General features: G+C 52.4%; 5 protein-coding genes across 17 annotated transcripts; 4 read left to right on the forward strand and 1 right to left on the reverse strand.

Annotated features, from left to right (window-relative positions):
* The first annotated feature begins 5,994 nt into the window (after positions 1–5,994).
* SP6 (Sp6 transcription factor) lies at positions 5,995–9,508 on the forward strand. Its single transcript, XM_059047102.2, has one exon. The coding sequence runs from the start codon at positions 5,995–5,997 to the stop codon at positions 7,120–7,122; it is 1,128 nt and encodes a 375-aa protein (XP_058903085.1). The 3' UTR covers positions 7,123–9,508.
* Positions 9,509–13,304: 3,796 nt separating this feature from the next.
* On the forward strand, positions 13,305–16,973 carry SCRN2 (secernin 2). 4 transcript variants are annotated; one of them, XM_067020598.1, is made up of 8 exons: positions 13,305–13,394; positions 13,781–13,954; positions 14,261–14,442; positions 15,037–15,236; positions 15,681–15,896; positions 15,993–16,158; positions 16,251–16,431; positions 16,662–16,973. In XM_067020598.1, exons 2-8 carry the CDS (start codon positions 13,781–13,783, stop codon positions 16,818–16,820), a joined length of 1,278 nt encoding a protein of 425 aa, XP_066876699.1. In that variant the 5' UTR covers positions 13,305–13,394; the 3' UTR covers positions 16,821–16,973. The 4 variants fall into 4 exon arrangements, with proteins under 4 accessions (XP_066876699.1, XP_066876701.1, XP_058903073.1 ...); XM_067020600.1 differs by having other exon boundaries at positions 16,294–16,431; XM_059047090.2 differs by lacking the exon at positions 13,305–13,394 and having other exon boundaries at positions 13,631–13,954.
* Positions 16,974–17,428: 455 nt separating this feature from the next.
* On the reverse strand, positions 17,429–22,207 carry LRRC46 (leucine rich repeat containing 46). The gene is made up of 8 exons (XM_067020602.1): positions 21,823–22,207; positions 21,617–21,722; positions 20,178–20,286; positions 19,289–19,335; positions 18,892–19,001; positions 18,634–18,703; positions 18,186–18,334; positions 17,429–17,930 (listed from the first exon to the last, which is right to left on the reverse strand). The coding sequence occupies exons 1-8, from the start codon at positions 21,830–21,832 to the stop codon at positions 17,560–17,562; spliced, it is 972 nt and encodes a 323-aa protein (XP_066876703.1). The 5' UTR covers positions 21,833–22,207; the 3' UTR covers positions 17,429–17,559.
* Positions 22,080–28,699, forward strand: MRPL10 (mitochondrial ribosomal protein L10). 2 transcript variants are annotated; one of them, XM_059047107.2, is made up of 5 exons: positions 22,080–22,346; positions 24,234–24,403; positions 25,881–26,045; positions 26,300–26,444; positions 27,168–28,699. In XM_059047107.2, the coding sequence occupies exons 1-5, from the start codon at positions 22,088–22,090 to the stop codon at positions 27,422–27,424; spliced, it is 996 nt and encodes a 331-aa protein (XP_058903090.1). In that variant the 5' UTR covers positions 22,080–22,087; the 3' UTR covers positions 27,425–28,699. The 2 variants fall into 2 exon arrangements, with proteins under 2 accessions (XP_058903090.1, XP_066876702.1); XM_067020601.1 differs by having other exon boundaries at positions 22,260–22,508.
* A 1,265-nt stretch (positions 28,700–29,964) lies between these two features.
* On the forward strand, positions 29,965–42,539 carry OSBPL7 (oxysterol binding protein like 7). 9 transcript variants are annotated; one of them, XM_059047069.2, is made up of 23 exons: positions 30,083–30,256; positions 31,543–31,697; positions 31,806–31,931; positions 32,106–32,159; positions 32,771–32,884; positions 33,241–33,351; positions 33,447–33,564; positions 34,242–34,345; positions 34,698–34,790; positions 34,879–35,011; positions 35,100–35,194; positions 35,377–35,472; positions 36,138–36,275; positions 36,870–36,963; positions 37,897–38,129; positions 38,275–38,412; positions 39,263–39,326; positions 39,428–39,506; positions 40,439–40,583; positions 40,683–40,827; positions 40,914–41,040; positions 41,251–41,373; positions 41,540–42,539. In XM_059047069.2, exons 2-23 carry the CDS (start codon positions 31,623–31,625, stop codon positions 41,646–41,648), a joined length of 2,514 nt encoding a protein of 837 aa, XP_058903052.1. In that variant the 5' UTR covers positions 30,083–30,256; positions 31,543–31,622; the 3' UTR covers positions 41,649–42,539. The 9 variants fall into 9 exon arrangements, 8 of the variants coding, with proteins under 8 accessions (XP_066877013.1, XP_058903052.1, XP_066877012.1 ...); XM_067020911.1 differs by having other exon boundaries at positions 30,236–30,318; XR_009332529.2 differs by lacking the exon at positions 30,083–30,256 and adding an exon at positions 30,434–30,537 and having other exon boundaries at positions 40,958–41,040.
* Positions 42,540–67,371: the final 24,832 nt, after the last annotated feature.

The raw sequence follows: 67,371 nt of genomic DNA on the forward strand, positions 1-67,371 counted from the left end.
GTGTTCTGCACTATAAGAATGCAGATATCTATATTCTTATGGTGCAGCACTATGTTTTGCACCATAAGAATATAGATATTCTTATAGTGCAATCTCCACGGAGGGACAGTTGAAGTTTGGAAGAGACCACAGCAATCCAATCCAAGATGGGACCAGTTTGTCCTATGTTAGTAACAGGATCTTGATGGCTTTGATCTGGGGAATAGTTTAAAAATGTCATCCTCTCCACCTTCAGGATATAGGGTAGCCGGACTGCCAGGGCCATCACTGCTGCCATAGTGAGGCTGGATGGAACAGCAGGCAGAATGTGTGCTTTAGAGCCTGACAGATCTGGACTCAGTTTCCTTCTGTCTCCTAACAGCTCTGTAATCTTGGGCAGGTCATTTAACTTTAATCCTCGGCTTCCTCACCTGTACAATGTGGGGGTAATAACAACTACTTTGCTGCATGCTCATGAAAATTAGAGATATTTGTGCGAAGCACCTGGAAAGTAGTAGGTGCCCAATAAATAAATGCTGGTTGCTATGAGCACGGAGACCAACAAGGCTGCTCCAGGTACAAAGTGGATTGCTGACTAAAATGAGGCATGAGAAGCAGAGGGGCGGCAGGAATGGGAGACAGACACTTGTGGCAAAATCTGTCTGTTTACCCCTTTAGTGGAATGGGGGAAAGGAGTAGAAATGGCCCAAGTCCTGGGCAGATCTCAGTGGGCTGCATGGTTGAACTTTGAGGTGAAATAAGAACATGGCAGTGGGCAGTGGTGATCTTGGCAGTCACGTCAACAGATCATGAGCACCATTAAGTAAGGAAACATCTAGAAAGTGGGAAATTGAAGGGGCTGGAATCAAAGGAACAAAAGCAGAGGGGTATCTGGATGAAAAGAAAGTGCCCTGAGTCAGAGGCAGAAACCCAGGCGGTGCAGGAAGTCAGAACAGCTAAGTTTTCTCAGACAACTGAATTGCGGTTGAATTTCATGCTGATGAGCACCAGGCAGATGGAGGGTCTTTGCTTCTGGGAAAACCCGGGTGGCTGCGCATCAGGACCAGGTGGGGTGAAAGGGGGCCTGGGGTGAAAGTGAGGTGGGATGTCTGCTGTCCAGGGCCTGGATCCCTTTCCCTCTTCTTTGCAGGAAAAGATGGAAGGAGCTAGGAAGACAAGACAATCTGGTACCTATAAATAAATGGGAGAGGGGGCTCAGGTTTCCCATTGAGAGTCAGATCCTTACTCGGGTGTTAGCACCTTAAGAGCTGCAGCTTTGGGGAACAGCCAGAGGCCAGCGGGCTGCAGGGAGGAGGAGGAGGAAGAGAATGCCTAGGGGTCGAATCAGACTTAACCCAGGAATTCGAGTAGCAGGCTCTGCAATGTGAGCCCGTAACTCTGTTCCGGACATGGCTGTGAACTGAGGTGCAAACCCAACTAAGTCAAGATTTGCAGGCTGAGTGCACGGAGATAAAACCATATGGACAGAGAGGGCTGTCGATTTAGCCGTGGTCACAGAGACTCAGCGCTTCTTGAGAATCTACATCTCTGGGGCGCAAGAGTCGGGAATGAAATCTGACTGATCTGAAAGCACAATCGCTGACATCTGGGAGGCACCTTGCGTCTTCCCAAGTGCCTGTCCTCTACTCCGCAGGGCGGCTGCTCTAACCTCATTTCACCCTACCAACGAGATCTTCCCTTTATTGTGAGCTTACCAGGGGCACCACAGGCTAAGTGTTTTAAGAACATCAATTCCTTTTAGCACCAGGAAACCCTCCCAACTTGTACTGAGGTTGTCCAGATGAGAAAACTGAGTCCTACAAAAGAGGGATTTGCACAGATGAATCAGACCCTGATTCTGGATATGAGAATGTGTGTGTTTGGTGGGGGGAACCACACACAAAAAGATCGATTTTCAAGTGGCTTGTGGATCAGTTTAGCCATTTAATAGTCGCACTTCGTATTCAGGACAGGTAAACCAACGGTGGTGGAATCAGGGCTGTACCCGCGAAAATGAATCAGCCTAAATTCTGCTCCGGCTGTATGAAATAGACTGTAAAGACAAAAACGAAATTTAAAAAGCAGATGGCAGAGTCCGTAGGGAAAGCCAACCGAGGCAACGAAAAAAATTAGGAAGTTGATCAGAGTGCCCCCTGCAACAAAAGAGTCACTTCAGGAGGTCCAAGTGGCCGGTTTGGGGAGGCACCCTCCGGGAAGGGAGTTTCGTACCCGGTCGCACAGGCCATTCCTGGCGGGGGAGGAGAGGGGAACACCCCTACCCACCGCGTTGGATATCTCAACCAACTCTGACCTTGAGAGAAGTTTTTAGGTGGGCGTCGCAAACGCCCTGAAATTCTGCACTGTGTTGCAGAGGGTTGCACTGTGTATGTGCATTTGTTTTTCTCAAAGGAATCCAAGACCGTTCCCCAAAGTTATGAACCTTGGGTTTAGACATTCAGATGAGAATCGGGAAGGAATGGTGGCAAGGGGTCGCGCAAATCTTTGCAGAAGTGTCCTTTCCCAGGGCTTTCCCGGCGCCTGCTCCATCTTTCAGAGCCGGGGGCGCGCGGGGGCGAGGGTGGCTGGGCGCAGGCTGAGCACCTCTGGGACCGAAGGGGGCTCGGGTGTGTTGGAGAGGCGAACCCGGGAGGCGCTGGGGTTGCTGCCCAAGGGTAGATGGAGAGTGAGGGCTGAGGGGCAGGTAGAGACGGGCCAGACGGATGGGAAGAGGAAAGGAGGAGGTTACTCAAAAAGAAGTGAGTGGCCGGAGGAAGAGAGCCGGGCAGCAAGAGAGGGAGAAAGGACCGGGGAAGGTGCTGGTGGTGGAAAGGAGCGGCGGGAGGAATGGTGAAGGAGGGCAGCGGCCAAGACCAGCTTCTCACGGCCCAGGTCTGGGGGTAGACCGGACACATCTTTGGCGCTCAATCCTGTTTCCTTCTTTCCTCTCAGTTCTCGGGCAGCGCTGCCCGACTGGGGCGGGTGGTGGAGGGCCGTGGAGGCAAACTGCGCCCTAGGTTGACCCGCCCCCTCCTCCATTCCCGCAGGGTCAGAGTCCTGGGTGCCCGCCAAACCGAGACAGCTCGAGGGCAGTTTTCCACTCGATGGGGTGGGCCCCAGAACCTGGGAAACACTCCGCCCAGGCCCCTCGCCCCAGCAGTGCAGGGGCCAGGGAGGAGCGAGGGAGGGGGCAGGGTGCCACCTAGAGAGCGATTCCCTCCGCCTGCCCCTCCCCGCTGGCCCGGCCCGGCTCGGCCTCTGGTCCGGCAGAGCCCGCAAGGGTTAAAGGCGGCCACAGGTGAGGTGGGCGGGGCCGCGAATTCGGGGAAAAAGGAGCGCAGGGCCGAGGATGAAGGCAGAGAGCGCGGTGAGTCACGGGCGGAGCTGTCCTCGCTCGCTCGCCGGCTCCCGCCCGCCCTCCGCCCTCCCGCCGCCTCTCTCCGCCCCTCCTCCGCCGCCAGCCGCCGGGTCTTGTTGCGGCCCCCTCTCGCCCTCGGCTCCTGCCCCTCGCCGCTGGAGAGCCCGCCGGCGCGCGAGGCCCAGGAGCGCCTGTCGGGAGGGCGCCAGCCTGCAGTGCCAGGCGCCCGAGCGCAGCCTCGAGGTAGGAGCCCGGGTCAGGGCGGCGAGGGGTGCGCGCATCGGGGATCGTCTCGGAAAGACGCGCCCGGAACGCGCCACAGCCTCCTCTGGCCTCGGGGGAGGTGGTCTTAAAGAATCCGAGGGGCTTAGAGCCCCGGCGGAGTGAAAACGGGGCGGACGGGCGAGGCTGGAGACTGGGGAAACTGGAGCGACTGGGACAACTGGAGGATTGGAACCTTGAGGACCGGGAGTACGGAAGTCCTGACCACCTGAGCACCGGTGATGGGAGAGGCAGCCGGCGGAAGGGGGAAGGAGGGTGTCTCTACCAGCCTTCCCGCCTTGGGGAGCGGCAAGCAGGGGTACGCGCCCGGCTGTCTCCCTTCCCGAGATCTCGATAGCAGGCTAGTGCATCCCAGGATTGGGCTCCCTGGCCCTGTGGCGGGAGAGGCCACTCTGGAGCCTGGATCGTTAGCCTCCCCCCCAACCCTAACCCCTGGGGCCGTTCCCAGGCGCCAAAAGCTATTAGGGTCCCAGGCCTCACTGCTCCCGCCCAGCCCCTGCTGGGCTGCCCCGCCTGGGCCTGAGGCTCCATTCCTACCGCTTCACCCTGTTCCTTTCTTGTGGTGAGGCAGCAGGAGCCTGAGTAGGCGCCCCAATCCCCCTCTCCCTCCCTCTCCCGCACCACCAGGGCGACCTCCCTGGTCCCAGAAGCAGAAGGTGGTAGGGTCATCCGAATCCTGATTTAGGAAGGAAAAGTCCCTGCCCTAAACCACTGCGTCTCCTCCCCCATCATCAGAGAAGGCTCAGGCACCCAAACCCACATACTCCAGGCATCACGGCAGCCCCAGACCTTAGGGAGAGGTGGTGAGACGAGGGGAAACTTCAAGCGACAGGTATGTGGTCCAGAGAGGGGTGGGGGGTTCTTTAGGTTCCCAGTGGTTTAGGGAAAGAAACAGACTAGGAATATACTGTATATACCTCTGGTTCACAGAGGTATATACAATACATATTTACTGACTGACTGAATAAATTTTTTTTCAAGTGACTTCTCCAAATATGGCCTCAGTTTTCTCTTCTCTCAAATAAGAGAACTGGCCTGGAGCAGTAGTTCTCAACACTTGGCTGCATGTTAGAATCATCTGGAGAGCTCCTAAAAATGATCAGGCCTAGAATGCACCCCCTATATAATCTCTTTGGGGGCTTCCCTGGTGGCCCAGTGGTTGAGAATCCACCTGCCAATGCAGGGGACACGGGTTCGTGCCCTGGTCTGGGAAGATCCCACATGCCGTGGAGCGGCTGGGCCCGTGAGCCATGGCCACTGAGCCTGTGCGTCCGGAGCCTGTGCCCCGCAATGGGAGAGGCCACAACAGTGAGAGGCCCACGTACCACAAAAAAAAAAAAAAAATCTCTTTGGGTAATTCTTCCTCTTAATTTTTGTGTGATTCTGGCTTTTCCTGTTGCTTCCCCCACTCTGTCCCTGAATCCCTTAAGGAGGTGGCAATTTTATCTTCCTGAGCGTGCTGGTAAGCTCTTCTCTGGCTGACCCCTCCGAGCTTCACATCTGGTCTCCCCTAGATTAGAGGAGGGCTGGGGTAGCAGCCAGAAAGCTGGCTGGGCACTGGTGTAGGTCAGGACAGGGAGGGGGACTTAGTTCCTCTGGTGGGGAGAAGTCTTCTGGAAACTGGCACTGCAGTTGCACCCCAGGGAGGTGAAGTCCCTGCCAGAGGGAAAGGGGCATGGGAGTGGGTTTGGGGGTGCTGAGGCAACCCAGCGAGGCAGGGAGCTGGGGTGAGTGGTATAGAGCAGTGAAATGCTCTTCTTCACTGAGCATGCCTCAGGGGTGGAAGGAGAGCTCTTTTTCCAAAACCTCAGAACCTGCTTTGGGCTTTGGGAAGTCAGGTCACTTTAAGCTTTGGGTTAAACCACCTCCCTCTCCCCAACTGTGTCCTGAGTTAAACTGGGGAAGCTGAGATGGGCCTAGATTCTCCATTTGGGCTGGCAGCAGATCTGTGGGTGGGCGGGCATGGGGGCAGGGGTTATGGGGCAATGCCACTGCCCCTCCCACTGGGCTGGGCAGCTACAATGGTTCCAGCACTGTACTCTAGTTGTATCTGACTGACCTACTTGCCTGGGACCAGCCCAACTTCCACGATGAGCTGGGTCCTATAGGAGGGATCACCTAGCTGAAGGTAGACTTCCATCATCCTCTGCACCTCACACCCTCAACCCTTCCTAGCACTCCCAAGTTCTCTTAACTGATCTTTAGTCCCCACCCAGACATGCCTTCCTCTTTTTCACCTGGGGATGGGAAAGAAGCATTTGACAGGGAAGGGAACTGGGCTAGGACTTTCCTCACTTTACCTCATCTTTGCCTCCTTTAGGTCCCACCTGAGGTGGCCTTGACCATCCCTGTCCCCCACCCCACCCCTGATCCCAGCAATGCTAACCGCCGTCTGTGGCTCTCTGGGCAGCCAGCACTCGGACGCGCCTCCCGCCTCCCCGCCGCGCCTCGACCTGCAGCCTCTCCAAACATACCAGGGTCACACAAGCCCAGAGGTCGGGGACTACCCCTCCCCGCTGCAGCCTGGAGAGCTGCAGAGCCTCCCGCTGGGCCCAGAAGTGGACTTCTCACAGGGCTATGAGCTGCTGGGGGCCTCCTCTCGGGTAACCTGCGAGGACCTGGAAAGCGACAGTCCCTTGGCCCCGGGACCCTTTTCCAAGCTCCTGCAGCCGGACATGTCACACCATTACGAATCGTGGTTCCGGCCGACACACCCAGGCACCGAGGATGGCTCGTGGTGGGACCTTCATCCGGGTACCAGCTGGATGGACCTCCCACACACTCAGGGCGCGCTGACCTCACCTGGCCACCCCGGGGCGCTTCAGGCTGGCTTGGGGGGCTACGTCGGAGACCACCAGCTTTGTGCCCAGCCGCCCCACCCACACCCGCACCATCTCCTCCCAGCCGCCGGAGGGCAGCACCTCCTCGGGCCTCCCGACGGGGCGAAGGCTTTGGAAGCAGCCGCCCCAGAATCCCAGGGGCTGGATACCAGTGTGGATGGGGCGGCCCGGCCCAAAAGCTCCCGGCGGTCAGTGCCCCGCAGCTCAGGCCAGACCGTGTGCCGCTGCCCCAACTGCCTGGAGGAGGAGCGACTGGGGGCTCCGTGCGGGCCCGATGGGGGCAAGAAGAAGCATTTGCACAATTGCCACATCCCGGGCTGTGGGAAAGCCTACGCCAAGACATCGCACCTGAAGGCACACCTGCGCTGGCACAGCGGCGACCGCCCCTTCGTGTGCAACTGGCTCTTCTGCGGCAAGCGCTTCACGCGCTCCGACGAGCTGCAGCGCCACCTCCAGACCCACACCGGCACCAAGAAGTTCCCCTGCGCAGTCTGCAGCCGAGTCTTCATGCGCAGCGACCACCTGGCCAAACACATGAAAACCCACGAGGGCGCCAAAGAGGAGGCTGCCGGGGCGGCGGCGGGGGAGGGCAAGGCCGGCGGAGCGGAGCCCCCCGGGGGCAAAGGCAAGCGCGAGGCCGAGGGCAGTGCGGCTCCCTCCAACTGAGCTCCTCGTCCCGCCTCCCCGTCCCGCCTCCCCGTCGGTCTCCCCTGGGGCCATCAGAAGAGAGCCCTCTGGCCTGATGCCCTTTGGGGGGGGTGGCTTGAGTAAGAGAAGGTGGTTATTTATTGAGAGGGAGGGAAAGTGGTGCGGGGGTCAGGGAGCCGGGTCGCTAGGGGTTTCTTAGGCTCTGGGGCTGGACAGGACGGACGCGTTTGACTGGGCGGGGAGAAGCTGCGCATGTCCATCAGTTGTCCCCTTCCTCGCTCTTTCACTCACGCCCCTGGGCTGGGGGGTTGGGGTGGACTACCCCTACGGCGGCTGGAGGGCCGAGGGGATAGGCTGGAGGATGCGGCGCGCGTCCCCGGAGCAGAGAGGAGTGGGGCCGCCCCGGGCGCTCGGGGTAGCTGTCTGGACACGTCGTTAGCGCCTGGGAACCCGGACATAAAAGGGCCTCTGGAGCCGCGCTGCGGCCCGGGTCCCTTTCATCCCCCTTAGAGTGTTTTACCCCGGGGTTTCCGGAGGGAGAGCTGAGATGGGGTAGCAGAGGCTGGGTGTCCCCCTAAGGGAGGAGTTTCTTTCTGGCTGGGAGGGTTGTCACCGCAGAAATAATGTCTCTGATGTGCCTGCCTCCTTATTAAGCCTTCCAGACCTAGTCTGATGGAGCCACGAGGGAAGAAGGGAAGAGGGCCAGAATGGGCGACAGCTTGCAGCCAGAACTGTGGGGTGGAGGAGGGAGCTAGATGTGGAGGTTGAGCAAGGAAGTCTCCTCTAAAATGAGAGAAAGGGATTTGGTCAGGGAGTGGAACTAAGCCCTTCGCTCTCTAACTCTGATTCAGTCCTTAACTCTTGGTCTTTATAAAAGTAAGTTTCAGTAGTCCACTCTCATCTGTCACCCCAGGCAGGCCTTCAGGACAGCCAAGAGCCCTTGCTCCAGAATTGATGTAGTTCCTCACCCTTGGTGCCTGGCATTTGCCCTCCCCTTAGTGATGGAAGGAAGAGGGTTACCTCGGTTGGGTGAGGGTAGGTGGGGGTGTCCCAGCAGAGGGACCTCCAGCGGTTCCTGCTCAGAGCGGAGGACTCTGTCCCTGCCTGGCCATCTGCTTGCAGAGAAGCTAAGCCCCACTCTTTTTTTAGCTCGAAGCTCCCCTTTGGAGCTGCCTACAAGCCTTGCCCCTCCTGTAGAGAGTGTTAGGAGGCTCCTCCCCATCTCATCTCTTGTGGGGCTCCCCTTCCATATGAGGAAGTTGTCCTGTCACTGGAAGGGGCCTGCCTTCTGAGGTGATGTCCAGGAAGCTGTCCCTGTCCCCTTCTTTAGATGCTAGAAATATGTCCTGATGGTGATCCTGGAGTGGGGAACGTGGGGAGGGGGGAAGCCAGAAGAGGCTGAGCCAGGCAAAAGGAAAAAAGCTGATGGGGGCAGGGACTGACAGGCCACAGGAGCCTGGAGCTAGTGGGCTTTCCCAGGCTCCAGGTAGAGGCCTTAAGATTCCCCGGACCTCCCGTTTCCCTGCCTTTCTTTCTCCACCCAGAGCCCTGTGCAAGGATTAGTTGTGTATTGATTTTTTAAGTTATAAGCAAAGGGTATTTTATTTAATGTTAGGACATGTGTGTTCATGTTGTGTGTACCTATGTATGTATGTGTTTCTGTGTGTGTGTGTTTCTCTACTGAGCCTGGGGTCTCTAGCCAGGGAGACCCCATCTTGTTCACCCCAGCCGAGGTCCTGGAGCCTAGGCCCACAGCATCTCTTCCTTCCTTGGGGATATCAGTCCAAGGATTGGGTGCTTTTGGGAAGTGGGGCTGGGATCTGGGTGGGAATATGTTTGTGTAGAAGAGAGCCCTTCTTAAGAGGGATGGAGTGACTCTCCCTGAAGGAAGTACAGCCTGGGGTAGGTTAAGAAGTAATGTCCTTTCTTTATGCTCCCTCTTCCTCTACCTCCTGCTAATCTGACCAGAGGTCCCTTTCCTTGCTGAGAGGGCTGGGGGCAGAAGAGAGTTAGCAGTGCCTGCAGGTTGCCTGGCGAGGTGGATGAGGGGGAGAGAGGGAGGGGCTGTGGGTGTGAGATGCCGTTTCCCTCCAGTTGAGGAAACCAGCCACCTCTCCCTTTGCCACTAGGACAGCCTTTCCCAGTAACCATCCTCAGGGGAACTCCCCAATGTGCGCTGGGGGGGGGGGACAGCACGGATATTCCCCCCACGGAGGCCCCGAGCTCTAAGGTGTGCTGGTGAGGGCTTTGGATAGGTTTTTTCCTGCTCCCCTCTTTTATAGATCTAGGTCGCTTGGCTGTCTGTCCCCTTCTAGGCAGCCCCCTAGAGGAGAAATGTAGGATTTTTTTTCTTTAAGTGCTGTGAACCCATTTTGGGGCGGAGGGGGAGGAAGAAACAGCCTGTGTTTTTTATGCCATAATAAAGTCATCAACCACATCACTGCTTCATTTGTCTTCCAGCTCCGGTTTCCTTTTTTGACTCCTGGTCTCTCAGCAGCAAGGACCAGGCTGGCTGCAGGGTGGGGTGGACGCTTCTCTTTGATTCTGCAGCCCTGGGCAGCCTCACCTCCCTTTGTTTGGGGGCAGAGCTGAGCTGATTGAAGCGTCTGATCCTGCCCGGAGGTTGTTGATGCAGAAGGAGGGTGGCGCTCCCTCGGGGTTGATAGCTGGGCTGACTGTCCCTCCCTGGTCTTCTCCTGTGGAGATGAAAAGGTTCTAGATATTTCCTTCCTCTTCCACATGGAAGCCCCCTCTTTCGCCTCCCCTGCCAAGAATGCCGGTTCCCACAGATGGCCGGCCCCTTGGCCCCCTCACCCCACCCCCGCGGGTGTGTGCCTGTCAATCAGGCCTTCTGGCTCTGAGAGAGGTGGGGGTGACTGACAGCGATTTCTTCACCCAGGATGATCCCTATCAGGGACAAGGTGATGAAAGGCAGCCAAGATATCTGATGGGCTCCCACCCAGCTGAAAAGCATGAGGGAAAGGTTCCTAGTGCAACTCCCAGCTAGAGACCTGCCACAGTTACGCAATCACTGTGTGCACAGAAGTTCCTCACTGGACCCATCGGGCACCCCCGGATATGCACAAATGCACACTTTCCCAGGCTGCTCAAACGCCTGGTGCGCAGTTGGTGCCTAACACACGTCAGATGAGTAAAAGCCTCATGGCTCCAGAGCCCCAAACCTAGGACAGTTGACAGAGGATCAGTTTTTGGCTCCAAGGGGGCAGAGTAAGTTATTACGTTCTTTCACCTTTCCATCCTACATCTTGGCCAAAATTATCATCTACCCCAGTGGGATTCCTATTTCCCCCCACTCTAACCCTAACCCAATTCCTCAGAGCCAAATCTGGTACCCAGGCTGGCCCATTCCACCACTTGTTTGGGAGAGTCTGGGGTCAAAAGTTTTCTTAAATGGGGGCATCAGAATGATTTAGGGATTACAGAGGAAAGCAGACCAGTTGAGGGGACCAAATGTTTGTTTCTGTCTGCCTGGGTGGAGGAGGGACAGGCGTGTTACGGTGACCTCAGGCCCACCCCGCTCCCTGGGGGTCCTCTTTTGTCTTCCTGGTTCTGGAGGACTTAGACCCCAGGAGCCTGGCGAGTCCTCTCCTGCTCTCCCCCATTGCTGCCCCCAGGGACAGGAGGGCAGCTGTGGGGCCGGCTGGGCCTGTCTGGGCAGGGCTGGGACTGCCCCTCCTCCCCTTGCAGCTCCTCCTGCTGACCTGCATTCTTATCGGGGGCCTTTGGTGGGGCTCTGACGCTCACTTGCTCACTCTGACGGCAATGCTGCCTGGCTGCCGCCATTACCCCCCGCCCCCCCGCAATGGAGCCCAAGGCCACCTCTGACCCCTCAGTTCTGGCACCCCTGGCAGGACAGTTCTGGAGGGGCTGAGAAGGAGTTTGGGAAATCAAAACACCTGGGCTGGCCCTCTGGGCAACGTCTCTGAGCCACCCTCTCCTCTCCTGGGAAGTGAGAATAGAATCCCTCTAGGGTGGGTGAGTGAAGTCAGGAATGGGAAAGTGACCGAGGAACCTGCAGCCTGGTGACTGCAGCCTGGGGCTGTGCTGTTCTGCCCGGTCCTGCCCCCCAGCGGGCAGCTGGGGAAGTTCAGGATGTGAACCGGTTTTCAGGCCAGCCACCTCGGGGACTCAGGTTTATCACCACACAGTCTTGATGTTTGCTTCTGGAATGACGTCCAATGGCAACCTCCCGACCCCCACCCCATACATCACACCAGAAGCAGCCTTCACCTCCCATTAATCCTTGTGAGTCTGGCTGCTCAGCATCTGAGCAGTACAGGTTTGAAAAGAATCTCAGGCGCCAAAGAGTCCAGTTGCTCCCACCCGGTAGAGGGCATATTAGAGTCACCCATGGAGTTTTTCCAGATGTTCCAATTCACTCCCCAACATCCCACCAAATTATGTCCCTTGGCGGTGCAGTAGAGCAGCGCTTCTCAAACTTTACACCTGGGGGTCTTGTTAACATGCAGATTCCGATTCAGTATGTTTGAGGTGGGGCCCGAGATTCTGCTTTTTTTTTTTTTTGCGTACGCGGGCCTCTCACCGTTGTGGCCTCTCCCGTTGTGGAGCACAGGCTCCGGACGCGCAGGCTCAGCGGCCACGGCTCACGGGCCCAGCCGCTCCGCGGCATGTGGGATCTTCCCGGACCAGGGCACGAACCCGCGTCCCCTGCATCGGCAGGAGGACTCTCAACCACTGCACCACCAGGGAAGCCGAGATTCTGCATTTTTAACAAGCTTCCGGATAACGCTGATGCTGGCAATCCGCGGACACTTTGAGAAGCAAAGTATTATATTGTGTTGTGCAGTGGGAGTTGCGTCGTTGAAAACTAATCCCTCCTCATCCCAACCATGGCTGAGAACCACTGATCTAGTCCAATGCATGCCTTCGTTTGCCACTGGAGGAACTGAGGCCCTTGCAGGTAAAGTGACCTGCCCGAAGAGACCCGCGGAGCTGTATCATAGCAGGAGCAGGAGTGAGTCTGCACAGTTCCAGGTAGTGCTTTTCTCTGCCTCCAGCCCAGCTTCTAGGTCAACCTTCTGTGCAAGTGGCAGTCCCCTTTCTGAAAGTGAAGTCCATCTCCCTGGAGACAGCACCCTCTCGGGAATCATTCTTGTTTATCTAGAGGCAATCAGAAAATATCTCAGATTTCAGATGTCCCAACAGCCTTATCTGGCAGGTTTCCCCCGGGGCCATCACCCAGCACACCTGCCTGCAGCCTGCCTCCTGGGGAAACCTCGACCTCAGCCTTCATTCGCATCCCAGGAGTGACCACAGGCTGGGATGCTGTGGCCAGGGCTCCGAGCAGCAGCCCTGATTGGTTGGCAGGGTGGATGTGGGAGAAGTATATAATCTGCAGTGTCTCCCCTTCCCCCTTTCCTGGAGGGCTCCATAGAGCAAAAGGGTGTGAGATGCATTAGCTTAAATGCTGGTTATGGAGATGGTTTATAGAGGAAAATGACCTGGGAAGCAGAACATTTGGGCTCGGAGCCTACCTCCACATGGATATGTGCCCCCTTGGCCAGGATTTCTCCTTTGCTGTTTCAGTTCCAAATCTTTGGACGAGAAATTTCCAAATGTCCTTTCAAAGCTAACCTCCAGTGAGTGTGAACACTGTGGGCAGAATTGGCCTTTTGGAGGTCGGATGGATTTTGTGCCTATGTGCTAGTTGCTGGTGTATAACAAAGTGAATCAGCTATATGTATACATATATCCCCATATCTCCTTTGCGTCTCCCTCCCACCCTCCCCATCCCACCCCTTTAGGTGGACACGAAGCACTGAGCTGATCTCCCTGTGCTATGCGGCTGCTTCCCACTAGCTATTTTACATTTGGTAGTGTATATGTCCATTGAGGTTCTTCCGTCATCTCCGGATGCCCTAGCATTCCCCGTTCTCTAACAAATCAGCCAAGTTTTTCTTTCCTCCCCTTTCACGTGGGCTCCTTTCCACCACCCCCCAGCTCCCTCTCCCGACAGTGACCCCATTGGAGGAGCTAGCGGATTCGTCGCAGCCTTTATCTGGCCTGAAAGCTGCGCCCGGGGTAGGGCAGGCAGCCAGCAGGACTCCGAAGGCCGCCTCGCTCCAAGAAGTGGTGCTGGCGCGCGCCCTGGTGGAAAACCAAGGAACTGCAGGTGCTCGATTCCGACTCCGCCCCCAGGCCCAAAGCCTTCCAGGTCATCTAGGAGCCTCCGCCCCTTGAGACCGACCTTACCCGAAGCGGAGGCAGTGGCGATCGGGACAAGGCTGCGGATCTTGGAGGCAGAGAGGGTGAGGGGCATACAGTATTGGGGAAGCGAGAAACTGGCAGACAGAAGAGTGGCGTGCGACTCTTGGAGAGAGGGGTGGGGCAGCGAGGGAGACGCTCCCGGGATTGCCCTGAAGGGTCAGGATTTCTGGTAGAGCAAGGCCCTCGGAGCATGCGGTCTGCGCCCGTCTGCTGACTCCCAACCCTGGAGCCTGGGGAGAGAGTGGGCGTCTCCGTCGCGCACGCCGGGCATCGAGTGTGCGTGCGGTGCTGAGCGTCCAAAACCCGACGGCAGTGTCTTCCCTGAGTGTCTGCACGTGTTGGGAGAGGGGCTCCCTAGGACTGCGCCCCGCTCAGGATAATGGAGAGGTGGCACGAGAGGGACACACTCATCTCCACCTCTCCCCAGATGTCATCGTGGAGCCCTGACACCCCATGTTCCTGCGACTGCTTTGTTTCGGTGCCCCCGGCCTCGGCCATCCCAGCTGTGATCTTTGCCAAGAACTCTGACCGGCCCCGGGAAGAGGTGCAGGAGGTGGTGTTTGTACCGGCAGGCACTCACGTCCCTGGGAGCCGGCTCCAGGTGGGTTAGGCCTTATAGGGTGCTGGGAGTTGTGGCAGAACTAGGCATTCTTCTAAGACCTTCCTCCTCTGCTCCCCCCACCTGGGAAGCTGCCAGATGTGGTGAAATGAGCATGAGCTTTGAGTCTACCGACCGGAACCTAACCTATTATTTAGCCTCTGTCCACCTCAGTTCCCTCATCTGTAAAATGGGAATAATAAGACCTTCCGCGAAGGGCTGTGTAAGGTGATGGGCATAAGTGCCACCACTTTATAGGTACCTCCTCCTTTCTGAGTGGACTCTCCATTTCTCCTCCCTTATCTCCAGTGCACCTACATTGAGGTGGAACAGGTGTCAAAGACCCATGCTGCGATCCTGAGCCGCCCTTCTTGGCTGTGGGGGGCTGAGATGGGCGCCAATGAGCATGGTGTCTGCATTGGCAACGAGGCGGTGTGGACCAAGGAGCCAGTTGGGACAGGGGAAGCCCTGCTGGGCATGGATTTACTCAGGTGTGGACCCTGCCTCCCTCATCCCCTCCATACGCCAGAAATCTGGGGCTGAGTACTGACCCAGGCCATCCTCCCTGCCCTGCCCCCAAGTCTGGTCCACAAACGCCTCCCCCTTTCTGCCCACTTTGTCACCATCTCCAGGGAGGCTGCCCCTGCCCCGCCCCTCTCTTGGCCCCATCTCCACAGTCTGGTAAGGAGCTCCCAAGTGTGGCCATCTCTGGGCTTCTGCTGGCCCAGAAATAGGACAGTGGTTTAAAATTTTTTTCAATAGAAATAAAGTTTTTTTCAAATGAAATCTCAGGGAGAATTTTGATTTGTAAAACCACTAAACATGGAGCAGCTCTGATTGAAGAGGTTGGAGGGCTCAGGGCACTTCTTTCTCCAAGAATATGTTTCAGTCCTTTTCATGAACCCCTTAGAGCACAGCTTGAAAACCACCGGCCTATATGTGCTTAATACAACCAGTGTTGGCCAATTTTCTCTGTGACTTGGGCCTGTCACCAAACCTCTCTGGGCCTCTTCTGTCCACTGAAGCTCTGCCACCAGCCACTGATACCCCATCGCCCTCTGTCCCCTGGACTCTCTTTGTGCCAGGCTGGCTTTAGAACGGGGCAGCTCGGCCCAGGAGGCCTTGCACGTGATCACAGGCTTGCTGGAGCGCTACGGGCAGGGGGGCAGCTGCCGGGAGGACCCCATGCCGTTCTGCTACCACAACACCTTCCTGCTGGCCGACCGGACTGAGGCATGGGTGCTGGAGACAGCGGGGAGGCTGTGGGCTGCGCAGAGGATCCAGGGTGAGGGGCCTGGTGCTCGGGCCTGCCTCCCAGAGGTGTTCCCCTTTTGGGGTGGGAACAGTGCTGGGGGCAGGGAAGGCCCGATCCAGGAGCAAATGTCTCGGGTGGTGGGGGCATCCAGGGAGATGGGAAATGAGTCCACTCAGGAACTTATCCTCCCCCCTCACTTGGTTGAGTCCTCTTGTGCTCCACCCTGCCTCTTCCTCTGGGGAGCCTTCCTGCACTTCCTGGTGGCCAGGTTTCTCCCTTAAACGCAAGCAGGTTCCTCTTCTTGATGCTCACCACAGCTGCAAGCTCACAGTTTTTTCTGTGATCGGTTTGTCTGTCTCCCCCTCCACGAGGGTTGTCTGTTCCCTTCACCACTGTGTTCTCAGCACCTAGCTGAAAGCCTGGCACAGGACAGGGGCTTAACGATAAACGAGCGACTCCCCATCTCCTCCGCAGAGGGGGCCCGCAACATCTCCAACCAGCTGAGCATCGGCACGGACATCTCAGCAGAACACCCTGAGCTCCGGTCCCACGCCCGGGCCCAGGGCTGGTGGGGTGGGCAGGGTGCCTTTGACTTTGCCCAGATCTTCTCCCTGACCCAGCAGCCTGTGCGCATGGAGGCCGCCAAGGCCCGCTTCCGGGCCGGGCGGGAGCTGCTGCAGCAACGGCAAGGTCAGTGAGTGGATGGGATGGGGGCTGGCCTCCCTCCCCTCCCACAGCTTCAGGGGGCTTATTCTGAGGCCGGAGGGCCCCCTTCTGCCCTGGCAGGGGGCATCACGGCAGAGGTGATGATGGGCATCCTCAGGAGCAAGGAGAGTGGCATCTGTATGGACTCTGGAGGCTTCCGCACCACGGCCAGCATGGTGTCCGTGCTGCCCCAGGACCCCACACAGCCCTGCGTCCACTTCCTCACTGCCACACCAGACCCGTCCCGGTGAGAGTGTGGGGATGGCTGGGGAGGACGGGCCAGGCAGGGGAGACGGAAGGGTGCGGTAGCCCTCGATCCTTCCAACCCTGTCCCATCAGGTCAGTGTTCAAACCTTTCGTCTTCGGTGTGGGAGTGGCCCAGGTCCCCCAGGTGCTGTCCCCCACTTTTGGAGCACAGGACCCTGTTCGGAGTCTGCCTCGATTCCAGACTCAGGTGGATCGCCGGCACGCCCTCTACCGCGGACACCAGGCGGCCCTGGGGCTGATGGAGAGTGAGCAGGTAACCCCCAGGGAATCCCCCACCCCCAGCTGGGACTGTGGAAACGTGAGGGGACCTGGGAGTGGAGGAAAGACTGCAGAGCTGGGGAGAGGAGTCTCTCCCTTCAAAGCCAGCTGTCCAGGAGAATGTTGGGTGCTCTGTCCTTTCTCCTGCTTCTGTGAGACGGCAGCCACGCCCCCCTTCCGGAGGGAAGCTGGTCCCAGGGACTCAACGCTACCTTTCCCGGGCAGGATCGGGGGCAGCAGCTCCGGCAGAAGCAGCGGGACCTGGAGCAGGAAGGCCTGGAGGCTGTGCGGGGCCTGCTGGCCAGGGAGTGGGCCCCACCCCCCCAGGAGCTGGGCCGCCTCTTCCAGGCCTTTGTGGAGAAGGAGAGCCGGGCATATGCCTGAGCCCGGCTCCTCCCAGCTTGGCCTGGGGTGCAGCGGGCTGCAGTGGGCACAGGTCCCCTGGGGTAGAGGGACAGAGCAACCCCTTCACTGCCTCCGCCTTGTTCTGAGTGGCCGGGTCAGCCTTTGCCTTAATAAATGTGTTCTATTTCCTCATTCAGTGTCCAGGGCCAGTGGGCGTGGGAGAGCCAAGAGAGGGCAAAGGGCAGCCCTGAGGTGGCTGCAGGGCCTCTGGGTGCCTTGCTGGGCGGTGCATTCTTCTGACTTGGTGAAGGTCTTGGGGGGCCCTGTGGGGAGAGGAGGTGGCCTCCAGGCATGTGGGTGTGTGTACACGGGGGAGCATGCATGCCTGGCACAGCAGGTGGCTGCTACGTGGAGAGGATTAGAACCACAGCTTTTTGGTCCTTGACTTGAACCTCGGAAGGGCACTCCCTAGCGGGGCCGGTGAGATGTGTGCACGGCGAGATGGCCTGAGACGGGGTGCCAGTCCCTTGGGTAGTTCCTGCAAGATCCTATTCTTTAGAATCAGGCTCTGTATTCCTGCCACTGTTTCTGGGTGCTTTGACTGACAGCTTCCCCTGAGATTCCCCCAAGTGACAAGGAAGACACATGCAGGGCCTGGAGGTACTTTATTGGGGACAGGCTCCTGCCACAGGTGAGGGCTCTGAGGCGAGGGGGAGACCCACTCCACTCCTCGTTCCTCCGTGTTCCTGGGGCTTTGCTGGTAGCGATGGGCTGCGCTTCACTTCTTGATTCTTTTGGTCACAGTCTTGGTCGTGCTCGGGGCCCCAGCCGGCGAGGCCTTGGTGGCTGTGGCCGCTCTGGCCCCCTTTCCTGCCTGAACAGTGCTTTGCTGGCTCCTGGAAGCCAGAAGGCATGGTTTCTTGGTGGCAGAGGAGGCTTGTGGCAAGGAGACGGGCTCCGGGGCTGTCTCCTTCCTTTGCCTGGGAGTGACAGAAGGGCTGCTGTCCCCGGCCATGGGCGCCCCTGGCAGCAGTGGGAGGTCAGTGAGGGCGGGCCGCATCTCCATCCTCAGCAGGTGCTCCAGCAGGGCTGTGTGCTGCCTGTGCCCCCGGCGCCTGCTCACCTTCTGCTCCAGCTCCTTGAGGAAGCCTGTGAGGGGCCAGGACAGTGGGTGGTGGGTGGTAGCTGGAGCCCCGGGCTTAGCAGGAACAAACTCTCCCCTACCGTCCCTAATGGGGAGGAGCCTAAGATGGGGTGGGGAGGACGAGTCACCTGCATGCCCAGACTCGTCTGGCCCTGGGACCACCTCCCCAGACACCACCGCTGTCTTAGCTTCTCCCAGATCCCACAGGGCAGGCAGGGGTGTGCTCTGGGGAGGCTGCAAGCCTTGGAAAGCAGAGTCACCTCGCTCGGAGCAGAACGGGCCTCTCAGCTCTGGGAACTCCTCGTCCTCATCGCTTGAGGCTTTATCCTCCTCGTCCGAGGTCCAGCGCTCTGCCACAGGCTGCCTGTCTAGGTCCAGGAGCAGTGGCAGGGCTTCTGTCACCAGCTTCCTGCAGGGCAGAAGGAACAGAGGCTACCACCCAGGAGGGCACGCCTGGGCGTAGAGCCTGGGAGGTTGCACAGACACAAGCCACAGCAACCACACCAGGAGGGGAGGTGTTCTCGAGCTGCAAGATAGGCCTGTGGTCAGGCCAACCAGCTGAGGGCAAGCCCCAAGTGGAGTTATGGGGGGTGGGAAGGCCAAAGGGGGCCAACCTGAGCTGGAGTGAGGGTGGAGAAGGTGCCACGGATGGGGCCCCCAGGTCTGCAGGCCATCACCCCTCTCTTCCCACCTTCACTTCCTCCTCACCTGTAGCCATCCTGGTTGGTGCAGCTGTTTCCAGTCAGGTTGAGGATGAGAAGGCTCTCGGGGAATTCATCTGCACACAGCAAAGAGAGGAATAATGAGGTTCTCACACCCACCTTCCTATCTAAAGCCATTGCCTCTTTGCACAGCCCCCCGGACCGCCGGAGGATGTGCCGATAATGCAAGCACAGGGAGGGGGAGCAGAGAGGAGGGAGGGCACCACCGGGACTTATTCCATGAGCCAGGCAAGGGCGTTCCTACCCAGCTTCAGTATTTCTATCAGGTTCTCAGAAAGGTCCAGAAACTGGAGGTGTGGGAGGTCGCAGAGGTTTTCCACCTGCCTGATTCGGTTTCCTGCCAGAGACAGGAAGCTGTAGGGGAAGGGAGGGGGAGAGACAGCTGAATCACAGAACAGCTGAAGCAGGGGACGGGGGCACCAGGCGTCTGGGGCCCCCTGGCTAGGCAGCCGGATGATGAGTGGGGACACATGGCCTTCTGGGGTGAGGGAAGCAGAGCTAGGCTTGCAGGGTCCTCGGCTGACCAGCAGCTGGGCTTGGGTTGATCTGAGCCAGTTCTTTGGGGGTATTACCAGGTTCCTCCCCTTCATCCTCCCTCTTCTTCCCTCCCCCCACCCTGCCTGAGCCCTAGCACCACGTACCGTAAGGAGGGGACGCAGGCCAGGTTCTCAATTCGCTCAATCTTATTCTGCAGGAAGAAACCGAGTTGGGGAAACCAAGCTGAGGTCAGCTGAATGGGGGGCCTTTTAAAGGGACAAAGCCCCAAGACCATGTCTACTCTTGTGCCTGGAGATCTGGCACTTTGGGAATGATCACCCCACTTCTTGAGCCGGTTGTCACTACCTTGGGATGATTTGCTTTCTCCAGGTGGATGGTTGAGGGCATAAACTTGGGGCTGGGCTAAACTTGATTTAAGTACCCTGATCACCCCACAACCAAAGAGTGACCTGGACATCAGAGAAGGAAACCAAGGGGAAACAGGGAAAGGGAAAAGGCTTTGGTGGTGGATTACACACACGGAGGGGACAGTGTACCTATACTACTTTGGTCTGTCAAGTTTCTGTGGGGAAAGGTTAAGGGATCTGGGTATATTCAACCTGAGGGAGGCTGGAGATCAACCACCCCCCCACCCCCACTACCACCACCACCAAAAAGCCTTCAAGGTTCTGAAGGATGCGGAGGAATCTCGTGGTTCCTTCTTCCTTTTCTTCAAAACAGGAAATGGACTTGAGCTATATAACATGAGAGATTTAAGGCATACACCAAGAAGGACTTCTAGAACAAGAGAAGTGTCTGACAAAAAAACAGTGACTCAAGAGCATGGTCAGCATCTCTTTTGGGTGGATTGGTCTTTCAATTCAAGGTAATTCCTGATTCATCTGGACACAGTTTCTGTGAAGGTCTGCCTGCCTGAACACCAGTAAATGGGCAAGATGACCTGGTTAGCTCCTTTCAGATTAGACAGACATGGCCCACAGGGGATGGAGTCCTCTCCACAGGGAGAAGTAAGGGCAGGAGGCAGGAAGTTACCCCTTGCAGGTAGAGGCTGTGAAGATTCTGGAGGCCCTCTAGGTTCCTGATAGTGGTAATTCCCTCCCGGTCCAGGCGGACAGTCTGCAGATCAGCAAGCGTGTGGAACCTGGGCAAACGGTCAGCAAGGTTGGCTAACAGTGCCACTTCTGTGGTCTCTTAGGAGGAAGATGGAGGGGAGGGTGTTTCAAGGAGGGGGTGGATGATTCAGTGACTGATCAGATGTCAGGGACACCTGCTTGACTCGTGAGGCGGGGTCTAGATCAGGGAATTTGGGTTCACTTGGAGACCTGGGTATCTGTCAGTAGCACTGGGAGGGATAAGAGTAGAGGTGAGTAAGGGTCCTTGGACTGGGAAACTGGGTGATGGCAGCTTATGGTTCCTGCAGAGGCAGGGGAAGACTTCCTCCAGACAGCTTGGGTAGGGGAGGCAGGGGCTGGGACAGAGAGGAGACAATCTCTGCAGGAAGATCCTTCCTCACCTCCCTTCTGAGTGGTCCACGGAGGGAAGATCACTTGTTCCACCCACCCATCCATTAATCCCAAAACATTTACTAAGTGCCCATCAGAGACAAATGAGAGAGTCCCTGCCCATCACTACTAGGGAAGCTGGCCAAACATCTATGACAAGTGGATGGCAGAGGCATGTGCAAGAGACTAAGGGAGTCCATGGATTATACACTGAATTCAGACTGGGGTGTTCAGGGAATGCTTCCTGGAGGAGGTGACATATGAGTAGGAGTTAGCCAGGTAGGTGAGGGGGGATGAGGAGAAGGCATTTCAAGCAGAAGGTATAGTATGTGCGAATCCAGACTTTCTTGAACTTTAATGTGCCCATGAATCCCTTAGGGGTTCTTGTTAGAGTTCAGATTCTGATTCAGTAGGTGGGCCTGAGATTCTTCATTTCTAACAAGCTCCTAGGTGATGCAGATGCTGCCCATTCGTCCCAGCACCACTCTGAGTAGTAAGGTGCTAAGATTTGAGAACACGGGGTCTTAGAGAAATCACACATTTATGGAGAGTGGCAAGAAATAAGGCTGAAAAGGCAGCAGAGATCAACTCAGGCTAAGGTGTTTGGATTTTATTCTGGAGGTACCAGGGAGTCAAGGAAGGTTCTATCAGATTTGTCATTTAAAAGGATCACTTTGGCAACAGTATAGGGTGCCTGGACTCGGGGTAGAGAGACTAATTAGGAGTTTGTTGAGAGTTGATGACTTATTTAAGACCCTTACTTAAAGCAATTGAGTGGGCATGGTGAAAAAGAAATAGAATGATTTTTAAGGAGGGAGAGTAAGTTGGACATTGCCACTGACTGAATGTGTGGAGTTAAGTAAAGAGAGGGACAAAGAAAGATAAGTTGACAAATCAGTAGAGCTCAAGGGACAGGTCATCCTGTGTGTTTCAATCTTCCAGCACCCCTTTCATCTCCCATGCACTCACATCTTCTCTGACAGGTCCTCATCCTCAGGGAAGGCCAAGTTCCGCTTAGTGATAAGGGCTTCAGTAATGCACACACCGCCTTCCTCTGGACTCTGGGCAGTCTTAGCTGTGAAAAGAAGAGTCCAATTGTTACATTTCCTTATTCTTGGAGGCCTGACTCTACTGTTAGTCAATTGTTCTACCCAACATCCCACCTCCCCACTCACCTCCAGGCATGATCTAAAAGCTGCTGGCTTGGGGAGGGATTGGAACGAAGAGGAGCAGAGCAGCTTGGAAAGCCCCTGGGAATGGAGGAACCCAGGATGGTATGAGGAGAGAGAAGCTCAGAGAATTGGGGGTCAAAGGAAAGGGGTTGATTCAGAGCAAATTGTTGGGGTGGCATAGAAGACGAAAGTAAATCGAAGTGGAGGGTCTGGAGTTTGATGGGTGTATAGGGGCTTTACTGGCCGCCTACAGGGGCCTTGTAGGTAGATGGTGGCGCGTGCGGATGGAAAGAACGGTTGGAGTCTAGCGTCGTTGCTAGGAGACTGGACGCCAGATAGGTCATCCGGGAGGGGCTCGGCGCATTCGCGTTGCTGCTCCAGCCGGCGGCTCCGCCCTCCTCTTCCGGCCCCGGGACTACCCACAATCCTTAGCCCCTTCCGTCTCGCTAGGCTCCCGGCCGTTCTTCCGGTGGCGATGGCTGCGGCCGTGGCTGGGATGCTGCGAGGGGGTCTCCTGCCCCAGGCGGGTAAGGAGCGGCCCACGTCTTCTCGGCGCGTTCCGGCCGATGCTCTCTACTCGTCTCCCTCCTCTACTACTAATCCCCTCCCGAAATCTCTGATCCCAGACACCTCCTGATGACCCCTGACCTCAGCTAGATCGCCGGCCTCCTTCCCCCATCTAATTTCCTGTGAGTCCAGACTCTAGTAATAACGACAACACAGCAAAAACGTCCGCGACAACCACAGTATTTATTCTCGACGCCCCAGCCCCCCTGCCTTGTTTGGGGTTTCTCTAGCCCACCACCCAGCTCTTCCTGCCTCCAGAGATTCCTTAAGGTCTCAGCCTAAATGTCATGACAGGCCTTCCCTCGCCACCCTCCGCAAAGGTTTCCCCTGTTAAATCTGTATCTCTCACCCTGTTTATTGACCCCTTCGCCTTATCACAATCTGTAATTTAGCGTTTGTTTATTTGTTGTTTTCTCTATTAGACTTAAAACTCCATAATGGCAAAACCCATGTTCATTCAGCATAGCCAGCATGTGGCATGATGCCTGACATTAATAGGCATGCTATAGATATTTGTTTAATGAATGATATTGAGTACGTAATATAGGTCAGGCACAGTGATAAGTACTTTACATGTATTATTTCATTTAAACCTTAAAGCGTCCTTTGAAGAAGGCATTATCTTCCCCTCTTTACAGATGAAGAAACTCAAGTTTAGACCAGTTGAGTGACTGACTGGTCAAGGTCACAGCTAGTAAGTGGCAGAAGAGAGATTAAAATCTGGTTCCATGTGTGTCAATTATATCTCAATAAAACTGCAAAAACTTTTGAAAAATCTTGTTCCATCTGATCTAACTTAACAGTTAGGTTTTGTGGCCACTGGCAAGAAAACCTCTTACTTAAGCAAATCTCCATGCTCTCTGACTGTTAGAGCCACCTTCTGGCTGCACCTTTCTCTGAGATCCCATTCCGGCCTTGGGAAGGGCTGAAAGTGGGAAGCTCTAGCTTGGGTCCTTTTGTTGAGCATGAAGCGGTTACCTTGGCTTAGGGCTTTCGGGTGGCTCCCTTGTCTTCTGAGGGGTGATCTCCAGCAATGCCTGTAAACAAGAAGCGTAGAGAGGAGGGAGACTTGTTTGGGGGAGCTGTGAGGAGAATATAACTTCTCCCTCTTGCTTCAAATCTTGGGGGAAGGAGCAATGCTTAGAGCAGTGGTTCTCAAACTTTAGCCAGCATCAGCATCACCTGGAGGGCTTGTTAACACTGTCTTCTGGGCTCCGCTCCAGAGCTACTGACTCAGTAGATCTAGGATGGGGCCCGAGAACTTGATTTTCTAACAAGTTCCTGGGTGATGGTGATGTTGGGTTGGGGAGGGGTGGTGGTGGTGCACACTTTGAGAACCACTGGCTTACAGCAGGGGTTGGCAAACTATGGCAGGGCTGGTCACCATCTTTCCTACATAGTTGTACTGGAACACAGCTACATTTGTTTGTTTACGTATTGTCTATGGCTACTTCCATCATACAGTGGCAGAGTTGAGTAGTAGCGGTAGGCCGTATGGCTCTCAAAATTAAAATTTTTGTTTGATCATTTAAGAAAACATTTGCCCAGCTCTCTCCTCCTTTTTAAAATGTATTCAAAATACTTTCTCCTTTGTTCTTTTTTCCTTATCTCTGTGCATAAAGAGCTGGAGAAATGGGCACCTCCAAGGATCAAGCATCTGAGCTAAGGTCACCAATTAAAGAGAAGAGAAGGTTTGGGGATTCAAGCTTTCTAGCAGAGTTCCTTGTCCCACTCAGTGCTGAGGCTAGCTCTGTGAACTCTGGTTGTCTGTGCCTAGGGGGTGGGTTTTGTCCATCTGGTGCAGACTAAGAGGCTGCTTCTCACCATATGGCCGTTTCTTCTCCCAGGCCAGCTGCCCACCTGCCAGCTTGTCCGCTATGGCTCCAAGGCTGTTACCCGTCACCGTCGTGTGATGCACTTTGAACGGCAGAAGCTGACGGCTGTGACTAAGTATATCCCCCCCAAACCTGCTGTCAACCCCAGATGCCTGCCGCCCCCTCCCAGGCCCCCCCAGGAGGTAAGAAGCAGCCGGGCATGTCACCTGGTGGTGGGATGGTGGATTAAAGTGATCTTGTCTCTGTGGCCATAATGAAGTAGCACTCCAGGACAATGGTCATCCACATCATTACTTCCCTACTTTGACCCTGTAGTCCAGATACTTTCAAATGAAATCTGCACTTGATTCTGCGTCGGCCTTTTGGGCTCTGTGGTTTGGACAGGGCTCCTGGATTTCCTTCATTCTTGTCTCCAAAAATGTGTGTGTGAAAGCTATCCACACAGGCGGAGGTAGGAGAGAGCATCGCTCCCGTCTTGAAGCTTCTATGTTTTCTTAGAGGAACAATACGAGGTTTTTTGTCCTTGGAAAAGGACAGAAAGACCAGTGGAAAATTGATAACTTCATGGTGGTACTCAGCTCCACAAGTTCTCAACTTTGAGAAACACTGTCTTGAGAAAATGAAGTCTTGTTCTGTGAAAATACCTCAATTTTGAATTAATATTGCAAAAGAGTAATCTTATATTTATAATTGGTAAAATAATTCAGTATGAGTACAGTATCAGGGATAATTAAATGATTTTGACAGTATTATTATCAAAATAATGTTTGCTGGGTCAGACTGCTGTCCAGTTCAAGGGAACTGAGCGTTCTCAGGTTTTAAAAACACTGCTCTAGGGAATTTCCTGGCAGTCCAGTGGTTAAGACTCTGCGCTTTCACTGCCGAAGGCTCGGGTTCAATCCCTGGTTGGGAAACTAAGATCCCACAAGCCACACAATGCAGCCAAAAAGAATAATAACAAAAACTTTAAAATATATATTTATTTACTTATTTAGGCTGCACCTTGTCTTTGCTGCGGCACATGGGATCTTCCTTGCAGCCTGTGGGCTTCTTTAGTTGCAGCATGTGGACCTCTTAGTTGCAGCATGCATGCAGGATCTGGTTCCCTGACCAGGGATCAAACCCAGGCCCCCTGCATTGGGAGCACAGAGTCTTACCCACTGGATCACCAGGGAAGTCCCAATAATAATTTTTTTTTTTTTTTTTTTGTGGTACGCAGGCCTCTCACTGTTGTGGCCTCTCCTGTTGCGGAGCACAGGCTCCGGACGCGCAGGCTCAGCACAGGCTCAGCAGCCATGGCTCACGGGCCTAGCCGTTCCGTGGTACGTGGGATCTTCCCAGACTGGGGCATGAACCCGTGTCCCCTGCATCGGCAGGCGGACTCTCAACCACTGCGCCACCAGGGAAGCCCCCAATAATAAAATTTTAAAAAATTTAAAAAATAAAAACTGCTGTAAAGCCTGGGGTTATCAAATGGAAATGAAAGGATGGAGTGGGAGATAGAACATGTCTCTGAGAGTCAGGGGCCCAACTCTCCTGCCTGTACCCTGATCTTCGTTAGGGCATCACTGGAAGCTCCAGCGCCTGTGCCTGAGGGAGTAAGGGGTGTAAGGAGACGGGGCATTTTACATCCCCTTGGTCCTCCCTTTCTGACTGCAGGAGACAGGCCTCGTCCAGCTCCTCCGTCGGGAGATAGCAGCAGTTTTCCGAGACAACCGAATGATAGCTGTCTGCCAGAATGTGGCTCTGAGCGCGGAAGACAAGCTTCTCATGCGGCACCGGCTACGGAAGCACAAGATCCTGATGAAGGTCTTCCCCAACCAGGTAGAGAACGGCCCCCTGGCGTGGGTTGCTGTGTTCTCCTCCCCCACCCCCATCTTAGACCCCAGCATCTCTCCCAAGATATGGCACTCCCGACTCCTCCCTGACACGGCAGCCCTCTAGTCTGGGGCCTAAGCTGTGATTAGGGTTTGAGGAGACCCTCGGCTTGAGCCCTCAGCCTGGTGTGGCCTGTGACCAAGGTGGGTGACTCTTTCTCCTACTCGACCCCAGTAAGCCCTTCTTCCTTGCTGTTCCAGATCCTAAAGTCCTTCCTGGAAGATTCCAAGTACCCAAATTTGCTGCCCCTTTTTGTGGGGCACAACCTGCTGCTGGTCAGTGAAGAGCCCAAGGTCAAGGAGATGGTGCGAATCTTGAAGAGTGTGCCTTTCCTGCCGCTGTTGGGTGAGCAAGCTCCCCTGCCAGTTGCGGGTGAGGGTGAAGGGGAGTGGGTGCTAGAGCAGCCTGGTGCCGTCTTCAAGGCTTGTGTGGGTAAAACTGTGGACATGCTTGGAGGGGACACCCTCTCACGATGGAGCCTGCGTCAGTAGCACCATTTGATGAGGGCTGCTTGTGTGTGTCACTCCGCGGAGGGGAAGTTCAGACACCTTGAGTCTAGTAAGGAGGTAGTGGGTATTGAAACCCACAAAGACAAAAATACTTAAAACAAATAGCCCAAGTGAGGGGTGCTGAGGGACAGTGAGCGATGTTTCCTAGGCTCCCCTGATGCCGAGAATCCCTGGAGGTGCTTCTTTCAGAGAATACTGATTTCACAGGTCTGTGCTGGGGGGCAGGAATCCGTGTTTATAATACAGACTCTCCGCCCCCCGCCGCCCCCGCCCCAAACACACACTCCATGGTTCTTCAATGAAGTTTAGGAAACAGTGACTTAGTGGGGGTTGGACCAGGTAGATGTATTATGTACGGGTTTTCTAGGGAAGAATTAGGAAGGAAGGGAGAGGATTGATCTGAAACAGTGGGAGTGGGGCGGGGCACAAATGGGAACCAGATTTGGGGGAAGGCTGGGAGGTAGAAAAGGGCAATGGAGAGCAAATTCCTAGGGTTGGACCATTGTTTTTGGAGAAGAAAAGCATTTGTGGGAGCCTCGCTGATCCTGTGTTCTTCCAGGTGGCTGCATCGATGACACCATCCTCAGCAGGCAGGGCTTCATCAACTACTCCAAGCTCCCCAGCCTGGCCCTGGTGCAGGGGGAGCTGGTAGGAGGACTTACCCTCCTCACTGCCCAGACCCACTCCCTGCTTCAGCACCAGCCCCTCCGGCTGACTGCCCTGCTGGATCAGTACGTCAGACAGCAACACGAGGAGGACCCTGTCGTGCCAGCCAGTGGGCAGCCGGATCCTCCTGACCCTGTTCTGGACTCGTAGCCAGCCTCTTGTACCCAGCCTGCCCATAAATACACTCTGCCCCGTTGGCTGTCGGAGATATGAGGAACTTGGGGTGGGGAGTGGCGTTTGTTACCTGGCTTTCACTGACAAAGATCTCTTCCAGTACATGGCAGCCCAGAGATGCAGAGGGATCCCATTTCAGAATGGAGGCGGCTCGTAATCACTGTCTTTGTCCCTAGTTTTCCCAACTTGTGACCTGATAGCAGCGGTCTCATTCTGCTCTCCAGGTCCAAGGCGGATAAGCCTTTGGTTTCTGTGTTCACTACCCTTGCTGCACCTGCCTCCCAGCCTATCCCCTCACGGCTCCAATGTGCCAGAATAGCTCAACTGAGTAATTGTGTCGAGAGTGGCATCTGTTGAGAGCCTACTATGCCAGGCTCCCTTTACATGTGCTAGATCCTGTATTTTTCACATGTTATCCCCATTTGACAGAGAGGAAGACTTAAGGGGAGGAGAAGTTAAATAGCCCACCCAAAGTCATGCTGTTGGTAGGAGGCAGTGCAGGGACTGAACCAGGCTCTTCCTGCTCTGAAGATGCTGCCCTGGTTTTCTACACTAGAGCTTTTTCATTAGGGTCCCAAGTGTGCTTGGGGGATAATTCTGCGCCCTCAGGGTGTGCCATGTTGTGGAAAAGTTGGGAGCACTGCTTTATGATAAAGTGAAATGCATTTTACTTACTGTGTTTTGCTGTTGACAAGCTTATCCTCCCTGTAGACTTATTCCCAAGGTCATCTCTGACTCACTTCTCTTCCTAGAAAATCCTTCCTCTTCCCATGTCCAAGCCTGTTACCTCCCTGTACCTGTTCCCACAAATGGCATTGCTTAAATGCTTGTCCTTTTGAAGGCAGCTGCCCACTCTGTCCAGTATCTGACACATCTCAGGTGGTTCAAAACAAAAGAGCTGGGACTTCCCTGGTGGCGCAGTGGTTAAGAATCCGCCTGCCAATACAGGGGATACAGGTTTGAGCCCTGGTCCGGGGAGGTCCCACATGCTGTGGAGCAACTAAGCCCGTGTGCCACAACTACTGAGTGTACACTCTAGAGCCCGTGCCACAACTACTGAGCCCACGTGCTGCAACTACTGAAGCCCGTGCACCTAGAGCCCGTGCTCCGCAACAAAAGAAGCCACCGCGATGAGAAGGCTGTGCACCACAACGAAGAGTAGCCCCTGCTCGCTGCAACTAGAGAAAGCCCGCGTGCAGCAACGAAGACCCAACACAGCCAAAAATAAAATAAATTTATTTTAAAATAAAAGCTGAGGGAAAGCCAGGATTCTGTTTTAATAAGGGGGTCTGGGGGCCCTTGAGTAGGAGGCGTCATCCAAGTCTCAGGGAACTGGAGGTTTTTAATGGAGAGGGGGTGTATGACTAGAAGCCTGCCCTTGTCCTTGATTGGAGCGCATTCCGGGTGGACACGGGTGATGCGGGGAGTTGGTTGTTGATCATTGCTCTGGGAACAGTTCCTGGGCAGACACTGCTCTGGCAATGATCTGTAGCAGCTTTTCCTTCCCTGGTTCAGGACAAATTTTCCACAGTGCCCAGCTCCATGCCATTTTCCCAGGGATGCTCAATCAATAGGAATTGAATTAAAAGGCCCCTGAGGCTCCTGGATGCCAGAGCCGGTCTGGCCAGTGCTGCCCAGTGCTCTCCCAGACTCCCAGAACCCTGCCAGGTGCTAACAACGCCCTCCTGGGGTGGCAGGGACTGCTGAGGTTCTGAATGGAACAGAGAGCAGGCATCTCCTGAGAGATGTGTAAGCCAAGGCCCATGGGACAGCTGGTTGGGGAAGTGGCCTATGTCATATTGGGAATCAAAGAAGAACCTCGAATTGCATCCTTCGCCTGCTGGCGTTGCCTGAAGCCACAGCAGTAAGCCCACTTCTTTCCAGAAAGTGGCTGCACTGCACTTAAAGCTGTCAGTCCAGTTCATATTCATTTGAATGAATTCTAGACCTTTCTCAAGAGGTAATTTTTAATTAGAGTTGAGCAGCTGCACACAGTACTCCAGCAGAAGGGCAAAGGTATTCAGAAAGGGAGGCCAAGGGTACCAGAGTTGGCTCCAACTAGCCTTTTAACAGCCAGGTGGTTACTGCCCCAGACCTGCTCCTGACCCAAAGACTTGGTAGGCTGGGGGGTGGGGGGCGGGGGGTGTCTTACCACATATGTGCTTCCAGCCCCCATGGGTCAGGACCTGGTGGGGCATCACCCCCAATGATAGCCTCACTCACTGTGGCCCTCTCGAGCTTTTCCCTGCTGACTGCCTTTGCCACTGTCAGTTGTGGTTCCATAGGGGCATCCCTCCCTTCCTGTCCACCTGAAAGCTTTACTGGCTCCAAATTCCACAATCTATTTTCAGATGTAAAACGTGAGGCAGGGGTTAATAAGGAAATGGCCTTGGGTACTAATTAGGCTCAAGGCCATGCTAGTGTGAACCAATTCTTTACCAGCACTAACTTGGGGCCAGCAGCTCCCTAGTCCTCTGTGATCTATCTGGAACTGTGCCCAATGGGGCTCTGCCCCCACTCCCAAGCTTTCTGGGCGCTGGGGAGTCGGCTCAGCCCTGAGTCCTCCGGGGAGCAGGGGGGCAGAGCTGAGCGGCTGCCCGGAGTTTGGCTGGAGGAGGGGCCGGGGGGAGGGGGAGGTGAGGAGATCCGGCTAGAGGGGAGGCTACGACGTCTCCTTCCTTCCTGGTTCCTGCTGCAGCTGCCGCCACTGCTCAGCTCCGTGAGCAGGGAGCTGGCGGCTCGGAGACGGTGACTCAGAGGCGGAGCGGTGCTCGGGCCAAGGAGCACTGGCTATCCATGGACCCTGGGGTAAGGGGGCCGCGCTGGCATCAGCTGACATTCCGCAAGAAGGGGACATTCACCTGAAGCTGGTGGGTCTGCTCTTCCAGAGATGAGGGCGGGAATGGAGGTGGAAAGGGGACACCCACCTGGCTCACCTCGACCTGCACCCTCTACTAACAGAGCCTCCCCTCCACCCGCAAGCAGTGAGGGGCCAGGATCCCACGGGGCCAGGAAAAGGGCACAGCGACACCCAAACACTGGAAGAGTTTGTTAACTTTCAATGGCTGAATGTAGGAGTTTCCCCCCAGGTCAGCCTCTGGTAGCATGGGCCCCTCTGCCCTGACCTCCTGGCCACCCACACCCCACCACGTCCCTGTCCCCTCATGGCCTCAGCTCCACCGGAAGATCTGGGCTGCTTCCCCAGCCTCAGGCCAACCTTGCCCCTCCAGTCCCCTCCCCCGTCTCACACATACAGAGCCTCATGCATTATTGATCTCCCCGTGGAGCCAGGATGGCCAGGGCTGGTGCCAAGGGCGCCTGTGGGCACTGCTGTGGGACCTGTGCGGTCCTTGGCATGTGTCTCCAATGGCCCGTCCCCTGCTCTCTCCAGGTGGATGGCACTTCTCAGGAGCCCCAGGGGTGGGGATGAAAGGAAGGAGGCTTGGGGGACGGGGGGACAGAGGGTCCGAAGTGGGTATCCTAGGGGGGCAATTGATGGGAGGCACAGGGGAAAATGCGGGCTGTCTCAGGCCTCGGTTTCCTCAGGCAGAAAAATGGGAGCCCAGGAACTAGAGGATATGGAGGCCAATTGGTGGGGAGCTGGGGTCAAGAGGTTGGGGGGCTCTGTAAAGGGATGATGGCAGAGGAGTCTCCGTGCCGTGGTGCTGGGGTCAGGGATCCTGGCAGAAGGGGAGCTGGGTTGACATCTCACTTGTCCCGTCTCTGGATCCTTCTGTCCTATTTTGGAGCCTCTTCCTTCACTCCCCTGCCTCACCTCTGAGGACCCCCAGGGAATCCTCCAGAGAAAGCACCGAGTGTTTCCTGGAGCTGGGGAATCTGTGAGTGCCTAAGGTGGGGCAGGGCTGACTTTTCGAGGTTTTCTTTTGGCACCGGCCTGCCTGCTGCGCGCTCCACCTCTCTGGGCAGTGGGCGCGGAGACCTGCCCAGAGTGGCGTGGGGACAGGCTTGGGAGAGGTGTGGCAGGTGAGCGGAAGATGTCCTCGGGGGCTCTCATCCCAGAGGGTGCAAGAGGGGCTGGAGGTGAGGAAGGTGAGGGTCGAGCCTGTGCTAACAGGGTCTCTCTCTGCTTCAAGGCCCCCCTCAGGACAAGGTGACATCTCTCCCCTTCCACTCTTCTCTACGTCCTCAGCAGGGAGTGGCCACTCCCTTCCCCATGGACTTCCAAGAGCGAGACCCTCCCTCCCTGGCTGAGAGCACACAGTCCGCAAAGCCCAGCAGTGCCCAGCAGGTTTGAGGGTGGGGAGCAGGCAGTGGACGCGCTGAGCTTGGCCCACAGGGGAAAAAAGGCAGAGGTGGTCGCTTCACCGGCCCCTCCCAACTCTGTCCTGGACTGCAGGCCTCCGAGCTGTGGGAGGTAGTGGAGGAGACTCGGGGCCGGCTGGGGGCAGAGGGTATCATGCCCGAGAGGCAGGAAGGCCACCTGCTCAAGAAGAGGAAGTGGCCTCTGAAGGGCTGGCACAAGGTAAGGCGGCAGGGCGAAGGGAGGGGCCAGATGGGGGGGCCGGGGGGCGATCCGTGGGGTTGCCGGGTGGTACAGGGTGTTTGTGTGTCAGAAGAAACTTCTGTATGGTTGCTCTCTCTCCACATCCTTTCCTCTCTGCCCCCCGGGCCCTGTCCCTTCTGGGCAACGTCACAGAGATACTTTGTGCTCGAGGATGGGATCCTTCACTATGCAACGACTCGGCAAGATGTGAGTCAGGGCCTCGGCTGGGGGATGAGGGAGGGGTTTGGCCCCAGAGTGCCCTGGGTGGGCAGGGGGCTTCTGGAATCCCCCACAGCAGGGTCTGAATCCCAGGGACACCAATTACTGGGTGTGGGGTCTTGGGCAGGTTACTTCCCTGGGCCTCAGCTCCTCATCCCTAAGGTGGAGAGAGTGCAGTCACGCATTTATAGAGTCTTTGTCTTGGTGAGGGCTCTCAGGACAGTGCCGCGCATAAAATAAGTACCCAAGACATGGGAGCTTCATCATGCTCGTCCTTGTCCTCTGCTCTTGCAGGAACAAGGAACTAAAGGCCTAGACACCCAGGCTCTCTCCAAGAAGGTGCTCCTTTCTCAGCCTCGCAGATTCCTAAGGGTGGGAAAAGTTTTCCTCACTCTGTAACTGCCTAGAGCTCAGATTGTGACTTGACATAGCGGGGTGTCCTGTGCGCAGGAGGACGACTGACAAGTCCTGCTGATACTGTGACTTGGGCATGAGGGTGAACCTGCTGCCTGGCCCTTGAGCCTAGCGTGACCTCAGTGATGGTGGCCCTGGTGGCCTAAAACCAGTCCCCCTTTCCCCCTCCGATCTCTCCACCCCAGATCACCAAGGGGAAGCTCCATGGCTCCATTGATGTCCGATTGTCGGTCATGTCCGTCAACAAAAAGGCCCAGCGCATTGACCTTGACACTGAAGACAACATCTACCACCTCAAGGTGACATCCCTGGGAGCCAGGTGGTGGCTTGGCCCCCAGCCTCTCAGAGGCACCGGGGCACACAGGAGAGAGGGACAGGGGCCGAGGGTCTGTCTGAGTTTGACCAGAAGGGAGTTCCTACCATGTACAATAGCCAATGGCAAACTGGCCCTGTTGGTTGTTGTGTGAACAGGAACAGAGCTGAAGGCTTGCACCCCTGCAGAAGCTGTTCCTGCCTCCCCGCAAGGGACCTTTGCACAAGCTTGTGTGCTATAGGGAGAGACCCTGCCTGCCTGCGGACCAGAGCCCCAACTCCTTGCCCCTAGAAAGCAATCCTTCCTTTCATGCATCCCTCCCCTTCTCCATCACCTCTGCAGATCAAATCCCAGGACCTGTTCCAGAGCTGGGTGGCTCAGCTGCGTGCCCACCGCCTGGCCCAGCACCTGGATGTGCCCCGAAGCCTGCTGCCCAGCACCACTCACCGGAAGGTAAGATGGGCCCTGGGGCAGGGACAGGTGATGTGGGGATTCAGGATGAGACTCAGGGAGGCAGGCACCTTCCTGACCCTTGACTCACCCCACAGGTTCCTGGGGCCCAGCTTCCGGCAGCGGGTAGTGCCTCGGCTCTGCCAGGGGTTGGACCTCGGGAGAAGGTGTCTTCCTGGCTGAGGGACAGTGATGGGTTAGACCGCTGCTCTCATGGTGAGGGGCCCCTGGCTCTGCGCCTCCGTGGGGAGGGCCCATGCTTTTGCATCTAGGTGGCATCAGCAGTCACAAGGAGGAGAAAATGTTACCTCCATCCCTGCCTCTGGGAGCTCCAATCTGATGGGGGAGACAGCCTCCGCCTCTAGGCTGATCAGGTCTCCTAGGGCCCTGCCCTGGGGAGCCTCAGGCTTACAGAGAATGGTGGGGCTCGTGCTCTAGGCATATAGACAGACCCGGACGCAGGGCCAGGACTCATGAAAAAGAAGATCCAGAATGCCAACGCAGGGAGGGGTCCTGAGGAGTAGTGCCAGGGAAGGGGTGTGCACTAGAACCGGATTCCTGGAGTTGCAGGCTGCGATGCTGGCCTGGGAGAGGGAAATGCAAACCAAGGGGGGAGAGCAAGAGTGGGAGCCCCCTGGCCTGTGTGGAGGCGGCCGAGGTAAGGTGTGGTCTGGGGACAGAGTGCAGATTGGGGTGCGGGCACTCCCGTGAGGCCAGACCAAAGGGTGGGAGCTGGGAACTGCTTTGGGCTCGTGAGTGGGGGAGGGCGGCCAGTGTCGGGATTTCCATGGCTGCTGGTGAAGTCTTTGGAGGAGGAAGGGGAGCTAAGGGACAGATTCTGGGGAGCCTGGCCGGTGTTGGGAGAGGGACTTCCTCATTCATCCTTCCCACAGAGCTCTCTGAGTGTCAGGGGAAGCTCCAGGAACTCCACAGACTCCTCCAGAGCCTGGAGTCCCTGCCCCGGATCCCCTCAGCCCCTGTTATCCCCACACACCAGGTAAGGTCCAGGGGAGGAGGCAGGGGCCCGCCCAGGGCTCTCTCCGCTCTTGCTGTCTTCATCTCCGTCACTTCCCCGGACAGGTCCCCAGTCCCCCTTATATGCTGCGGTTTCCTGGAGAGCCACCATCTCCCCGTTGCCCCTCCCCACCGTGTCCAGACCGCCTCAGGGTTGTCTTTCTGCCCCTTTGGAGCGACCCCTTCCTCCTGTGCCCAGGCGGCTGCCAGGCTGTCGGTCTTCTGCCTCCGGGATGCTGGTGTCTCTGCGTCCTCCTTCATGACCGTCTACCTCTCTCCTGGCTTTGGTGGTCCTCCCCCCCCGAGACTGAAACTCCCTCACCTCGACTTGCCAGGCCTCGGTGACGACCGAGAGACCCAAGAAGGGGAAGCGGACCAGCCGCATATGGTGCACACAGAGCTTTGCCAAGGACGACACCATCGGACGGGTGAGGTGGGGGGGGGGTGGACCCCAAGATGCTGGGTGGGAGGCTCTGAAGGAGGCTGCGCCCTTCAACCCCTCCCCTTCGCCTACAGGTGGGTCGTCTCCACGGCTCTGTTCCCAACCTGTCTCGGTACCTGGAGTCCCGGGACCCCTCGGGCCCCCGCGGGCTGCCACCCCCAGACTATGCCCACCTGCAGCACAGTTTCTGGGCCCTGGCTCAGAAGGGTGAGTGCGTGCCCTGGGGGTGGCTGGGAGCAGGCGGGGAGAGGGAGAGGGAGAGGAAGGGAGTCTGATGGCCAGCCCGCCCCCACAGTGCACAGCTCGCTCAGCAGTGTCCTGGCCGCCCTCACCACTGAACGGGACCGACTGAGGGACCAGCACCAGGGTTCGGAGCCGTCCAGGCTGGGGGTGAGGCTGGGGACGGGGTGGCCTGCGGGAGGAGCAGGCCCGAGCCCGAGGACTGCAGGCCTGGGCGTGGTTGTGGACCTGGGCCGGGAAGGGAGGTTGGAGGAGGCAGGCTGCGCCTGGCAGGCTGGGGAGGGCTTCACCCGCCCCGTCCCGGCACCTGTGCCCTCACCCTCTCCCTGCAGGTCTCTGAGGCCGCAGCCGGCCCGAGGCGCCTCCACTCGCTGTCCGTGTCCTCCGACACCACTGCAGACTCCTTCAGCTCCCTCAACCCCGAGGAGGTGGGAGCCGGGGTGGGCTGTGGGGACCATTCCTCTGGGCCTTCTTTCTCAGCAGAAGTGAAGGCGTAGTTGGCTTTCAGGCCTGAAACTCCAGCCCCTTTCATGGAACACGGGCAGCAGCCCCATCTGGGTCATTTCTTAACAGCGTGCAGAGTGCTTTTACTTTTAAGTCAGAGTCCCGTGAGGCAGTGATTCTTACCCTCAAGTTCACAGATGAGGAAACTGAGACTCAAAGGATCTCATTGATGGGCCCAGGCTCCCGTTCTGCATGGGTTTGAATCTGGCTCCACTTCGTGACCCAGAGCCTCAGTGTCCTAATCTGCAAAGTGGGGGTAATAATTGCACCTACCTGGTAGGGTGAGTGTTGGGATTGATGGAGTTGATCCACGCAAAGGGCTTGGAGCTGGGCTCAGAGTCAGTGCCCAGGCAGTGTGAGCAGTTATGGAACCCGTGTCTCCTCACTTCCAGGCCGGGATCTTTCCACCAGGCCTTCGTACCCCACTACACTCGCTCCCCTCTGCGTCTTCTCCTGCTCAGCAGGTCTCAGACTCAGATAGTAAAAGTCCCCAGTCACACTTCCCTCACAAGGGAGCTATCAGGCCCGGGGAGCCCTGCCTGACTCTCCCGGCTGGGCCTTGGGCCTGACACCTGTCCCGCTCCCACAGCAAGAAGCTCTGTACATGAAGGGGCGAGAGCTGACCCCTCAGCTGTCCCAGAGCAGCGTCCTTTCCCTCGCTGATTCCCACACAGAGTTCTTTGATGCCTGTGAGGTTCTCCTCTCTGCCAGCTCGTCTGAGAATGAGGTGAGGGTGCGGGGAAGCTGGTAGTGAGAGAGGAGGGACCCTGGGAATAGAGGGGTGGCGTCCCGGGAGACTGGAATCTGTAGATTCCCAAGTCCTTTCTGACCACCTCGGCCACTTCTCTGGGAACACGTCCAGATCTGCTGGGTTTGTGTGGCCCTGCTTAGAAATCTCTGCTGGGGACCCTTCTTCCAGTTTGATGTGCTCCATCCCCATGGGTTCTACTGAAACTGCTGCCTCAGCTGCACCCCGTCATCTTTCTGTGACCTCGTTTCAGCCTTAGCACTCCCTTGACGCTCACCCTCCTGACCCTGAATCCCAGTAATCCCCAGCTTCCCTCCCCTTAGTGTCCCGCCAAGTCCCTGAGCTGTCTCCCTGCTAGTCGTAAGGCCAGGCCCTCTCCCTCCCAAGGTGGCAGGGCACAGCATGATGCCAGGCCTCCCAGGGCAGTGTCTTAGGGCTCAGACCCTCCCAAATATATTCTCTTCCGCTTCCCACCAAAGGGCTAGCTGGGCAGATTCTTGCCAGGCCCTGGGCACTGTCCAGTTGCCTGGGGGAGGCCTAGTCTGCCCAGCCTGTCATCTGTCCCTGGCCCAGGGCTCAGAGGAGGAGGAGTCGTGCACCAGTGAAGTCACCACCAGCCTGTCTGAGGAGGTGCTCGACCTCAGGGGAGCTGAGCGCTGTCAGAAAGGTGCCAGCCAGACGGGCGGGAGGGAGGGCTGGAGGTGGGCGCAGCAACGGGGTTTGTCCAGGCCCAGGTCCCTTGGGAAATAGTCCCTTGTAGTACTGGTGGGCTAATGGCTTAAGGTGCTGACTCCAGGGGTGACCCTGGGGGTGAGTAAGGCTAAGCTGTGGCTGTGCTCCAGGGGCGGCCCTGGGGGTGGGGCAGGCTCAACCTGGGGCTAGCCTCCACTCTGGGCTTCTGCGAAGGCTTGCATGGGCCTGACAGGCGGAAGGGGCCGCTTTTTTTTTTTTTTTTTTTTCCTACGGTACGCGGGCCTCTCACTGTTGTGGCCTCTCCCATTGCGGAGCCCAGGCTCCGGACGCGCAGGCCCAGTGGCCATGGCTCACGGGCCCAGCCGCTCTGCGGCATGTGGGATCTTCCCAGACCAGGGCACGAACCCGTGTCCCCTGCATCGGCAGGCGGACTCTCAACCACTGCACCACCAGGGAAGCCCAGAAGGGCCCGCTTTTTAGCAGTGTGGCTTTGTACATGTCATTGTCCTTCTTGGAGCCTGTTTCCTCATCTATAAAATGGGCTGAATAATTTTGACATTGGTTTCTGTGCTTATGAAATGGAGCAGAAGCCAAGGGTGAGACTCAGGAAGGGCTTCTGGGGTGCAGGGTTTCTGTTTCCAACAGTGGGAACTGTCCTCTGTTTCTTAAACCTGTTGCTCACCTAAATTCCCAGGAGCTCATCAAGAATTAACCACTCCCCACCCCTCCATCCCCTCCTCCAAAAAAATAGAATTAGCCCCCAGCTGCCTGCCCCATAGTGAGTCGAGCCTGGGGCCTGGGAGCAAGCAGACCTAGGAGCAGCTCAGGAGCTCGGGAGGCCATGGGCCTGGATGCGAGGTGCCCAGGGCAGAGTGACAGGCGGGTTGGCCCTGGGATTGTGTTCCAGGAGGAGCCGTGGGACCACCCCGCCGCCGATGCCTACCTGCGGCCAGTGGGCCCGGGGCCGACGTGAGCCTGTGGAACATCCTGTGGAACAACATCGGCAAGGACCTGTCCAAGGTGTCGATGCCCGTGCAGCTCAATGAGCCCCTCAGCACCCTGCAGCGGCTCTGCGAGGAGCTGGAGTACAGCAGCCTTCTGGACCAGGCCAGCCATACCACCGACCCCTGCGAGCGCATGGTGGGTCCGCCCCGACCCCGCCCAGGCTGCCGCTGCCTCCCAGGATCCAGTCTACCGGGCCGAGCCCAGGCCCCCGTCCTGGCTCATGGTAGGGTGGTGGAGGGGCGGCATCTCCTCTGATCCCCCGGCGCCCCGCCCCCTGCAGGTGTACATCGCAGCCTTCGCGGTGTCAGCCTACTCCTCCACGTACCACCGGGCGGGCTGCAAGCCCTTCAACCCTGTCCTGGGGGAGACCTACGAGTGCGAGCGGCCTGACCGAGGTTTCCGCTTCATCAGTGAGCAGGTGAGGCCCTGGAAGAAGTGGGCTGGTCGGGGCAGCCGTGTGGCCAAGGCCGGGGAACACCCGGGCTTCAAGGGGCCAGGGCGTGGGTGAGAACACCTGACAGTCGGGCAGTCAAGGGAGGAGCTCCCCGCTCCTTGGGAAGACGGACTTCAAACAAGGAGTTACCGTACCATGTTCTAGAGCTGGGATTGTGGAAGCTCATAGGAGGTTATTCAGCTCTATTGGTTGCTTGGTTTTTAAATCCTGAAGGCCACGGGGAGTCATGGGAGAGTTTTAAGCAGTAGAGTGACATGCTTAGAATTGCACTTTATAGAGAACACTCAGGCGGTGGTGGGCGCCAGGGGATGGGGAGAGGCAAGGAGGGCAGGCTGTGGGATCCCTGAGTTCAAGGTTCCAGATGGGGAGCTGCTCTAACGAGGTCAAGGCCGAGTTTTTCCAAGGGTGTGTTGTGGAGATTGCAGGGTGATGATCAGCTTTGGGGGAGAAGATGATTAGGGAAGAGGGTCCTCATGGGAGGGCTGGCTTTCAGGCAGGGCATGGGTAGAGGCCCCACCTGTCACTGCTAGAGGACTTGGGCAGGGCCTCTGGAGGGCACCATGCACAGGCTCGGCAAGGAGGGCCCTAGAGGGGAGGGAGGGAGAAGGGAGAACATAGGGGCCTCGTGGGAAAGGAGAGGGAGATGGAATTTGGGTGGTGGCCAAGGACAGGTAGACAAGAGACCTGGAACTAACTGGTCTTCTGGTTCCCAGGGGAACTGGGGATGGGGGTGAGGGATGTTGGGGGCCTGGGGTCAGGAGCAGACCCCAGGGTCCTCAGGAGCAGCCTCTAGAAAACTTCCTTGCTCATCAAGGTCTCCCACCATCCCCCCATCTCGGCGTGCCATGCGGAGTCTGAGAACTTCATATTCTGGCAAGGTAAAGGATGGGGCTGGGGGTGAAGGGCAGGTGGGCGAGGGGCTGGAACACTCTCTGGTCTTATCTCTGCTGTTGCTCTCCTTCCCCCCACCCAACTCCAGACATGAAATGGAAGAACAAGTTCTGGGGCAAATCCCTGGAGATTGTGCCTGTGGGGATGGTCAATGTGAGCCTGCCCAGGTGAGTGCAGGCAGCCAGGCCCGGCCTGCAGGCCAGCGTCACCCCCCGCCCCTCCCGGGCTGGGATGGGGAGGTGGGAGGGACAGGAGAGAGAGGCCTGGTCTGAAGCTTCTCAGGGTGGGGCAACGTCTGTACATTTATACCTGGGTTAACAGCAGTTGTCAATAAAGAAAGGTGAAAAGTCTTAGAGCTGGAAGAGCTCCTCAAGGCCATCTGATCAAGTGGCTTTCACACTTTTTGACCATGACTCACAGTAAGGAATGCATTTGAGACTTCAAGTCAGTGCACAGTAACCCATTCACACACACACACACACACACACACACACACACACACACACAGAAGCCTAAAGTGATTCTAAAGTGATTCCAGGACTGCTCACAAACCGCATTTGAAGCACTATCATCTAGCCATATTATAGGTGGGGAACTGCAGCCAGAGGCCAGTGCAGGGCTTGGGGAAGACCCTGGACTTCAGGGTCAGAAGTCCTGGGTGGGAGTCTTGGTTCTGCTGCTTAATAGTTAGACAAGCGGCAAAAAGACTTGACGCCTCAGAGCCTTGAGTCTGCTCGTCTATAAAATAAGAGTAATAAGTAATATTCGACAGAAGTGGGGAGTAAACAGGCTGATACATGTGACCAGACATATATCCCAAGGACACGGACCCCGTCTATGTTTTAACCCCTGTGACTTAGGTACTCAGGAGCTTTCTCAACAAATGGAGACGTGTTAGTTGAATACTTTCTGTGAAGGCTGCTTTGCTCTATAAATATGTCGTCCTTCATGGAGAGACCATGAGCTGGAACCAGGACTCCAGGGTTTCTTTCCCAGACCTGCATGACCTGCTCTGATGAGACAGGCATTCCCCAGCTCAGGGTGGCACTTGTTCCCCAGGGCCGGCCAGCTGCCCCCCGCCATGCTCTGTCTCTCTCAGGTTTGGGGACCACTTTGAGTGGAACAAGGTGACGTCCTGCATTCACAACATCCTGAGTGGCCAGCGCTGGATTGAGCACTACGGGGAGGTGCTCATCCGGAACACGCAGGACAGCTCCTGCCACTGCAAGATCACCTTCTGCAAGGTGGGTGGCCTCCCTGCCCCACCTGTCCGTCCCAGCAGCTCGCCCCGGGGAAGGGGAGGGGACACCTCCCTAAGCCCTCTGTCCCACCCCCCACCCCAGGCCAAGTACTGGAGCTCCAATGTCCATGAGGTGCAGGGTGCCGTGTTCAGCCGGAGCGGCCGCGTCCTCCACCGACTCTTCGGGAAGTGGCCCGAGGGGCTGTACCGGGGACCCCCGCCGGGTGGTCAGTGCATCTGGAAACCCAGTAAGTGGGGTGCTTGGGGCGGGCTGGGCAGAGGTGAGGGCAGCTGTGCACAGTTCACCTGCCCCAGCCCCCTGCCTTCCCCCTAGACTCAATGCCCCCAAACTATGAGCGAAACTTCGGCTTCACTCAGTTTGCTTTGGAGCTGAATGAGCTGACGGCAGAGCTGAAGCGGTCCCTGCCTTCCACAGACACGCGGCTCCGGCCAGACCAGAGGTCAGTGCCAGGCGGGTGCCGCACCAGAAGCCCCGGGCTCCTCCCTCCCCACGTGGGTTTCCACACAGACCTGGGACTATGTCCTTCCTTCCTTGAGTTGCCTCAGGGAGATGGGACCTGTTTGGGGGCAGAACTGGGCAGGCCCAGCGGCCTTGGATTTGGAGGCCTCTGAGAGTGGGCAGTTCTGCTGACTGCAGTCTGGATGCTCAGGTACCTGGAGGAGGGGAACATACAGGCCGCCGAGGCCCAGAAGAGAAGGATTGAGCAGCTTCAGCGAGACAGGCGCAAAGTGATGGAGGAGAACAACATTGTCCACCAGGCTCGCTTCTTCAGGTACCTCTGCTCCCTCTCCAGGTCTCTCTGCAACCCAGTCCCCCCTCCTCCTCCCCACTAGCCCCTTCCTGCTTTGAGTGGGGCCGGTAGTGTAAGGCAGCATCTCGGGACCCCAGCCTCAGTGCTGGATGTTCACCCCTCTTCTTCCATGGCCCCCTTCCCCCAGGCGGCAGACAGACAGCAGCGGGAAGGAGTGGTGGGTGACTAACAACACATACTGGCGGCTGCGGGCCGAGCCGGGCTACGGGAACCTGGACGGGGCCGTGCTCTGGTAGCCCAGGCCCCAGGGGCAGGAGGCCCCGGTGCCCTCCTCCTGCTCCCCCTGCCCCCGACGGACACATGGGCGAGGCCAGGCTCTCCCACTCACTGCCCTGGAGACCAAAGGGGAAGCCCTGGCTCTGGCCCTTTCCCCTCTGCCGGCCAGAGGGGCCGCATCTCAGCCCATCACCCACCCCTTGTTTGGGGTGGGAAGCAGGATTCGTGCTCCCCCAGTCTTGTTGCCCCAGACAACCAGCATGTAAGACCCTCCTTGCTCTGTCACCCCCCTTCCTTACCCAGTGGGGTACTTGGGGGAGACTCCAGGCCCTCCAGGATCTGTTCCCCATTTCAGTGCCTTCCTAGGACACAGGGGACCCCTCGACGTTCCCCAGGATTCCTATGGCCAGGACTCTGGCCCCGTGAGTGAAGGAGAGGGGATGGCCTTTTCTCCCCCCGCCCCATCCCTCCCATGCCCCATCTCCGGCATCTTCTTCCCATCCCCTGGCCCAGAGGGGCTCCCTTTGCTAGGCCCTGGCAATTTCTCCTATCCTCCTGGATCCCCTTCTCCCAAACTGCAAAACGCCTGCAGCTGCCAGCTCCTTCGTCCCTGGTCCTCAAGTGGTTTCCTTCAGTCTCAGCTCAGTGGATCCCCCAGAGCAGACAGGGCAGGAAGGGCGCCTGGCTTCTGACCCACCCGGAGTGAGAGAGCACTCATGAGAGTGTTGGTTTGTGTAGAAGAGCGTGTGCGTGTGCCTGTGTACTGCTTGCGGGCGAGCAGGATTCCTCATGTAGGCCGGATGTCCCCTGCTGGGGGTCCGCCACCATTGCTGCTCATTTTACTAGTCTGCCTCTGATTAAGGTGAATTGCTATGACATTCCAAACTCCAGTAAAGACTGTCCCAAACTTTGGCCTGTGACCATTCATTGAAAAGCACGTGCGCTCAAGCCCAGTGAAGGCCCATATAGCTCCCCACTCACCTGGGCTAAAGACCCAATGTCATCTCTGTCCCTTAATCCTCACCTCCTGTCAATTCTACCTCAGTGTCTCTCTGGCCCCTTCTCGTGATTGCACCTAGCTTAGGCTGGGCCCTTATCAACTTTCGCCTGGACTATTGCAGTATCCTTGGAGCCTCCAGTCACTTCCATTCTAATGCTGGCTTTCAGGGTGATATTTTAAAAGAGAAATATGGCACCTCATACGTGCTTCAAATACATTCATTGTTTCTGAGCGCCTCAGGGGAAAACCCAAACTCCTTAACCAGGCAGAAAACTGTGTGGTCCCTGTCCCCCTCTGGCACAGAAGCTGCCCCCACCCCCAGCATCCTCGGTCAGGTCTGTGCTCACCCTCTCACCCCCTCAGTGACTTTTCAAGGGAAGGTCGGAGCGGGGAGAGACTAGAAGGGATGGGAGAACAGGGCAAGCTTCATTTCTCCCCCTCCCGCACTGCCTCGACTGAGTTCAGGTCCCAGCTCTGTTATTCCAAAGCTGTTCTGATCTTGGTCAAGTGCCTTGCCTTTCTGTTCAGGGACTCCGTGGTCGTTCATTTGGCTTCTTTTGTGTCTTAGAGGAGAATGTATGTCATGTCACAACTGATTTCATTAGTTGTCTCCTAGGCCCTCAGCCCACCTCACTGCACACACAGGCCCTGCTCTGGTTTGAGGGATGTCATGCTTTTTCAGGGGGCAGCAAGAACAGAGGGGACCCCTGAGCTACAGCAGCCCTTCCCATCCTAGTCCTTTTCTTCTTCCCTCTCCTCCAGCCCACCCCCACCCCTGCCCTTGGGGTGTGTGTGTGGGGTCCACATTTCCACAGTTTATTTACAGAAGGTGCTAAAAGGAACATACTTGTCCTGACACCATGCATCAGAAATAACCTCAACCCATTCCAGAAAAAAGCCAAAGCCTGCAAACATTCAGGGTCTTTTTAAAAACAAGGTACCCTGTCTTCCTCCCCCACCCTTTCTACCCAGAGCCACACACAGCCTGACTGACCAGCCTGTGTTCAACTTCCACATATTTTAAGAACTAGAGTTTCAAATAGACCAAATTCCAAAGTTATTTTTGTAGTGGAGACAGGAGACTGGCAACTCCTCTGCCCACAGGAGCCAAGCCGTCTGTGGCTATCGCCATCGAGACCAGTACCCTCTCCCCTCACCAGCGAAGGTGGTCAGGTTGGATTTGCTCTTGCTGGGACATTCCCTGCTGGAGGACTGTTGTCTCTCAGAAGCCCTCGCCACCCAGCCAGGGTTTGGTGGATCGTTGCTGATAGGGCGCTAAGGCCAGGCTGAGGGGAGCCTGGGTTTCTGACTGCAGGCTGTGTTCTGTGGACAGAGTGTGAAGGGGCAAATGCAGCTGTGGGCAAGGAGGGTGGTGGCCACCTCCTGGGCACCAGGGAGACAGTTGGGGGTGTAGCTCAAGTCTGGTCTGAGAAAGAAATGCTGGGCCTCCTTCTCAAGCCCCTCTCAGTCTAGTCTGAGGGCTCACAGCAGGACTGCTCACCGTGGGGCCTCGGGGCAGCCCAGCCCAGGCACAGACCCCTGGCTTTGTTGGGAGGATATGGTGGGCCTGGGCCGAGGGGAGGATATGGGTTCAACGGCCCACATCTTGGCTCGGTTTGGGAAAGAGGCAAGGTGGGACACACCAGTTTGTAAAGCCAGGCACCTGCTTTCCCAGATGAGCAAAGGTCAGAGCTTGAACAGCAGGGGAAAACCTGGGCCCGAGGATCATTGCAGAGGGTGAGGGGGGCAGGCTAGAGCTGACAGTCCTGACCTCACCTGCCGTGGACCCTCCAAGCCCCAAATCGCTCCACCTAGAGACAGATTAAAATCGTCTTTTAAAACTTAGTTACTCTCAGCCATAAAAAGGAATGAAATTGGGTCATTTGTAGAGACGTGGATGGATCTAGAGACTGTCATACAGAGTGAAGTAAGTCAGAAAAAGACAAATATCGTATATGAACGCATAAATGTGGAACCTAGAAAAATGGTACAGGTGAACCGGTTTGCAGGGCAGAAATATAGACACAGATGTAGAAAGCAAACATATGGACACCAAGTGGGGAAAGCAGCAGGGGGCAGGGTGATGAATTGGGAGACTGGGATGACATATACACTAATGTGTATAAAATGGATAACTAATAAGAAACTGCTGTAAAATAAAATAAAATAAAATTCAAAAAGAAAAAACAAAAAAACCTCAAAACTTAGTTACTGAAGGAATTCCCTGGCGGTCCAGTGGTTAGGACTTGGTGCTTTCACTGATGGGGCCCAGGTTTGATCCCTGGTGGGGTAAATAAGATCCTGCAAGCCACGTGGCATGGCCAAGAAAAAAAAAAAAAAATTAGCTACTGAATTGCTGATGGGGATGCCTGGGTAGCAAGGGGCAAAAAAGTCCAGAAAAAACGACCAGAACACTTATAACCTGCACCCTCCCAAATTCCCTGGATCTTCTGAATAAAGGGTAGTTTGGGGTGCCTGCGTGTGAGTTTGTAGTGAATTGCAGAGAGGAGGGAGTGCTGAACCAGGCCAGGAGCCAGTGTCCAAGGTAAACATAGTCGGACATTAGCTGAAGTGGTGAAAACATTTTATTCAGTGACTACTGACAGGAGGGGAAAGAGCTGAGCTCCGTTGTAATCTGTGCAGAGGAGACTGGGCGGTTAAGGGGAGAATGACGGGGTGGGGAAGGACAGCAGGGCCCAAGCAGCTCAGAGAAGAGAAAATTACAAAGGGACGGCTGTGTAAGTGCGATGAGGCCGGGGAGCCCGCGAGCAGCAGTCATCCTAGGATTCTGTCCTCTGAGAGAGACTGGGAGACAGGACCTCTGCCCTTTCTGATGACTGCATTTCAAGCAGTGGTTTTCAGGTCCTTGAGAAAAACACTCTTGTTGTAGAAGGAGGAGGGACAGAGGAAGGAGTCACAGTTACAAGCCCTTTTTAGTAAATGCTCTAAGAAAAGAAAGGCAGGGCCCTGTGTCAGGTGTTGGCTAGAGCAAGCAGTGAATTCTGCTGGCAGTGTTGAGCTTTCTCAGGCAGGCATCTGAGGGGACTGGGGTCATCCTAGGGACACAGGCTGCTGGAAGCTGTGCCAGAGTTTGGTCATCTCCTAGTGCAGGGGGTTGGGCGGAGTCGTTACGTGCTGATTTGCAGCTCTCAGGAGATACCTCACTTCCTCTACTGGAGGACAGCGTCCGGATCTGTTCCCCTGAAGCTGGAGGCACCCACCTCCTTGCTCCCCTACGGCATGCAGCCCAGGTGGCTGTGAGTGGGGCTTTCCCACTGGCTCTGCTACAGGGAGAAGGAAAGCAGCATAGGGGCAGTGGTGGGGATACCCTCAGGGTCTGACCAACGCCTGCTCAGGATGCACAGGTGTCGATGGCTGACTTCAAGTCCGCTGGTTTTGGTCTGTCCCCGAAAGGCCCTACTATTCCCCTTTTTCACAGGCACCTTAAAGATTCCTGGTCACATTGCCTGGGATCCTCTTTAGGGAAAGCTCAGGGGGCCCCTTGTGGCTGGTCATTAGCTTAACGATGCCCTCTTCCTGGAAAGGACCCACTGCACAAGTGACTTCCCTGTGCAGAGATCCTCTGGTTCCAGCATGGGCAGAAAAGGAGGTGGGGCTTAGTGCTCTCCCCCTGGGACCTGTCTCTGTGCCCCTGAGGTGGTCAGGGAGGGCAGCAGAGACTTCAGAGGGACCCTCACAGACTGCTCGGGGCTAGCTAAGTCTTGCTCACCTACTCCTGGTACAGACTCTTTTTTTTTTTTTTTTTAGAATTTTCCCGAATATGGACTCAGAATAGATTGCAGGCAGGATCAGATTATATATATATATATTTATTTATTTATTTATTTATGGCTGTGTTGGGTCCTTGTTGCGGTGCGCGGGCTTTCTCTAGTTGCGGTGAGCGGGGGCTACTCTTCGTTGCGGAGCACGGGCTCTAGGCACGCAGGCTTCAGTAGTTGTGGCACGTGGGCTCAGTAGTTGTGGCTCGTGGGCTCTAGGGTGCAGGCTCAGTAGTTGTGGCGCATGGGCTTAGTTGCTCCCCAGCAATCTTCGCGGGCCAGGGCTTGAACCCATGTCCCCTGCATTGGCAGGCGGATTCTTAACCACTGTGCCACCAGGGAAGGCCCTGGTACAGACTCTTAACCCGGCCACCTGGCCTGAAGAGTTCAGGGACTGATCCACCCTGATTCTTGTCTCATCCTCTCCTCACCTGCCCCCATGCAGAGAGGGGTCACTGAGAGCTCTTGAGATCCCCAACACACCAGAGTCAGCTAAGCATGGGGCTCTGGGGCAGGGTGAGCTTGGCCCTAGGAGTTGGGGTTAATGAGACTACCCATGTCTCATTAACATACGTCATCACATGGTACAAAATCCTCAGGTTGCTGGAAGATGCTTCCAGGCCCTAAAGTATTTGGAGGGGTGCTTTCCTATGGGCAAGTCCAAAGTGTTGGCACTGTGCCCCATGATGCCAGGGCACTGGGGATGCTGGGCCTTGCTGGTTCCTAATATGAGAGGCCTCTCAGAATGATGGGTGGGCTGGACGATGGGGAGGCTGTAGGTGGAAGAAGAAATTGAAAGGGTCCGGACAGGAGCCAGAAGGAGAGAGAATGGGGAGGAGAGTTGGCTTCAGAGTCCCTGTATGCAGGATGGAGGTAGTGAGATTCTTCAAGTATTCTCAAGAGGGCGCCTGGGTCTCCTGAAAGGGCCCGTTCAGGCACATCCTGAACCCACCTGGTGAGTGGCTGGCTGCATCCACTGCCCACTCAAGAGTATCAGGCCCCCAAGAATCTTCAGTGGCTGGCTCCCAGCTCAGCAGTGACAAATGAGAGCACAGACACCAGTTTTCAGCAGTGCACCCAGCTACTGTTCACCTTTACTCTTCAGAGAACACTCACTGGGCCAGGGAACCCCCTTTTCTGGGAGACCCAGGTGTCCCAACCACTCCCAGCAACGGCCCAGGTGGTCTGGGGGAGGCACTCTGCTGGTGTCTCCTCACTGCCAGGTGACAGTGCCCCCAGGGGCTGTTTCAAGACCCCTCCACCACACAGAGCCCCTATGAGAGAACTTTCCGCTAAGTTTCCACTAAGTTTCTACTAACACCTCTCCTGCTTCTGTAGCCCCCAGACCCATCACACACTGGGTCAGGAAACTCTGAATTAGTCTCCTACCCTAACTTTGAGCTTCCAAAGAGAAAGGCAGGTAGAATGTAGAGTAGGAAGAGGGCCATCCTTAAGTCCAGACAAGAGGTGCCCCTGTCAGGGCCCTCAGCTTTGAAAGGCCCTCAGCTTTCTGGCTTTCCTCTGACAGCGCCCCTCCCACAGGGCTGCAGATCTGTGGGGTGGACGGAATTCCTGACCAGTTGGCTTCTAGGCCACAGAGCAGGTATCTTTTCCAGGCACACCCTGTCAAGGGTTCACTGCACACCTGTGTGAGCAGTCCCACCCATGACGACAATGAGGATATGCTGTTGGCCTAGTGCCAGGTCTCCCTACACTGGCGAGGAACTTGGAGGAGTCTGGAAATTCTAAATTCGAACCTGACCTTTCAGGTCATAATGAAGTTATATTTTGTCAAGTTTGGAAAATAGAATATATTTGTTAGCTTGTTTTATAATCTTTAAGTATTTAACACACGATACATAGGCCTGCATTTGTACTCCTGTTCTGGGCCTGGGAAGACTCCCTGTGTTGTGTTTTTCAAGGGTGTATGCATGTGTGGGAGGGTGTGGGCTGTGAGGGGCATCCGTGTGCCCTCCTGGGAAGGATGAGATTGGGCAAAGGGAGCTAGGTCAGTGCCAGTTTAGCAGAGAAGTCTTGGCTGCTGTGGGAAGCCATCTCGCCTAGGACCCCTGGAGAGAGCTAGAGAGTGGGAGATAGGGGGGCTGGTCCCATTAGCTCCCTTCTCTACCACCCAGCAAGATACTACAGGCCTAGGGCAGCCTCTCTCCTCCAAGCTAGTCCATCAGAGGCTGGCACACTCCCCTTCCACCACCTGCGAGGCAAGGTGGGCAGAGGAGAGCGCTGGACTAAGAACCAGGAGGTCTGAGTTCTGGGTCTGGCTCTGCCATTTATTCCCTTCCTCTGTTTTTCCCTCTGTAGGGTGGGTATAACGATAATGGCCGGGTTTCTCTGCTTTGTCAAAGGAGATTGTGGGACTCAGCAGTGGGGCACTGGACAAGGGTGGCTTCAGATGACCTGCACCAGAGTCACCACCGGCTCTGCTGCCCCAACACCTGGGGCCTCCCAGTGCAGCACTAGTACTCCCTGAGAGAGAAAGATGCAGAGTTCAAGGGTGGGCATGCAGACACCAGTCAGTGCCCTAAGTTTCCCAATACTTTTTCCACGAAAAGGAAGACACAAAGCATCTTTCCCAAAAGGTGGGTGGTTCAGGCACTGGTCAAGGGGAATGTCCACCACCCCTCACCTCTGTGGGGCCCTCACCATCAGTGCCTGAGACGGAACACGGCATCCCTGTGTCTGTTAGCTGACTGATCCTCCCTCCCCAGTTAAGGAGCCTCGGGCTCTGAGAAACTCCTGTCCCACCTGAGTCAGACACTCCAAGCTAAAAGGGGCCAGAAAGTCCTGGAAGGGCAGCAAGTCCCAGGCTGATTAAGATGAAGGTTAAGGGACAGAAGTGGGTACCTGCCCCAGGCACTTTCGCCTTCACCTGTGGCACCGACACGGGGTGGCCGGGTTGGCAGGTGGCCCGGGCGCGTGTGGACACCCAGCTTCGCAGGAGACCCGGGGACAGAGCCGCGCCTCCCAACCCGGCCGCTCGGGTGCAGCTGGTCCGGTGGCCGCGGGGCGGAGCCCGAGGACCGGAGACGCCCGAGCGCGGGGCCCGGGCCGGGTGGGAGGGAGCTGCGCGCCGCGTCCTCGGTCGCCTCTGCGCTTCCCTCGGGGCTGCGGGGCTCGGGGCGCCGGGGAGGCGCGGGGTCCGGGGGGACGGCCGGAGCCTTCATGCCCTCCCTCTGCGCGCACGAATGCCGGTCCCCTCGCCCAACATGCGCACCGGGCGCTGCGGGACCGGGGACCGCGCCCCCGCCTGCGGCGCTCCCCCTGCAGAGCGGGCAGGGGAGCCCAGTCCCGGACGGCCTCCCCCAATAGCCTCACCACTCATCCTCCCCACCTCAGAGAGTATGAGGTGTGTCCCAGGGATGACCACCTGGAAAAGGAAGTCCTGACCGAGGGGAGGACAGAGAAGGGGCAGCGTGGGCTGGAAGAGTCGCGAGGGGTGAGGACAAGAGGCGTGGAGGCAGAGATGTCTGAAGGCAGAATAATCTAGAGTCCCTGTCATGGAGAGGAGGTAGAGACCAAGTTCCCTTTCTAGGTTGTCGGGTTTTCCTTTTATTTCTTTAAAACGACAACAATATAGCGCGTGGTTTTTTTCGTCTTTTTTTGTGTGTTTGTTTGTTTGTTTGTTTGTTTGCTTGTTTTTATCCCCTCTCCGCCCCTGTTAAAAATAATGCATATTCATTGTTGGACAGTTAGAAAATACAAAAAGAATAAATATCTGTCTGCTAAAGCGAAGGAAACAAAAAGCAAAGATAAACAAATGGGACCTAATGTAAAAGCTTTTGCACAGCAAAGGAAACCATCCACAAAACGAAAAGAGAACCTACTGAATGGGAGAAAATATTTGTAAATGATATGACTGATAAGGGGTTAATATCCAAAATATATAAATGGCTCATACAACTCAATTTCAAAAACAAACAAGTGGATTTAAAAATGGGCAGAAGACCTGGATAGACATTTTTCCGAAGAAGACACACAGGTGGCCAACAGAAACATGAAAGATGCTCAGCAACACTAATCATCAGGGAAATGCAAATCAAAACCACAATGAGATATCACCTCACACCTGTCAGAATGGCTATCACCAAAAAGACCACAAATAAATGTGGGCGAGGATGTGGAGAAAAGGGAACCCTATAGGGTTGGTAGGAATGTAAATTGGTGCAGCCGCTGTGGAAAACAGTATGCAGGTTTCTCAAAAAACTAAAAATAGAACTACCGTATGATCCAGCAATTCCACTCCTGAGTATATATCCAAAGAAAACAAAAACACTAATTCTAAAGGGTACATGCTCCCCAATGTTCATAGCAGCACAATTTACAATAACCAAGACATGGAAGCAACCTAAACGTCTATCAACAGATGAATGGATAAAGAAGATGTGGTGTATATATATACATATATATGTATATATATACAATTGAATACTCTTCAGCCATAAAAAAGAATGAAATTCTGCCATTTGCAACAATATGGATGGACCTAGAGGGTATTATGCTTAGTGCAATAAGTCAGATAGAGAAAGACAAATACTGTATATTATCATTTATATGTAGAATCTAAAAAAAGAAAATGAATGAATATAACAAAACAGAAACTGACTCACAGATAGAGGGAAACAACTAGTGGTTACCAGTGGGGAGAGGGAATTGGAGAAGGGCAAGATAGGGGTAGGGAGCTAAAAGGTACAAACTACTATGTATATAGTAAATAAGCTACAAGGATATATTGTAAAGCACAGGGAATATAGCGAATATTTTTTTTCATTTTCTTCTAGAAGCTTTATACTTTTAGTATGCATATTTAAGTATATTATCCGTCCTATATTAACATTTGAGTAGTACATAAAATAGGAGTTGATTTTTTATGTATGGACAGCCAATTATTTTAGCAATATGTGTGGAAAAGACTTGAAAATCAATTGCCTATGGAAGTGTTGATTTATTTATGGACTTTCTATTCAGTCCATTTATCCATTTATCTATCTTTATTCCTGCCAAATTGCCTTTATTTTATTTTATTTTTTTATTGGAGTATAGTTGCTTTAGAACGAATATTTTATAATAACTATAAATGGAGTATAATCTTTAAAAATTGTGACTCACTATGTTGTACACCTGAAACTTATATCATATTGTAAATCAACTACACCTCAATTTTTTAAAGTCCTAAAAAAATTGTTTAAAAATATAGCCCAGGGGCTTCCCTGGTGGCGCAGTGGTTGAGAGTCCGCCTGCCGATGCAGGGGACACGGGTTCGTGCTCCGGACTGGGAAGATCCCACATGTCGCAGAGCGGCTGGGCCCGTGGGCCGTGGCAGCTGAGCCTGCGCGCCTGGAGCCTGTGCTCCGCAACGGGAGGGGCCACGACAGTGAGAGGCCCGCATACCGCAAAAAAAAAAAAAAATTTATATATATATATATATATATATATATATATATATATATATATATATATATATATATATGTAGCCCATAATCCCATATCCCAGGGACTGTCTTCCACTCATTAGCATTTTCTTCCCTAATGTTGCATGATCACACCGTATATATTGATAGTTTTGTTACATCAGGACTACATTCCCGTGTCACAGTCTTCAAAAATATGATTTTAAAAGTATATACGTAATATTCCATTGAAGAATATGAGGTTTAGATTTATAACCTTTAAAACATATCATAATGACTCAGAAATGAAAATTCTTGAAGCTTTATCCCCATCTGATTTTTTAGGCTAAATTACTAAACATGGAATGATTAAATCTAACGCAGCAGGTTTCAAGCCTGGTCGCACATTCTGCTGCTCTGAGAAGTTTTACAAAAGACCAGAGCCAGAGTGGTGCAGGTGGGGCCTGAGCCTCACTATTTTCAAAATGCTTCACATGCAGCCCAGGTTGACAACCACTGGTTTAAGGGTAGGAATATTTTATCTCAGTTTATTTTTGTTCTGAAAGTAACATATACTCCTTGAAAAATATTCAAACGAAAGGAAGGTATAAAAGTTATAAGACACAATAAGCATCCTGCCCCCACATTCCCTCCCACTGCCAGGGGCTCCTCTATTAGCTGTTTGGTGCTAGTGGCCCTGCCTTTTTCAGTGTGTGTGTATGTATATAAATGCATGTATATGTTCAAACACGGAGATATGTTTTTAACGGGCAATGGCATATTAGGCAAATAATAGCAAAATAATACATACTCATTATAAAAACAAATCAGGAAATACAGGAGTATATACCCCCAAAGAAGGAGATTCTGGACAGCTGGTAACTTGAGCCCGTATCATTGAAGCTGAACCACAATTCCAACCACTATTGGAACTGCTTTTCAAATACTGTTGGTTTTATGAGAAGAATGAAATGGCAAGGAGCCACAAATGTTCTGGGAAGAGCAGCAAAGAGCAAACTGCACGAGTTCAGGCAAAAGATAACACTCACTTGGCTAGTGCTATAGACTGAATGTATCCTCCCCAAATTCATATGTTGAAACCTAATCCCTAATGTGACAGTATTAGGGGGTGGAGCCTTTGGGAGGTGATTAGGTCATGAGGGTGGAGCCCTCATCAATGACATTCGTACCCTTATAAAAGAGACCCCAGAGAGTTCCCTCACCCCTTCCGCCATGTGAGGACTCAGAATACAGCCATTTATGAACCAGGAAGTGGGCCGTCACCAGACACCGAATCTGCCAGCGCTTTGAACTTGGACTTCCCAACCTCTAGAACTGTGAGAAATGAATTTCTGTTGTTCATAAGCCACCCAGTCTGTGGCATTCTGCTATGGCAGCCCAAACAGTCTGAGACAGTTAGGCTGCTGGCGCTGGTGCTGGAGAGCTCTCTAGTCCACCAGACCCATCCACATCTTGCTTCCCTCACCACCCCTGGACCCCATGGTCACTGACTGAACCAGACTTGCTATGGAACCTCCCTGCTTGTATCTCTCTTCCTTCCTGCTGGCCTCCAACCTTGGATCCTCCCACAGTCTGTTTCCACACATGCGGCCTGCTTCTGGGGCAAACTGCCCAGCTATGGATGGATGAAGACTGTTAGAGATACATGGCCTTTAATATGAGATCACATCAAAGTTCTTGGGGGAATTCCCTGGTGGTCCAGTGGTTAGGACTCTGTTTTCTCACTGCCAAGGACCCAGGTTCAATCCCTGGTCAGGGAACTAAGATCCCACAGGCTGTGCAGTGAGGCCAAAAAAATAAATAAATAAAATAATAATAATAAAAAACAAAGTTCTCAGCAATGGTTCAGAGTCTATTTGCATTTGAGCAACTGCCTCACCTGTTCTCCTCTGACTTCCAGACTCTCCTAACTGAAACACACTCACCCAAATATCTAACTTCTGACAAACTTGATAATAATTTTTATTTCTTCAATATTAATCAAATAATAGTGGTTTTTCTTTCTCTCTAGTGGATTTGTATTCTGAGAAAATTGCTCATTTAATCCACATTTCCAAATATATTAGTATGTAGTTGCATGTGTTATTTTCATTAACCCAGTAACTGTTATCATATCCCCTTCTTTTAAAAAAATATTTATTTAGTTATTTATTCATTTGGCTATGTCGGGTTTATTTGTGGCACACGGGATCCTTTGCTGTGGCGCACAGGCTTCTCTCTCTCGCTGTGGCGCACGAACTCTAGCGCACGCAGGCTTAGTTGCCCCACGGCATATGGGATCTTAGTTCCCCGACCAGGGATCCAACCGACGTCCTCTACATTGGAAGGCAGATTCTTAACCACTGGACCAGCAGGTAAATCCCTCACATCCCTTTCTTAATTCTCAAATTTATTTCTGTCTGAAGGCTAAGATTTAAAAGACTGATAATACAAAGTGCTGGAAAGGAAATAGAACAGTAGACCTCTCTTACATTGCTGGTGGGAATGTAAATTGGTACAACCACTAGGGAAACTGTCAATATTAACTAAAGCTAAAAATGCATATATATACTCTAGGACCAACAATGCCACTCCTAGCCATAGTCCCAACAGAAATGAATGCATGTGTTCCCTAAAAGGCATGTATAAGAATGTTCCTAATATTAATTATTCATTATTACCAAAATGGTGGATAAATTCCGATGTCCATCAAGAGGAAAATGGATAAATAAATTGTGGTATGCCTATACAGTGGAAAACAAAACAATAGAGCAATGAAAAAAGAATGTATCACTACTTACAATAACATGAATGAATATCACAGACATAATATTGAGCAAAGGAAGCCATACTATGTACTGAATGACATCATTTATGGAAAGTTCTATGGTGTTAAAAACCAACTGGTGATGACCTTTACAGAGAGAGGATTGGCTGAGAGGGATTCCGATGAAAATGTCCTAAATTCACCAAGCTATATATTTAAAATCTGTGCACTTGATTGTGTGTATAATTGTACCTCAATACAAAGTAAAAAAGAAAAAGGAAAGAGTACTTCTGTTTTGCAATCTTTTCCCCAAATGTGAATTTCTTCTTCCGGGAGCTGTTCACTTCCTTCTTGTTTCACATTTTATTAATGGATACCATTTGGTTATTTTTAAAAGTTTTTAAAAGTTATTTCTAGGGACTTCCCTGGTGGTCCAGTGATTAAGAGTCTGCCTTCCAGGGGCTTCCCTGGTGGCACAGTAGTTAAGAATATGCCTGCCAGTGCAGGGAACACAGGTTCGAGCCCTGGTCCGGAAGATCCCACATGCCATGGAGCAGTTAAGCCCGCGAGCCACAACTACTGAGCCCACGTGCCACAACTACTGAAGCCCATACGCCTGGAGCCCGTGCTCCACACAAGAGAGGCCAGCACAATGAGAAGCCCGCACACCCCAACGAAGAGTAGTAGCCCCTGCTCACTGCAACTAGAGAAAGCCCACGTGCAGCAACGAAGACCCAATGCAGCCAAAAATAAATAAATAAATTTATTAAAAAAAAAAAAAAAAAAAAAAAAAAAGAATCTGCCTTCCAATGCAGGGAACGCGGGATCGACCCCTGGTCAGGAAACTAAGATCCCACATGCCGCAGGGCAACTAAGCCTGCGTTCTCTAGAGCCTGCATGCCACAACTGGAGAGAAGCCCGTGTGCTGCAACAAAGAGCCTGCGTGACCCAATGCAGCCAAATAAATACATATTTTTTAAAAATAAAAAATAAAATGTTAATATTTCTAGACATGCTATATGGCCAGGATTGTCATGGCTGGCTTTTCCTAAGGTTTTATAAGTCATTACTTGAGGATTGCTGTGAACCTCCCCTCTAAGTTTTAAAAATGCAAATAGTAATTTTATTATATTAATTTTAATTGTGGTAAAATACACATAACATAAAATTTACCATCTTCCCATTTTAAAGTGTACAGTTCAGTGGCATTAAGTACATTCACATTGTTGTGCAACCATCACTACCATCCATTCTGAGAACTTTTTTCATCTTCCCGAACTAAAACTCTATACTCATTGAATAACTCCCCGTTCTCCCCTTCCCTCAGCCCTTGACAATCACCATTCCACTTTCTGTCTCTATGAATTTGACAATTCTAAGCACCTTACATAAGTGGAATCATACACTATTTGTCCTTTTTTTTTTTTTTTTTTTTTTTTTTTTTTTGCGGTACGCGGGCCTCTCATTGCTGTGGCCTCTCCCGTTGCAGAGCACAGGCTCCGGACGCGCAGGCTCAGCGGCCACGGCTCATGGGCCCAGCCGCTCCACAGCATGTGGGATCTTCTCGGACCGGGGCACGAACCCGTGTCCCCTGCATCGGCAGGCGGATTCTCAACCACTGCGCCACCAGGGAAGCCCCTATTTGTCCTTTTTGACTGGCCCATTTCACTTAGCATAATGTCCTCAAAGTTCATCCATGTTGTAGCATGTATCAGAAGTTCTTTCTTTTTTAGGGCTGAATAATATTCCATTTTGTGTATACACCGCATTTTGTTTATCCATTTATCCATGAGTGAATGCTTAAGTTGCTTCCACCTTTTTGGCTATTGTGAATAATGCTGCTCTGAACAAGTGTGTACAAATGTCTCTCTGAGATTTTTTTTAAATTTATTTATTTTTGGCTGCGTTGGGTCTTCGTTGCTGCACGTGGGCTTTCTCTAGTTGCAGTGAGCAGAGGCTACTCTTCGTTGGGGTATGCGGGCTTCTCATTGTGCTGGTCTCTCTTGTGTGGAGCACGGGCTCTAGTCGTGTGGGCTTCAGCAGTTGTGGCATGTGGGCTCAGTAGTTGTGGCTCATAGGCTTAGTTGCTCCGTGGCATGTGGGATCTTCCCAGACCAGGGCTCGAACCCATGTCCCCTGCATTGACAAGTGGATTCTTAACCACTGCACCACCAGGGAAGTCCCTCTCTGAGATCTTGCTTTCAACTCTTTTGAGTATATATCCAGAAGTGGAATTGCTGGATCATATGGCAATTCTATTTTTAATTTTTTTTTTTTTTTTTTTTTTGCTGTATGTGGGCCTCTCACTGTTGTAGTCTCTCCCATTGCGGAGCGCAGGCTCAGTGGCCATGGCTCACGGGCCCAGCCGCTGCACGGCATGTGGGATCTTCCTGGATGGGGGCACGAACCCGTGTCCCCTGCATTGGCAGGCGGATTCTCAACCACTGCGCCACCAGGGAAGCCCCTCTATTTTTAATTTTTGAGGAACTGCCATACTGCTTTCCCATAGTGGCTGCACCATTTTATATTCCCACCAACATTACACAAGAGTTCCACTTTCTCCACATCCTCCCCAGCACTTGCTATTTTTTGTTTTATTCTGTTTTGGTTATAATAACCATTTTAATGGGTGTGAGGTCAGCAAACAGTAATATTTTTGAATCAGGTTAATTTTGCACATTGTGATTTGACAGGATTTTGAAGAGGTCAGTTGCTGCCTGAAATATGATGTGAATGTTACATGGGGAAAAGTATGTTTTCAGGCACTAGAGAACCATATTGTCAACATTAAAAGAAAAGAAAGATATTTTCTTACATATTTTTATATATAAGAAAAATATCAGGTGGAAGAGATGGAAGCCTTAATCATCTTAACTCCAAGCCTGGACCCAGTACAAATTCTTGGCTCCTGCCTTGGGCAAAATCCAGAACCAGAAGAGTCAACAGATTCAGAGTTGAGAACACTGATGACTTAGGATAGCATTGCAAAACCCCAAGGGGTGAGAGCAGAAGTTATTTTTGTCTCAGGAGAAGGGAAGGCGGCAGAACACTTGTGATGACCCTGATCTGTCCAGGGTGCTGACAACTCACAAGCCATCCTGCCAAACACGTTGGAAAGATTTGATGCTAATTATGAAACTAACTCCAGTGGCTTAATGGCTTCCAGTCTCAAGGAGGGTCCAGAATCCTCCCTCCTCCCAACCCTGGAGAAAATTAAGTCAGAGACATCGTGTCCTGAACCAAATAGACTAGAATCCCAAGGAGCCTTGAAAAGAGTTACAAAGCTCAAAAAGAAATACAACTAACTAATACCTTGTTTAAGAATATATGAACATTGGATTATAATTTTTAAACAAAAAAGTAATAAACTCACAACTCAGGATAATGGTAAACTCTGGGGGAGACTAAGTCAGCTGGGTAGGGAAGGAGGACACAGATGGATGCAAAGTTATTGGTATTGTTTTGGGGTTTTTTTGTTTGTTTGTTTGTTTTTTTGCGGTACGCGGGCCTCTCACTGTTGTGGCCTCTCCCGTCGCGGAGCACAGGCTCTGGACGCACAGGCTCAGCGGCCATGGCTCACGGGCCCAGCCGCTCCGCGGCATGTGGGATCCTCCCGGACGGGGGTACGAACCCGTGTCCCCTGCATCGGCAGGCGGACTCTCAACCACTGCGCCACCAGGGAAGCCCTTGGTTCTTAATTTGAGTGTTTGATTCATAGGCATTTATTTTAATATTACACTTTAAGTCCTAGGTATATGCCACATGTATTTTTTTACATGAACCAAAAATGTAATATAAAAGATAATGAAGATTAAGAATATTCCTTAAAAGAATCTTGAAAAAAAATTAAGCCTAGGGATGTGTTTACCAGGTGCTGGAAGAACTGGGCCACCCAAAGAAATGAAAGCTTTTGTTTTTTTCATTTCTGACATTGTTACTACTGAAAACATTTAAATTGTTAATTTTACACTTTTATATTGAAAATGTCATTATATAAAATTATGCAATATATTATAGACTAGTTTAGAAATATTGCTTTGTCACTCTCCCATTTTATGAAACTTTTTGATCCAAATTGCTCCTTTGATATCATTATACTTGTTTTCACTACTGGGACTGTTTGAGCACTTCCATCCAAGCTACTTGAGGATAAGCAATTTTTGCATCACATATGATGGTGTCCCTGGAAATGTTATCCCAAGATACCCATTCACTCACTATTCGTGATCTTCACAACAGAACCACCTATTATATACATTTTTAATTTTTATTGTGAAAGCATTACAAAACACAATGACCCCCGTATTCTCATCCTCCAGAATTAGTGATTATCAAACTTTTCCTACACTTGCCTAATCTATTCTTTCTATTACTATTGTTTTAAACTCTGGACCTCACATATTTTTCAATCCTATAAATTTCAGTATACATCTCTAATATATGGATATTTTCTTCAAAACTCCAGCCATTATCATGCCTTTAAAAAATAATAATCTCTTTGGTGTCATCTAACATCTAGTCCATTTTCAAATTTTCCAAGTGTTCCAAGAATGTTTTTTTATAGTTGGTTTGAATCTGGATTCAGTCGAGGTCCACACACTGCACTTGATGATGTCTCTTAAATCTCTTATTTTTTAAAGTTAATTAATTAATTTATTTTTGGCTGCATTGGGCCTTCGTTGCTGGGCACGGGCTTTCTCTAGTGTCCCCTGCACTAGCAAGTGAATTCTCAACCACTGCGCCACCAGGGAAGCCTGCAGCATCAGTTTTGATAGCAAAAACCTTACCATCCCACATGGGAACAAATGAATTAAAACCCAACAAAACAGAAATTAAAAAGCTACTTTTCCAATGCATATGAAATGGTTTTTGGGTAAAGACTACAGATTGAACACATATACATAATTTTTCTCTCTGCCATATCACTCACTAAATGTATAAAATAGGTAACTAATAAAATCAAATAACATCATTTTAGCAATATTTAATTGCAGTGTAATCATACAGTAAAATTCACCCTTTTTAAAGTTCCATTTTTAAAATTTTCTATGCATTTTAATTTTTTCTATGCATTGTAACAAGTGCATATCCCCCAGAATTTCTCTTGTGCCTTTGTGTTGTCAACTCTTTCCCACACCCCATCCCCTACAACCACTGATCTGTTTTCTGTCCCTGCAGTTTTGCCTATTCCACATGTCATATAAATGGCATAATAGAATATATAGCCTTCTGAATCCGGCTTCTTTCACTTACCATAAGACATTTGAGATTCACATAGTTGGGTGTATCAACAGTTCATTTCTTTGTATTGCTGACTCGTTTTCCATCGTATGGATGTATCATAGTTTATTCATTCACCAGTTGAAGGACATTTGGACTATTTCCAGTTTTTGGCAATTATGAATAAAGCCACTATAAATATCCATGTACAGATTTTTGTGTGAACTTAAGTTTTCTTTTCACTTGGATAGATATAGAGGGGTGGAATCGCTGAGTCTTATGTTAAGTGTATGTTTAACTTTATAAAAAATTGTTAAGCGTATCTTTAACTTTATGGGAGACTGCAAACTGTTTCCCAAAGTGGCTGTACCATTCTGCGTTCCCACAAGGAATGGATGAAATCTTTATTGGCTCCACATTCTCAACACCACTTGTATTATTAGGGATTTTAAAATTTTGTTGTTGTTGTTGTTGTTTTGAACTATTTTATTTTATTTTATTTATCTTTGGCTGCCACACGGTTTGCGGGATCTTAGTTCCCCATCTAGGGCCACGGCAGTGAAAGCACCGAGTCCTAACCACTGGACCTCCAGGGAATTCCCTGTTTTGAGCTATTTTAATAGATGTGTAGAGTTACCTCATTGTGGTTTTAATTTGCATTTCTCTAAAGAGTAATGATCTTAGCATCTTTTCATGTGCTTTTCATTAATATATCTCCTTTGCTGAAGCATCTGCTTGAATCTTTTGCCCCTTTATCATTGAATTGTTTTCTTATTATTGTATTTTTAGAATTCTTTATATATTCTATGTCCAAGTCCTTAATCAGATAGGTATTTTGCAAATATTTTCTCCCAGCCTGTGGCTTGTCTTTTTATTCTCTTAACAGTATCATTTGAAGAGCATAAGTTCTTAATTTTTTTATAAGTTCTTAATTTTGATGAAGTCCAATTTTATCAATTTTTCTCTGCTTTTGGTATAGTATTTAGTAGATTTTTGCCTAACCTAGTGTCAAAAATATTTTCTTCTATGTTTTCTAAAAGTTTTATAGTTTTACATTGAGGTCTGTGATCTATTTTGAGCTATTTTTTTTTTTAGTAAATTCTCTTTTAGAGTGATTAAAAATAAGAAAAAATAACCTTATTGTTACTTTAATTTTTACCATTTTTACCACTCTTCATTTCTTTGGTGGAGTCTGCTTATCACATGCATGGGTTATTTTTAAAAGATATTTATAGACTTTAAAAGAAAAACATAGCAATTGAGGTAGGAGACAGTATCAACAAAATTTTGGAAACTGGAAACAAACGGTCAGTGATAATACCATGCAGCTAGCAGTGGGAAAAGCCCAGTAACGACCCTGATTTCTCTGTAATTCCCTAAAGGCTCTTGGTATAGAAGTTACCAGGTACTTCTGGAAGTGGCGGGGGGGGTGGGGTGGGGAAAGGTAAGTTTGGAAAAAGAAAAAGGAGGATTGTTTAAAAGGCTGTTTAAGAAACATGTACGTCCTCTAATTTTCTCCATACTCAACACAGCTGAACAACTTCCCCTTCCAATTCCCCAAAGAAGAATGGAGGTTTATTATGTGGAGAGATTAAAGTAAATAGTCTCTGTGCTGTGAGGTGCCAGATGTAGCTGAGGGTGGGACTACTATTCAGAAAACAGGAGGATAAGTGATGTTTACATGTTAAAATTTGAGACTCCTTCCCTGAACCTCTCCTTCCACTCAGCACCCAGACACTGGCCACGAGGTTTAAACTCCATAGGCAAGGGGTCCAAGCGGCCTTAAAGAATCCTACCAGCTCATGAGGAAAGATGCAAAAGGGGTCCCCTAAAAAGGTCCAGACAAATCACTGCATGAGCCTACTGTAGATAAAGCTCAGCTACTGCATTAACTCAGCTCCTCCAATAAGTGCTTAGTGTCCCATTCTGAAACATAAACAGACAAAAGGCTCACTTGCTCTCTGAGAGCCTGGTGACAAGGTTTTCCCAGGTGATAGTCCATCACCTAAGTGTGGGTTGTGATCAGAAGCTTTCAGAAGAGATTTCTCTTCTGGGGGGTGGGAATCGAACCTGGGCCCATGGCAGTGAAAGCACAGAGTCCTAACCACTGGACTGCCAGGGAATTCCCAGAAGAGATTTCTTCATAGAAGATAAAACTGACAAAAAAAATATAAAATAGATTCACTTCAAAGCACACCATCTCAAAACTTCCAAATACCAGGGACCCAGAAAAGATCCTACAAGTTTCCTGAGAAAGATAAAAAAAAGTATCATATGAAAAATAAAGAACCAGAAAGGCTTTGAACCCCAAGAGTAACACCGGAAGTTAGAAGACAATGAACCACTACTTCTCTGAGGGAAAGTTAATTCTTAGAATTTTGAACCCACAAAAACTACCAATTTGGGCTTCCCTGGTGGCGCAGTGGTTGAGAATCTGCCTGCTAATGCAGGGTTCGAGCCCTGGTCTGGGAAGATCCCACATGCCGCGGAGCGACTAGGCCCGTGAGCCACAACTACTGAGCCTGCGCGTCTGGAGCCTGTGCTCCGCAACAAGAGAGGCTGCGATAGTGAGAGGCCCGCGCACCGCGATGAAGACTGGCCCCCGCTTGCCACAACTAGAGAAAGCCCTCGCACAGAAATGAAGACCCAACACAGCCATAAATAAATAAAACCCTACCAATTTAATGTGAATTGAAACAAGAAATTCAAGATGTACAAATTCTGAAAATATGTGCCATGTACCCCTTCTCAGGAAGCTACTAAAGGATATACTCTACCAAAACGAGGATGGAAACCAAGAAAGAAAAGACGTGGAACACAGGCATCAGGAATGCAACGTGAGACAGAAGCAAAAGGATGACGATGGAGAGTGGTCAGCCCAGATTGGAGCAGCAGGGAAGATTCTGCTCGGGAAAGATTCTTCCATAAGATGAAAGGATCAAATTACTTGATGTGACTGAAAATATTGAGAAGCGATTTGGACAATTGGTAAAAGGTTTGGGGCTGGAGTAGTGATATAATTCACAGAAAAATAGGCAAACAAAAACAATTACTAAGTTTGGGGAAAAAGTTGTTCAGAAAAGGAAAAGAACTTATAGTGCTCTGTGAATTTCAGTTATGGATAGAGTTTTACATGGTCCCAGTGAAGTGAACATGGACTATTGATCTAGCCAATCAGGTTTCAGCCATATTTATGATATAATTATGCTGAGAATATGTGGGGAAGTGAGCATATATGAGACAGGGGTTGGAGATGAGGAAGATAAATCCTTATTTTCCATCCTGGGAAGTAAATAGATAATGTGTCAAAACTGAAAAACAATTAAGTAGCTATATAAACATTTTGAGCTAAAAGAGTTGAAGGGAGTTGCCTCCAAGGAACAAAGAATGGGAGATGTGAGAGGCTAAAGCTTTTCATAACAAGGCTTCCAGAACAATTTAGTTCTTAAACTACTGTATGATAAAAAGATAGAAAGAAAGCTAAATGATAGAATTAAAAAATTAGTAGGGTGTATATTTATTGACCAGGAAGCATTTCTATTACTTACTCTTGAATAAGAAAAGCAAATTTCAGAGTAATGTGGATAATACAATCCAATGTTCTTTTTTCAATGAAAAGAAAAAAATAATCAATGTGTGTGTGTGTGTACATATTTTCATGTTTATATAAGCATAAAGAATGGGGTGGGACTTCCCTGATCCCCATGTCACGGAGCAACTAAGCCCATTAGCCACAACTACTGAGCCCATGTGCCACAACTACTGAAGCCTGCGCGCCTAGAGCCTGTGCTCTGCAACAAGAGAAGCCACCGCAACGAGAAGCCTGCACACTGCAAAGAAGAGTAGCCCCCACTTGCCGCAACTAGAGAAAGCCCACGGGCAGCAACAAAGACCCAACGCAGCCATAAATAAATAAATAAATAGATAAAAAGAATGGTGTGTAGGGATACACACTAACATCTAAACATTAGTGGTGTCAGAGGGATGGAATAGGGTGTGGAGAGAGAGAAATTTTTATCATGGTCTTTATGTCTTTTGCATTGTTTGAATTGTTATTATAAGTATAAATTACTTCTGTAATAAAACAATTATGAGTGGCCTTTTGTTTGCTCCTTGAAAATGTGCTTCTTTTTTTAAATTAATTAATTAATTTTTGGCTGCATTGGGTCTTCACTGCTGCATGTGGGCTTTTCTCTAGATGCAGAGAGCAGGATTTACTCTTTGTTGCGCTGAGCGGGCTTCTCATTGCAGTGGCTTCTCTTGTTGCAGAGCACAGGCTCTAGTTGCCTGGGCTTCAGTAGTTGTGGCTCGCGGGCTCTAGAGCGCAGGTTCAATAGTTGTGGCGCACGGGCTTAGTTGCTCCATGTGCCACAACTTCCCAGACCAGGGCTCAAACCCGTGTCCACTGCATTGGCAGTTGGATTCTTAACCACTGCGCCATCAGGGAAGTCTGACAATGTGATTCTAAATGCTACTGGTTTTCTAGATTCCTGAAAGAATAAACATGAGACCATTTAAGAAAAAAATTTGGGGGGCTTCCCTGGTGGCGCAGTGGTTGGGAGTCTGCCTGCCGATACAGGGGGCACGGGTTCGTGCCCCGGTGTGGGGGGATCCTGAGTGCCGCAGAGTGGCTGGGCCCATGAGCCATGGCCGCTGGGCCTGTGCGTCCGGAGCCTGTGCTCCGCAAAGGGAGAGGCCACGGCAATGAGAGGCCCGCATACCACAAAAAAATAAGAAAAAATTTTGAAAAATAGATGTTAAAATTAAGTAATTTTCATCAGCTATTAAAATACTTTCGGGCTTCCCTGGTGGCGCAGTGGTTGAGAGTCCGCCTGCCGATGCAGGGGACACGGGTTCGTGCCCCGGTCCGGGAAGATCCCACGTGCCGCAGAGCGGCTGGGCCCGTGAGCCATGGCCGCTGGGCCTGTGCGTCCGGAGCCTGCGCTCCACAATGGGAGAGGCCACAACAGTGAGAGGCCCGCGTATCACAAAAAAAAAAAAAAAAAAAAAAAAAAAAAAAAATACTTTCTAAATTAATTAGGTTAAATGTGTTACTTATTAATCATCAAATGGATTATGAAAAATAACACAGAACAGAGGAGGCTGGAGCACATGTAAGAATTTAGCCTGTGCCAAAGGCAGCGTCATAAATCAATGGGAAAGAAAGAAAAAAAGAGTTGGACAAATAGTACTATGACAGTTGATAAACCATTTGGTCAAAAATAAAGTCAGATTTTTACCAAACACCATACACTAAAATAAACTGCAAATATGTTGTTAATATAAAAATAAAAGTATTTATGTTTATATATCTGTTCTTAAAGAGGTTTAGACAAAGATTTGCTTCCTTTTGTTACAGAAGTGATGCGTTCTTAATGCAGAATAAATTTAAATACTACAAGCATGTAAAATAAAAGGCAAAAGTGACTCCTCCTCCTATCCCCACCTCCCAAACTCCACTTTCCAAGGTCATCAGTCTTATCACTTTGTGGTAAATGTGTTCAGGTGGGGGGTTTTTTTTTGAAATTTTTGTTGAGATAATTGTAGTTTCACTTTACAGTGAGAAGAAATAATAGAGATATCATAGACATTTTGTCCAGTTTCCCCCATTGGTAACATTTTGCAAAACTATAATGTAGTATTTCAACCAAGATATTAATATTGATACCATCCATGCAATTTATTCAGAATTCCTTAGTTTTACTTGTTCTCATTTGTGTGTGTGTATGTTTAGTTCTATACCATTTTATCACTTATGTAGGATTGTGTATCCACCAATACAGTCAAGATGCTGAACAGTTCCAATACTGCAACAATCCCCTCCTGTTGCCCTTTTATAACCACACCTCCTTCCCTTCCATCCATTCTCTCCACCATCCCTAAGCCCTGGCAACCACCAATCTGACTGCCTTTTCCAAATTTTTGTCTTTTTTTTTTTTTTTTTTTTCGGTATGCGGGCCTCTCACTGTTGTGGCCTCTCCCGTTGCGGAGCACAGGCTCCGGACGCACAGGCTCAGCGGCCATGGCTCACGGGCTTAGTTGCTCCGCGGCATGTGGGATCTTCCCGGACCAGGGCACGAACCCGTGTCTCCTGCATCGGCAGGCGGATTCTCAACCACTGCGCCACCAGGGAAGCCCTGTCATTTTTTAAAATGTTATATAAGTGGAATAATACAACCTTTTGAGAAATGCTCTTTTTTGCTCAGCATAATTCCCTGGAGATCCACCCAAGTTGTTGTCTGTGGCAATAGTTCATTCCTTTATATTGCTGAGTATTTTTCTATGGTATGTATGTACCACAATTGGTTTAACCATTCATCTGTTGAAGGACATCTGAGCCGATTCCATTATTTGGCTTATACTCCAGTTATTTGTGTTATGAACAAAGCTGCTATGAACATCCACGTGTTTGGGTGAACACGTATTTTCACTTCTCTGGGATAAAGGCCCAGGAATACAATCGTTGAGTCCTATGTCAGCTGCATCATCCAGGTGTTTTTGTACGTGCAAACTACATAGGTGTATGTTTTAACAGATGCATAGTCATTAATCACCACAGCAGCGTAAGTTTCATCATTTCAAAAAATCCCCGTGCTGCCCCTCTGAGGCCAACTCTCCTTCCACCCCTGCCAACCCTTGCCAATCCCTGGTCCGTTCTCCATCACCTATTCCAGTATGCTGGGTATCTGTTTAGCTTTCCCCACTCTCTTGGTTTTAGAGTATTCTCAATACCACTGGACTCTGAAATGTCAACACAATGTATATGTGGGTTGATCATTTTAATTCTTCCTGCACTACACTCAGTGGGCTCTCTCAAACTGAAGATGCATAAGAAATGCTATCATATTTCTTTATTGCTCCCCCCACACCCTTCCCTCTATTCTCTTCTTAGAGGACTTCTATTAGATGGATGTGGAAACTCTACATATACCTTAAGCTTTTCACTCACACTTTCCATCACTTTCATTCTTTGCACTGTATTGTGGGAGATTCTTCAGCTCAGTATTCCAATTAACTAATCAGCTGTATCGATACTGTTATTCAACCCTTTTCTGAAGTTTTTTTTCCCCTGACAATCAAACATTTAATTTCCAGAAGTTCTGGCTGTGTGTGTGTGGATGTTATCTTGCCTCCTGTTTTCAGTCACTCACTGTAGTACAACAAACTACCCCAGAACTAAGTGCCTTGAAACAACTGTTTGCTCATGATTCTGTCCTCTTGGCAGGGCTTGATGGGCAATTCTTCTATTGGTCTTGCAGGTGGTCCATACAGCTGCATTCAGTCGGGATGGCCAGGCCCCTCTTTCTCTATGCAGTCTAAGTGTCTTTTGTTCAGTCTCTCGACTTCATCTCTCCAGCAGGGTAGCTGGACTTCTTAAACGGTGGCTCAGGGCTGCCAAGAGCACAAACGGGGAACAGGCCAGGCCTTCTTAAGGTTTAAACCCAGAGCTGGCACACTTCTGCCATAGTACACTGATTAAAGCAGGTCCCAGGCCAGCCCAGAGCCAACGTGAGTGGGGACTATCAAGGACACGCACAGCAGGAGGCGTGGTTCTCTGGGGACTGTGCATGT

Source organism: Kogia breviceps, chromosome 19 (assembly GCF_026419965.1).
Source record: "Kogia breviceps isolate mKogBre1 chromosome 19, mKogBre1 haplotype 1, whole genome shotgun sequence".
Lineage (NCBI taxonomy): Eukaryota > Metazoa > Chordata > Mammalia > Artiodactyla > Physeteridae > Kogia > Kogia breviceps.

What these genes read in the sequence shown, in the direction of transcription:
- SP6 (XM_059047102.2), top strand. Translation starts at nt 5,995, where the DNA reads ATGCTAACCGCCGTCTGTGGCTCTCTGGGCAGCCAGCACTCGGACGCG.
- SCRN2 (XM_059047090.2), top strand. Translation starts at nt 13,733, where the DNA reads ATGGAGAGGTGGCACGAGAGGGACACACTCATCTCCACCTCTCCCCAG. An exon ending in GGCTGCGCAGAGGATCCAGG is followed by an intron (nt 15,237 to 15,680) that starts GTGAGGGGCCTG and finishes TCTCCTCCGCAG; the next exon opens with AGGGGGCCCGCAACATCTCC. An exon ending in GCTGCTGCAGCAACGGCAAG is followed by an intron (nt 15,897 to 15,992) that starts GTCAGTGAGTGG and finishes CTGCCCTGGCAG; the next exon opens with GGGGCATCACGGCAGAGGTG.
- OSBPL7 (XM_067020908.1), top strand. Translation starts at nt 30,510, where the DNA reads ATGGCTGAATGTAGGAGTTTCCCCCCAG. An exon ending in ACAACATCTACCACCTCAAG is followed by an intron (nt 32,885 to 33,240) that starts GTGACATCCCTG and finishes TCACCTCTGCAG; the next exon opens with ATCAAATCCCAGGACCTGTT. An exon ending in CCGACCCCTGCGAGCGCATG is followed by an intron (nt 38,130 to 38,274) that starts GTGGGTCCGCCC and finishes CGCCCCCTGCAG; the next exon opens with GTGTACATCGCAGCCTTCGC.
- MRPL10 (XM_059047107.2), top strand. Translation starts at nt 22,088, where the DNA reads ATGGTGGCGCGTGCGGATGGAAAGAACGGTTGGAGTCTAGCGTCGTTG. An exon ending in GGGTCTCCTGCCCCAGGCGG is followed by an intron (nt 22,347 to 24,233) that starts GTAAGGAGCGGC and finishes TTCTTCTCCCAG; the next exon opens with GCCAGCTGCCCACCTGCCAG. An exon ending in GCCTTTCCTGCCGCTGTTGG is followed by an intron (nt 26,445 to 27,167) that starts GTGAGCAAGCTC and finishes GTGTTCTTCCAG; the next exon opens with GTGGCTGCATCGATGACACC.
- LRRC46 (XM_067020602.1), bottom strand. An exon ending in GAGGACCTGTCAGAGAAGAT is followed by an intron (nt 20,287 to 21,616) that starts GTGAGTGCATGG and finishes CCGTTTGCCCAG; the next exon opens with GTTCCACACGCTTGCTGATC. An exon ending in CCCGTTCTGCTCCGAGCGAG is followed by an intron (nt 17,931 to 18,185) that starts GTGACTCTGCTT and finishes GGCCCCTCACAG; the next exon opens with GCTTCCTCAAGGAGCTGGAG.